The sequence below is a fragment of the Calonectris borealis genome, chromosome 2, assembly GCF_964195595.1.
Source record: "Calonectris borealis chromosome 2, bCalBor7.hap1.2, whole genome shotgun sequence".
Classification (NCBI taxonomy): Eukaryota; Metazoa; Chordata; class Aves; order Procellariiformes; family Procellariidae; genus Calonectris; species Calonectris borealis.
The window spans coordinates 85137149-85209237 of NC_134313.1; positions in this window are offsets into that span (position 1 = coordinate 85137149).

Genomic DNA, 72089 nt, shown 5'->3' on the forward strand with positions numbered 1-72089 from the left:
TTTGGATGGTAGGCTGATCAAACGAGGAGATCAAGAGCTTGTGTTTTATTTGGATGCAAAAATACCACTTACCTGGACATCAAGGATAGAAATAAGGTGCAGCTTTTCAACACTGAAATAATTTAATATTTATCACAGCTTAATAATATTTAGAGTGTGTTCTCAGTCACTGGTAGCTTGCCAATATGTTTCATACCATTTCTGTGAAGATTTGTTTAGTTCAAAGAGATGAAAGAATCACTCATTTATTTTTTTATTTTCTCCCCAGACCTATTTTTTTTCTTATGCCACCTTTCCAATTGTTTATTCTCCTCTCTTTTTACTCTACAGAAGCAGCACCAGGTACTGTTATGCAGCAGTCACAATCCCAAACATCTCCATTGTTTTCATGTCTCAAAAGAACCAGGAATGGCAATGTATTTCAGATGCAGTTAGAAAAATAGAAAGGGAAGTGATAGGTTTGCAAGGTTTGTTTGTAATTCAGCATCTTAGTCTGTTGTGATCTAATCAGCTTCACCTGCTTACTTGGTTTAGATTTAGTACCTAATCTTGCTTTCTCAAATATCCTAGCAGTGTGACCTCTCTCAAATTTTGAATCACAGAAACACTTGCAATACATGATTTTGTCAACATTCTTAAAAAAGAAAATACAGATGATCTCTTGAAACTTTGACCAAATTCTCAGCCAATAAAGAGCGTTAAAGTCATTATTGTATTTTCCCTGTATTATTCAATAGGCTTTTTATGAGAAAGCATTGGCTTTATGCAGTAAATATTGCTGTGATTGCCACCTAAGACTCCACTGAAAGAATTAATATAACGTTAGTAGAAGTTGCTGCTTATAATGGCCAAATGAAGGGAGCATTGATAACTTTTAAAGTGGCTCTTTGCCAGTTATCTGCCTGCTACAATAAATTAGGTTAATACAGAGGATGGATATACCATGTCAGGAACCCATTTGTTGTGAAACACTGTGGAGAGCAGGACTTGCTAAAGGCAATAGATCAACTCATGTCAGGGCTTTTAAGATCTAATATAGCTATTTACTTTAACTGCCTTGTCCTCATGAGGATTTTTAATCAAATCTCTATTACTCTCTATTTTTAATGGGGGAAAATTTCAGACTTTTTGGATTTGCTCTTTGTTTCTTTGTTTTTCCCCATAACCGTTTTTGACAGTTTAACTAGGTGATTTTCTTTTCCTCTGAATCCCCATGATTTATTTTCCGCTTGGATTCTTTGAGGCTTTTTTTCCTTGCAGGTGAACAACAGAAAAAAATGACAGCTTGGAGTAGCGTTGATTTTTTTTTAAACTCTTTTGCACCGCTAGTTCTACTTTTATTTCATCATATATCATATTTTATCATAAAAAAATGTATTATGGATTAAAACCTAAAATCACATGCCAAAACAATATTAAGTGGTTTCTGCCTCCTGTATAATCCATTGTCCTGTAATATTGTAGATCTTATTCTGGAACTAATTCTGCTCTTGTGAAATCTTTGGGGAAAAATAATGGATTCAGGAAAGTGTTTTAAATGATGTTATATAAGTCATTCCTATGTCTTCCCTTCTCCAAACAGCAAAAAGTTTATACAAACTGTTTTTTTTTTTCTTTTTCAAGGTTTCTGGCTTCTTTTGAAAACTATATTTGGAGGTATAAAGGTAGATTATCAGCATGACGTTTATCTTACAGTGAATACACAAAAACAGGTAAAGTTTGAAAAGTTAAAAGTCCAACACCTATGTATTTCTTGGCATTTTATTTCATGCTTCCTGATCCTTTGTGAGATCAGAATGAAAATCTTTATACTTAACAAAAAATAATGTTCTTTTTGAGATATTGATGTCTTCTTTTCTCACAACCTTCTCAATGACTTTTTTTTTTTAGTTAGAAAATTTATTTACCAATTAAATAAATTTGAAATACATCTTTAAATGTTTTTTACTGTAGATTGTTTTCCCATCCCTCCCAATATGAACGGTCAGTTTGGGAAAAAAACCCCACAACTTCTGCAGTTGGAAAAAATAAGGTGTACTATAGCTATAGCAAGCTTCCTATGAGACTTTTTCAGTGCAACCATAGCTCACTTAGTTTTCTCTTTTTTCCCCCCCCATGCCTTGGCATTATGTCTGTGGCTGTAGTCTGCCAGTGGCCCTTGCTTTGTTCTTATGACTGCTCTGTGCAACAACCTGGACCCAGTTTTGTAACACTTATAAATTAATGTAGCTCTACTGATTCCAGTGCCAGTTAAACGGCACATGGGTATTCTCTTCCATTTGTCTGTACATCTGTCCATTTGTTGGTGCTCTTCTTTACTTCCTTATTTACACTCTGAATATTTGGAAAAATCAAGAAGGTGCCAGCTGGAAAAAAGCCAAAAAATTGATGTATAAGTAATACTAACAGTAAATCTTTCATTACAACATAACCATCCTTGTTCATGTTTTATTTAATTCTCAGAGGACTTCATCCATGCTCCCAGTCAGAAAACATGTACGTACTGAAGTCCAATCTCTCTCCATTTTATTTTCCCTGGTCTGGTCTCCATGACTAACTTATTTACATTTCATCTTGCCTTGTCATCACATTAAAGCAGAGTAGCTAAGCTTGGTTCTTAAGATGTTCTCCTGAATATTTCTATTTGTTCTTTCATGCTTAAAATTAGTTTTTTCATTTTTGTCCTATCTTAAAGCTTTAACGTGGCACTTGATTCCAGCTTCCAGTCAATCTTTCAAGTGTTCAAGCTATGGACAAACACCAGGTATTATGTGTTGCTGTATCAAGGTTTTCCCTTTATGCTAAAAGAAGATGAATGGAAGGATATTGTTAGTAAATAATAGGGACTACCTCTGTTGAAAAAAAGAGGGAAATAAGCCAGTGAGTTATTTCTCTGTAAGTCGCTTTTGTGCAGCCTCTAAAGAAATTGTCAGTTCTTATTGTCTTTGTTGTTAATTATTATCATGGTGTTTCATCTTCAGCAGCTGGAGAAAACTTAGTCTTTAATTTCTGTTTTTGTGCTTCCATCCCTCTCAAACAGCAGGTTACGTTTCATCCTCTGGTCTATTCAAAATGACGGAAAAGTCTCTTCCCTCACTTGACTTAAACTGCTCTCTCTCAGTCTTTGCTCCTGTTCACTTTTGTTTGCCATCTTTTATTTGCTTTCTTTTGACCTTTAGAGAGTCCAATGCATACTTTTAACTATATAAAGGATATATAAGAAAGTTTTATGTATAACCAATGAATTGAAAAGTTCAACAAATTTCCATTAGACTGGGCATGACTTTTGTACATCTTAGCTCAGACATCAGTAGCAGTGCAGCTGGACCTCTAATATAATATAGGCATCAAAATGTACCAAAAAAACCTTGTGAAATACTCTAGTGGTTGACTTACTTACATTGAATACTGTGGTTTCAGCTTGATTGCTACTAATACTTAATATGTTAAAGTTCGCTTCCATATTAACAAAGGTTAGGGAGTGTAGTGCAGACATTCTGTAGTTTGGTCTAGATAGTTTAGAAAGACAGGTTAAAATGGAAGATTAATTCTGAATTTGAACCAGATGTGCAAAGATGGAAGTTGCTCTCAAACCATCTAGAAATACTGGGATAATTGAGGCATGAATCACTTCTATGACATTTTGACTTTCTCTCATGTTCTTTTCAGATCAATTCTCAAGCCTCTAAATAAAACTTTGTCCTAACTGTTGATGTGCAGGAGAACAATGAATCATGAATGCACTGTAACTAAAAAGAATTCAGGAAGAAAGGATGACAAAAAAGAGTGGTGAAAATTATCCTGAGATTTCAAATATCATTTTAGACTCTGTGTAAGAATCAATTTCTGGTTCAGGGCCTTTCTCCTTGAACTCATTAACTGGGAGCAAGTGAACCATGGTCCCTGGGAGTGATTTTACAAAATTGTGCTGGCTATGAGCAAAAACACACCACAAAATAGACTGTTTTTCAAAAAGATGTGTCAAGCTCTCTGTATATGTCATGGTTTAACCCCAGTAGGCAGCTAAGCACTACACAGCTGCTCACTCACTTCCCCTGGTGGGATGGGGGAAAGAATCGGACGGGCAAAAGTGAGAAAACTCATGGGTTGAGGTAAAGACAGCTTAATAGGGAAAGAAAAAGCCACGCACCCAAGCAAAGCAAAACAAGGAAATAATTCACTACTTCCCATCGGCAGGCAGGTGTTCAGCCATCTCCAGGAAAGCAGGGCTCCATCACGCATAACGATTACTTGGGAAGACAAACACCACGACTCTGAATGTCCCCCCCTTCCTTCTTCTTCCTCCAGCTTTATATGCTGAGCATGACGTCATCTGGTATGGAATATCCCTTTGGTCAGCTGGGGTCAGCTGTCCCAGCTCTGTCCCCTCCCAACTTCTTGTGCACCCTCAGCCTACTCACTGGTCAGGTGATGTAAGAAGCAGAAAAGGCCTTGATTCTGTGCAAGCACTGCTCAACCATGACGAAAACATCCCCGTATTATCAACACTGTTTTCAGCACAAATCCAAAACATATGAAGAAAATTAACTCTATCCCAAGCACAGTATACTAAGTCACCTTGGTCTCAGTCATGAGAACACTGCAGTGATTACTAGAGACTAGCATCAGAGAAAGAGGGGTACTTTCATTTATTAAATTCTGCTGAGTGTTGTAGCTTAAATCGTATTATCACAGCACAGAATGAATTTTTTCTTTGCTGTAGTTTTTGAGATGAAGCAAGTATTTTTTTGTTATGCTATTACTCTAATTGTCCTATCTTTAGGACATTAGATTTTATATCTAATATATAACATTATATCTAATGTTATATCTAAGTGACTAAGTGATTGGTTTCTCTCTTCAGAAGGACATTACAGTAGCTTGGCTATTGCTTAGAAGATGAGTTTTGCTTTTTGTTTTAGAATAGAACAAATTTTAGTTCTTTCTGTATAATTTCTGACTAGTAGAATATCTTATGACAAAGGCTGTGGGGCTTATCTATACTGCCATACAAACCTAACTAGAAATACAGCAGGAAAATGAGGGCTAATGTTGGTGAACGTGAAGAATGCTGATAGTAAAAGAAAAATACAGAAGCAAACTGGCAATGGCTTTGCCCAAATGTTTGGCATTTCCTTGCTATAAGAGCAGTGACAATCTGAAGCTACTTTCCAACAGGAAAAATAGTACTGGGAAGCCTGGATAGCTTTAAAATTTGAGCTTGAATAGAAGTCAACTAGTTTCCCAAAGTGATTTTATAAATCATTCTTGCAGGAGGACATTTCAAAGACCCAGGAGTCTTGGAATGCTAAAACTTCATTTTCCAAAACAACTATCTATCTAATTACTCTCTTTTTACCAGAGAATTTTTATTAGAGCAGTGGTAATATGGTGTAATGGTTTAACCCGGCAGGCAGGTAAACACTGCACAGCTGTTCACTCACTCCCCTGCAGTAGGATGGGGAGAGAGTCAGAAAAAAGTTAAAACTTGTGGGTTGAGATAAAGACAATTTAATAGGACAGAAAAGGAAGGGAAAATAATAATAGTGATAAAAGAATATACAAAAAAAGTGATGGACAATGCAATTGCTCACCACCTGCTGACCATTGTCCAGCCAGTTCCCAAGCGGTGGCCATGCCCCCCCACCAGCCAACTCCCCCAGTTTTTTCTTCAGCATGATATCATATGGTATGGAATATCCCTTTGGCCAGTTTGGGACAGCTGTCCTGGCTGTGTCCCCTCCCAGCTTCTTGTGCACCTCCAGCCTTCTTGCTGGCAGAGCAGTATGAGAATCTGAAAAGTCCTTGACTTAGTGTAAGCACTGCTCAGCAACAACTAAAACGTCAGTGTGTTATCAACATTCTTCTCATCCTAAATCCAAAATACAGCACTATACCAGCTACTAAGAAGGAAATTAACTCTATTCCAGCCAAAACCAGAACATATGGGGAATGAACAACCTCGCAGAAAAGTAAATACTGTTTAAACATTTAAGAGATAGAAAATGAGACCATGCAACAAAGCTATTTTGTAATCTCAATTTTGCAGCTTACTTTATCTAAATTCTGTTAATAATGCTGTTCTCAGTGACCCCTGAATGGCATCACTATTACTTTGATAACCATGATTGGCAGTTCTAACAAAAAGGCTGAGAGGTGCATGCTTAATGAGACTGAACTTTTCCCATCTCTGGAGGTAGTCCCCTTCAGGTCAAGACTGAGACATGTTGATGGGCTAGTCTAAGGGAGCTTGCATTATCACTCCTAATATAATATTCATTCTCTGGATTTATTAGAACAGAAGTTATTCTCCCAGGCTGTCAATCTGACCAGTCTCATTAGTACTAAAGATTTTCTACTATGTATAGGAAAAAAATAATACCTTTATTTTCATTTACCTTCTTGGTAATATAAGACAGAGCAAGGTAAATACTAAGGACAAGAATGTCATTCCAAAAGGTTCTGCATTTCTAATTTCCTTTTTTTTTTTTTTCCCCCAGATGACCTTTTTATACTTCTGAAAGGCATATGAATCCCATGTTTTTAGCTATTAGACCAGGCAGCAGTTTCAGCACTCAAAAGACTGAAAGTCATTGGAAGGAATTCACAGTTTAACCTTTGTATGTGGCTATGAAACAATTTTTAATACAGTGACCAGATCTCTAATTACTTCCTGTTGTACTTGATGATAGGATTAAAAATGCAGTCTCATCTCTCTCCATCACCAAAATCTTAGCATACCCTTTCATGATGATTACAGCTAGTATTAATAAGACACTCCTAAAATCTTACCCTGGTCCTTCCTGCTGTCAATCCTGCAGCTACATCCTGGCAGAACTCTTACACATACAGACAATTTCTTCTCTCTTTTTAATTATTAGAGACCAAGCAGTGATCTGGGATGATCTTATTTTTCTGCATTAACATCTGCCCAGTCCTGCCCTATCATTCTTACATTTCACACCTTCTAGCTCTTTAGGGTCTCAGTGACACATTCCTCACCTACAACCTTCACAATCTCAGAATTGGTTTCCTGCATTTTGTGAAGCATCCCTGAATTACTGCATGCTTTACTCCATTTACAATGTCCTCAGCACAAGCTTACTCCATGCAAATTTCTTGAAACTGTTCACTGTACGTTTACCTGGTTGAGGAGAACAGTTTCACCAAAATATTTTGGGACAGCAATTAAAGAGATTAATTCCATTTCAGTTCTGTCTTTAACAGGTACCGTTTCAATTCCTGAAATATCTGTAGTACACAGAATGGGATCAGAGAAAAAAATCGCATCTCATTTCATAATTACTCCAAATTAATTTTATCAGCCTACAACTGCTTAAGAATTGGTGAGGATCCACATGTGTTAAAAGCCTAAGAAGTCTGAGGACTTAGTGCTGGCAGCCACAATTAGAAAAGTAGGAGAAAAATTATTTCACTGATTTCTGAGGCTTCTGCAGTGGTATAAAATGGGTTGACTGAGGTTGACCCAAATAATCCTAGCAAACAACTACTGCTCTCAGTGCTAAGAGCATTGGAGGAGGCAAAACACTTCAGTGAATTCACCTAGTGTGACCTGGCAGTCAGTGTTCCATTGAGAATCACAGCAAGTATCCTCGAGGTAAACACTGATAGTCACAGGTACCTGGTGTCAGCTTACTGGCTTCATCTTTTCTGGTACCCTGTTGTAGCTGTCACCAGAATCTGGTTAAAACAAGACGAGAGAGGAATAAGGCACATAACTGTGCAGCCAGATTTGAATTACAGGGGGAAATGTCCTTTCAGATTTGAGTAGGTACCTGGCTAAATCTGAAGTATCGGGTATCTGACTGTTGTTTTTGCCTCACCTGCTGACAAATCCTTTCTTCTTCCATCACAAAGAAGTAATACGAGTGTATTAGAAAGGACACAGATTCATCTTGTCTGCTATTACTGATTCTGTGTAGCATCTCTATGTATATTTTTCTTTCTGATGAAACTACATGATGTGTAACAGTCCAGTGACAGTGGATAAGATCATTCAGTGCTACTGTGTTCCATACTTGTTCATGTGCAAAAGTATTTTAATGCACAAGCAATACCATTCGTACAAATTGCATCTGCTAGGAAGTATGGTGCTACTCACTGCATTTAAACTTCAGCATAAGGGTGACCACACATTGATAGAATGGAGTAAATTATTTGTGTAAGTTGGATTGCCTCAGGAATCTCCTGGGTTCTTTGAAAGTAATTGTCTTATTGCCTCTTTTTTACCACATCTATCTTTCTTTCTTTCCTCCTTTCTTACTTCCTTTCTTCCTTTTTTCCTTCCTTTCTTCCTTGCTTCCTTCCTTCCTTTCTTTCTTTCCCCCTCCAATTTGTCTGGTGAACTATGGGACATGTAGTTGTAAAAACAGAACCACTTGCCTGTTATAAATGGTGATTGTGGCAGATGTTTCCTGGTTTCCAGTCTGATCCCAGCGGGGGGAGAGAAAGGAGTAAAACAGTCATGTAAGATAGCAGTAGCCTCACTGTAGCTTTCCACTGTAAATATTCTTTCCATTATCCTATTACGGATTCATTGAACTTTCCTGCTTTTATCTAAAGAAGTACAAGGTTTTACACTGTCATTATTTCTGGCTTATGTCTAATTTTTATTACAATTATGGCTAAGCATTCACTGTCCTAGATAGTCTGGGATTTCATTATACCAAACATTTGAAAAGAGGCAGTACTGTTGAAAGTAAGATCTGGGCCTCCAAAGAAACAATGGAGATGTCGTGTCAGATTTTGATAAAACCAAAGCCAAACCAAAAAAGAATAAGACATGATGGAAATCTGATGAGAATATAGAGATCTGTGTCAGCCTACGACCAGATATAGTTGCATTCTGTGCTGTGTCTGGATTTCCAGTTTTGCCAGTTAAATAAAATGCTTTATGTACTCAAGAATGGACTAGAATTGTCCACCACTTCTTAACACAGGGAGAAAGTTGAGCAGAGGTAGCCAAAAAAACCATCTGAAAACTAAGATTTGCACTTACCTGTACATCTACGGATCATGTTGATTAATAAAGATTTCGTTTAACCATAGCACTATATTATCTACTGAAAATCAGCGAGTCAGTGAGGCACAGGTGGGAATCCTGAAAGAACAAATATGGGAGATGATGTTATGAAGGTACATGGACATCTGAATGTCTCCATGAGCACTGGACAACCAAACTGTTCTATCAGAGCTGATCTCATAATTCAAGTCCTGGCCCTGCTTCCTTCATCCATTCTGTTCTCAGTTCATCTCAATTCTGGCCATCCCCTTCCCCTCCCCCACCCCATCCCCCTTTATTTTCCTCATTTCTTGACAGGGTGTTTAGATATTTCCACGTTTTCCACTGTTTCTTGACTCTTCTTGCACCCACCCATCTCTGTTGACATAGAACATACTGAACTTTCTGCTTTTTGACCCCATATTGAGCCATTTTTGTGCATACTGTATGACATTTTCCCTGCATGTCTAGGTGACATCTCCCCATATGTGACAGGAGATGCTCACAGATTAAAAATCTCATCTACCCTGCTGACAAGCTTTTCATGCCATAGCTGTTGTTGGTGAGCCTACTATGTCTTTTTAGGCCATTATTCTCTTTGATTTCTGTGGCTAAGAAGTGGTTGTAGCAAGCAAGATGTTTATGTTTTGTGCTTTAAAAGGGAATCAGAACTGTTAAAAGTCTTTGTTGCTTAAATCCTCCTGTGCAATATAATTCAGGTCCCCTCATAACAGTGAGGGTTACAAGATCTGGTCACAACTGTATGGCCATGAATCTCAGTCTTGGTATATCTTGTAGCTGAGCTGCATATGTCTAAGAAGCATTCAGCTCCTGCTGTGTTTGTGCTTAACATCTGAGCCACAAGAGAAGTCTTCCCGTAATTCATATTGTTATTGTTACCATTATCAATATTAAACCTTGATGATTTTAATGCTCAGGTAATGATTCTTTTTCATGATATTGCTATTTGATATACATTTTCTGTCATCATGGATTTAATGGTTTTTAATCAAATAAGGACTTCTCTCTCATCTGCTGCTTCTGGTATAATTGAGTAGCATATTTGCCTTTGGATGGTTTACTGCAAAAATGTGACAGGTAGTCAAGTGTGCCATTTAGGAACATTAAATAATTCATTCCGCTGAAATTTTATCTAACAGCAGTTATTCTGAAACCCATTAGAATGGGCTGCATCAATAAATAAATAGTGCATCAGCCATGTTTGCTATTATGCCAAAGTAACAATGTTATATTTAAAAATGTTCAGATATACCTGTTTTCTGAACTTCATGCATCAGAGATCTTTATGCTTCTCCATAATCTACACTGCATTTTAATTATAAACAGAGTCTTTTCCTATGCTTTGTCATTGCATTGTCTACCTTATACTGGTAGACCTATTTAGTTGCCATTTTCTTAACAAAAAGCCTATGCTTTTTGTTAAAATCATCAGTGAAAAAAACCCACAACTGTAGACCCCAGGGAAAAGGACCAAAAGCAACTTTGGAAGGTCATCTGGTCCAGTCCTCTTTCACCAGGAAAAGATTTTCACAAGTTTTCAGTGATGCTTGCTCCAGGTATGAATTGTACCCTGAATCTTTACTGAAGAAAAACCGGAGTTTTCGCCAGTCTGTCCTCCTCCTCCTCATAAACATATCTGCACACACACATGATGTACACCAGAGTTTCAGAAGTTGCAAGAGAGCTATACATATTCTGAACAGGACCACAGGCTGGATGTCTAGAGTCTAAGCCTCCAGGGTACGCTGTGGCATGTGTGTGCCCTTGGTCAACATGCTTCTCAGAAAGGGAATAACTGAGTCAGGGGTACAGCAGTCCTCGACCCCACCCATCATTCATTTTCTTTCATTGTCTACCAAGGCAATATCAGTTCTAAGAAACAGTCAATGGCAACTGGCTAGCCTGAGACGGTATGTCATCTCTTTTTTTGCACTGGAAGATGATCTGATCCGGGTTGAGGTACGGTGGCAGCTCTCCTGCGTAAGAAGCAAATAATGGAATAAGAGGTATGTCACTATTTTTCCTGTGCTGAACTTGTATTATCGGAAATTTAAATATCATCAGAGCAGGAGAAAATGAAATTACAGTTAAAAACTTGTCTCTGCATTGTGCTTCACCTGGGGATGTCAAAGTCTAGGGTATTACTTTGCATGTATTTACAGTATGAAGCTGTACCACTCAAGGGTGAGTAGAAACCTGTACTGAAAGTGCAAATTTTCTAACTTCTCTACCCTTTCAAAATGAAATATTATACTGGCCTTTGTGATGATTAAGGGCCTTTACTTCTCAAAAATGGTGGCCCATAAAAATACAACATTCCTTTGAAAACAAGAATAATCTTTTGGTACTGATGACACAGAAGCTTGTATTACTGTTGCAATACCTAAGAACTGAAATGTGTTGAAAGTCCTTACTTTCCCAAATGTGCTGGTAGGTTTCCAGAATCTGGTTTTGGATTTCTGGCACTTGGATGTTTTTGTAGAAAATCGAATAACAATTTTACAAGTTTGTAATAGTCCCTTTGAAGTAAAGCAATACTCTGCACATTCCGAATTGATAAGAACAAACTGGGTTGTCAGAGCTTTTATTAGTCTTTCTCTCTGATGATGCATCTCACTGACTGTTAGGCAACCTCCTAATAAATAATTTTGTGCATGATCTGAGACATGATAAACTATCTCTCCTTGTTATTGCTGTTCTGTCTCCACTCAGAAGGAAAGGGTGATATTAAATCAGATGGAATCTGAAAGGCAAGCTACTCTTTAGCAGTACTAACACTTGCTGTGTCAAATAGTGCAAATTATGTGGTATGAATAAAAGCATGACAACAAAAAGGAGTTCAAAGCATGTGCAAGGGAGAGAAGATTTGTTGATCACTCAGTGAAACCTCATGGGGCTGCTCATTGTTAGCTTCTGTGGAGCCACTGAACAGGGTCAGAACTCTGGAAAAAAAGTCAATTACTCATTTAATGAGGATTTAAAGTACCAAAATGTAGAAAGCATTCAGAGTCTTTATTGGAGGGACCCGAATGTACATTGGCTGTAGGTAGATATACATTGTAACTTAAGGACCAGTCATCTCTGTTGCTGTAGATCAAGTATTTCTTTTCAGATGCATATTGATTTCCTTCTTTAGTGGGGGGAGAGTTGTAAGGAGATTGATTTTTTAGATGGCGGTAGCATTTCTCCCCAAGGCTTCATAATTTTACTCTCCACGTGTAAACACTGGTAATAAGGAAGAAAAAAAAAAAACGGTAAATCAGAAAGTAGATTTGCAAATGATATGCAAGTTACCACAATGTACAGGACATTTTGAAATTGGCCATGCTTTACTCCTACACTGAGGTCTGTGTATAGTGCTGCTTTTGTCGTGGCTGTGCTATCCTTGCTGTGTTGGTTAATACCATTAGACAGACGTGGTAAATACCAATAAATGCCGCTCTGCTAATGTGGTTTATACCAGCTTTCCCAGTGATATACATTAAACCAACAAACTACCTCACTGATAAGCTTATCTCTGTACATATAAGCATGTTTTCCAGAATAAGCATGCATGAACTTCTCACATCTGCCATAGCTGAGTTTCTTATCATCAAAACTTCGTATTGCAGAGAGCATGTAACACAAATAGCCTTCAAGAAACTAGGTCTCATTCTATCTGATGGATTGGGGCAGTAAATCCAAAGTTGCCACTTCCTTCATGCAAAGACCAGAAACACACAGCTACCAGGTCACAGGTATTTGCTTCAGTGAATCTGATCCAGCCTTTCTGTAGCTGATAAGCTTGTATGTGATGTGTCACAGGTTGCATTTTTCTCTTGGTTAAACAGCATTCAGTTGTGAGATTATAATACCAATACTTCTGGCAGGAAGTGTTTGGGTTTTTTTTTTAATTATTATTGATAATGGGATATGTTGTACCATTGATTTTTGTAAAGATCTTCCAAAGAGGGTTTTTGTTAAAATGAATAGCATCATATGGCTGAACAGTTCTTATTGAACTGCTGCAATAAGAGAGGACAAATGGAAGTTTAAAGACATGAAATACTTTTTTTCTTTTCCAAATGGAAAAAGTTTTTTAACCTAAAAGTATATTATTTACCAAATAAAAGTCCTATGGATGCTAGATGTAACTGAGAACCTAGTCTCACCTATTAAAATATGATTGTTTCAGATCAAATTGTTTTCCATTATGACATTATTGTTATCATGTTAAGAAAACGATCACAGAAATATTATAAATATAACAGTGATTGAAAATGCTAATAGAACACTAACATGTTTCTTTTTATGGCCCATTCTTGTTAAATTACTTTCCATGTTTCCTTATAGAAACAGCTAAAGTAGAATTAATCTTACTTTACTGATTCTTGTAGTTAAGCAGTGAATTAGAAATATCTTTAAATATTATAGAACTGTAACTAAATATTTTAAATACAAACCCATTTATTTTCCTGGTCTTTGTGACTGTAACATATACCAGATTGATGTAGAAATGTCCATGATTTCATAAATACTTGTGTCCCCTCTCTCCCTCTCTGCCCCAATGGATTCAACAACAGGAAATGCCAAAACTTCTTTTAAGATTTATCTCATTTCATCATATCTGTTTGAAGATCAGTGTGTCCATGTTTACTATGAAGCGGTATCCCCTGAAAGAAGAGATTTACGCAAATTTTCTATAACATAAACCTTTTCTTTGAGCTATGGAGGCAACTCACCAAAATACCAGCTACTCTGATCAGAAGAAAATTTGGAAAAGAAAAAAAATTCTTCAAATTTCAAAACCTAGGCAGAATACAATATTCATGTACTTTAGCTATTAGGCAGTCTATCTATCCTACAAGTCTGACTGTACCAAGCCGCCAGCATATGTATCTTACACTCAGATATACAATGCCCTGAATGCCTTCAAGAGCTTCTTCTGGCTGTGCGGTAGCTCATGGGCAGGCAGCAGAGCTGGTCTTAAGGATGGAGTCAGGCACCCTGAAAAGACAGCCAGTAACATGATGGGGTTCCAAACTGGGTAAGTGCTACTCAGAGGGTACATCTTTCCTTTCTTCTGTAGGTTTGGGTTGTCCAAAATCATCACTCTAATGCATGTTTGCTATGATTTCATCCATACAGCTAGTCACAACTTCCAGCAGTATGGTAACAGTGAATACACAGTTGATAGCTTACTATAGTATGCAAACTTAAAAAGCCTGAAAAATCATATGTAGAAAAATGTAACTTTATAGTATATGTATCAGTAGAGGACATTTCATAAAGCCAAATTACAAAGAAGCAAATTGTTCTTAACAAGGCGTTTTGCAAGAATGTGCATAGCCATTTGATTTGCAGTATGTCTTCCGCTGATATAAAAGAAGTGTGTTTTAATTAAACTCTCTTTCATGACCACATTTTCATTTTAGTGTCTGTGTTTCTACTACCAAACAAAACAATGGATGTTTAATGTACTGCAGTTCTACAGATGCACGCTTATATCTCTCTTATATACCTGTGGTTAAAATTCCATGACCAGTTCTAACGTAATCTTCTAGTTTATACAAATGGTCACTTAACAAAATGTTGCAGTCTAGTGTGCTGTCAATTAGAGTAAATACAACCTCAGTAAAATGTGCAACTGAATTCACCAATTACAAGGAAATTATTTCCACCTCTTGTTTTTTCAGTAGTTTGTGTAAAAAACAAATATGGAAGGAGATCTCCACTATTGATATTGTTTCCCCAATGGTTTGAGTAGTTTTTACGAGGGAGAAAAACATTAGATAAATTGTCATACTCTGTTCTGTGATCCTCCTTATGACTGAGAAGTATAATGCCTTTTTTTCCCAGGAATGCCAAAAAAACAAGCAAGCAGTAGGCATTTACTGACTTTGATCACTCTATTAATAAAGCCCTGTCTATCTGCTGCTTCTCTTCTTGTTTACAACTACTTCTTTATGTTTTCCAGTGTCTTTCTCTATTTATTGCACACAGATTTTTATCCCATACAGAAATCATTATTATGGCGTCTGCTTTTGAGGAAACCCACAGTGTAGTATGACCCTGTCATTTTGTATTTACAGACCAATATTTGTAAAGTGTTTTTATTGCTCTGAGTTCGTTAGCTAAAAAGCAGTCAAAATCCCTCATGACTTTAAAGAGGATCGTGATTTGTCTTTGGATCAGAGCTAAAACAAGTATATTTTTCATATATATGCATAATATTTATAAAATATAGTCAGTATAGTATATGTAGTGTATATATATAGTATATATAATATAGTGTATATATATTCTATAGTGTATATATATACACTATAATATTAAATGTATAATATAATATAGAAATATATGTTAAACTCTAAATTCCCAAGGTGTTATTCATAAGATCTTCAGACAACAATCTGAAATTTTTATGTCAGATACTTAGTTTTGTAGAGCAAAAAAATTTCAAAATATATGAACAGTGGTCTCTGCTTATAATAATAAAGATTCTAACAGTGGTTTAGTCCAAAAATAATGTGTCTCTTAATAAAAACCCTCAGTTTTGCAAAAGAACAGAAAAATGTGAGTTTTAGCCAGTAGACAATTAACTATTCATAAGTCAAATGAGGCAGCTATGTTTTCTGTTGCTATGTTTTGCCATATCTCTTCCTGTTTTTCTGTGTTTATAGCATTTTTCACCATCCTCTGTTACGTATCATTTACATACGGAACAGTAGGTTGTAACTTTGGAGAGTTCAGCTGCCAGCTAGTGCTATGTTCTAGGTATATTCACTTTTCATTTTTCCATCTTTTTTCTATTTCAGTGACTGATATGTGTTTCCAATGCCTTTCTTCTAATCCAGAAACAGACATTTCCCATTTTCCAGGGAAATGAGCCTCTCTTTTTTTATTCATCCGTTTCTTAAGGATGCGGAATCAGCCTAGACATTTGAACAGGTTGGGCTTTTTCAGGACTCTTCTGTATGTTAGAGTGAGACATGTGTCCTCAGCAGATATTCTAGGCAGCTTCCTCATTACATTGGTCTGTTGTCCCTCTCAAAGATAATCAATTCCAATGAGACCAAAGGCTTGAAATTCCTTTACCACAAAAATATTTGTGGTGTTTGGTTTTTGGTTTTTCTTTTTTTCAATTTATGATAATACATATTATTTCTTTCTTAATAAATATTTGATTCACAGACATTGCCAGAATGGCTAGATTCAGTAGCCTTTTAACTTGCAGAGTAGTAACAAGAGCAAGAAAAGCATTTATCTAAGGTGTCCTGTTTGGGAATGTTTCAAACATGGGATTATACATTTTAAGAAAAGAGAAGCTACAACTTCATAGCTGCAGAAAGCAAGTGGTAGTGATAAGAGCTGGAAGGAACCCCCAAGGTGCAGAATAGAGATACAAGGAAAGCGTGCTACTCCGTATACCAAAATAACTTGTTGTGACTCTTTTGTTAATAACATTGTGTTGAAACAGATTAATTTGGGGTCTGGTTTTCAATTTAAAAATTAAGTCCATTTGTGCTATAGAATGGCAATGCAGTTATTTTGTATCGTAGTGTTGTCCGTTGCATCTGCAGGAGGTTCATCTGAGCTACCAAGACTCTTATTGATGTCTTTATTAGGGCTGCAACACTGTTGATTTCTTTGAAGTCTTCCAGACTGATGGAACTCAGTACCTTTCATGTTTTCCTGTGTGCTGAGCCCTGGCATGGGTTTTCCAGGTGTGGTGGGTTAGCCCTGGCTAATAGCCAAATGCCTACCCAGCCGATTGCTCACTCCCTTTCCTTAGACGGACAAGGGCAGAAAACAGGATGAAAAAGCTAATGGGTTGAGATAAAGACAGGGAGATCACTTACCAGTTATCACCACAGGCAAAACAGACTCAACTTGGGGAAAACTAATTTAATTTATTGCCAATGAAAATAGAGTAGGATAGTGCAAAACAAAGACAAAAGCTAAAACACCTTCCCCCCACCCTACATTTTTTTCCCCATGCTCAACTCATTTCTTCATTCCCAATTCCTCTACCTCTTTCTCCCTGAATGGCACAGGGAGATGGGGAAATCCCAGAATGGTTGAGTTGGAAGGAACCTTTGGAGGTCATCCAGCTAAATGCACCACAAACCTGTGGAAGAAGGCAGATTATCACTGAATCCATGTTTGGTACCTGTGAGTCACAAAAAGAGAGTAATATGTAACGTAAACAGTCCTTATTTTTGTTTTGTGGGTTTGGGGTTTTTTTCTTTGTTTTTTGGGGGTGTTGTTTTTGCAGGGTGGGTTTTTGGGGGGTTTTGGGGAAGGGATTTTTGCTATTCTTCTGAGGCTTTTAACAGCTCTGTTCTTCTATTTGGTATTTTCTTTCTTCTTTTATAGTCCTAACATCATGCTGACTTCAGTGAGAACCCAGTGCTTAAGGTTCTTGCAAGATATCTGTTTTGCTCTCTACTGTATGCAGCCATCTGGAACAAGACAACAAAATTTTCACAGTACCCAGCTAAGACTATGTCTTTTAAGCTGAATTATTAGAGACATAGCTGCCAGTGCAGTAGAAAAGAGGAGAAACTGAAGGCAGAAAGGAGAGACAGTGAAATAGAATGTAATTGAATGATGAAGAAATAGTACAGCTATATCTGAACATGAAATAGTTACATTTTGCAAATGTATTGGAGAAAAGGTGGCAAAGAAACTGGGAAGCCAGAAGCTCTTGGCTTCGGTACGAAAGCATTTCTGCTGCAGTGGCCTCCTGATGCCCAGCGAGAAGTTGTTGGTTGTTCTCAAGCCCTCTGGTTGTCAGGGACACAACTTGTACAAGCCTCAAGCCATGCTGGTAGTCAGTTAGCAATGGTCAGAACAAAGATCTCATATCAATTTCTACCCACTGTGATATGACAAATCATTCCTATACAATCCCTTTCACCATGAAAAAACAAGTACAGTGAAGTGAAAAGGCAAGCAGAAATCAGACCTTCCCACTCTACCTCATCCAAGATAATTAATGTGTCTATCACTGAGACCACGTAGACTAGGTCAGAGGAGAGAAGAACACGATTAAGCTTAATGTTGCCATGTTTCAGTACTAGTAATTTTTTTTTTCACCAACTAATAGATCTGGATGGGTTCATTATGTATAGTTTCAGAATCCCCTCTTCACGGTATATTTTGACTATTTATTCTTTACTCATCCACTCAAGTAACATAATGTCATATCATTCATGTTGTATCTCCTCAAAACCTAGTCCATCATCAATAGCAGTTTCATGTAAAGTATTTGTACAATTTTTCTTGACATTGAATGTACACTTCTTTGGCATGTTTCCAAATAATTTCATATAATTTTGTTTCTATGCTACCTAGTAGTAAGCTTTACTTTCTTCTTATCTTAAGTGTTTTCAAGGACTTGTCACTTATAGATGAATTTTCCAAGTCACTGGTGTAATAATTCACCTGCATAGCGCGCATGCAGATGAATGAGCAGAGATTAGTTATATTAAGTCACTCATTTTAGACACCATCAAGTGTTGGGGAAATTTCCTTGAATAACTTTCTGTGACAAAGTTGCTGAAATTGTCAATGAATATTTCTCACAACTAATTACTTAAAAGCTGTGCTTTATGCTTAATTCTACTATTTCTTCCGTATGCAATAAAAAGCAAAGCCCACAGTAATTTAAAGCACTTTTCCCAACACACGTAGAGAGATACAGGGTTTGAGTCTGTTCTCATGTATGATAATGTCAAGCAACTCAAAAATAAGTCCTGATTTTCATTCATTCATTTTCACAAATACAAGTGGCTAGCGTTTCTCTGGCACAAACCCCCACTTCCCTCCTACAGCAAGACTTGGGAGAAGGGAATAAACAGTTTAAAATGATTGTCCTTGTAATCTCAGGATTTCATTCACTTTTGCCACCAGCCAGTAACTTTCTGGTTTTTATTCTCAAAGGAGCACTCTTTTCCTGTTTTTGCTGTGGGTATAGTAAATTAAAATGGAAAATATTCCGTTGGAATGGAGTAGGAAAATTATGCTAAATTACCACAGGTTGTACATTTGAAAATAAAATATCTAGCAAGTGTGATAAGGTTGCTGATGTAAGTTATTAGAGGAGAAAACAACTATGACTGATGATCTCCCTAGGGCGACCTGCAAATGAGGAAAGCAATCAGGCAAGACTACTGGAGGAAGCAGAAAAACTTCTCTTCTTCTCAGGAGGTCTTTACATAGAACAGAAAAGAGAAGAAAGACAAGTCCTCTCAGCACCCCTCTTTTTTTAATCAAGTTTTCTCATTTGAAACTGATGGGTCAGCTTCTCTGTTCCTTGCTTTCTTCCCTTCCACAAGTGTCTCAAAAACAGAGAGGGGGAACCTCAGTGCTGCCTGCTCCATGCAGGTGTGGGGAGAGGGAGGACAAATGCATAAAGACACAAGAGCAGAAGCAAAGTCTTGGATGGGAAAGAGAGGGAATGGAGTAGACTTGACATATGAAGGTAAAATTGTCTGGGGTAAAGTGAATAGGCTGATTTGAAGCTGGATGTGGTGATCATGGCACACATAATTTTCCATTTTCTTTAAGCACTAGGAACAGAAGAACTTTTCTCCTCAGACTAACCTTAAAAGTTTCCATTTTTAATGAAAATAAATGCAGTAAATAGGAACATGGCCTTGAAATGTAAGCTACAGACTGTTATCAACCCCATTCCTATAGTTAGAAAAATTGATAAAATGGAGAAATGAAAAATGAGACACTGCTCACCAAATTTAGGTTTCTAAATTCAGCTGTCTTGAGTCTAAGTGATTTGTCTTTGGCTCCCTTTCTTTTCAGTAGAGAGAAATTGAGCTGTTCCTGAGCATTATTCATCTTATTCTAAGCATCTAAGATACATAAAATGAAAACTCCTGGAGAAAGCTTTTTCCTCAGGTGTTGTAAAGAAAGCACTGGGACAATCTGACTTAGTCTAACTTTTAAATGTTTAAGTGAAGTGAGGTGCAATCCACTCCATCTTTTTCAAGATGTCCAGGTACACATCAAATTTTGTGTCTACTGATTGGTTCATTATATACATCAAATCATTTTCCCGGAAGCAAATCTTAGTAGCACTTTAAAGCAAAAATAGATTTTGGAGACAATGATTTGGAGATTTCTCTGTAAAATCTTAAAAGCCTAAGTAAATGAAAAGCAAAAATTATTCTTGTCTCTGGGCAAATGTTACTTAGACATAGCTAATGTCAATTAGACATAGCTAGTGGGTACCTAGATCCCTAAGTTTATGTTTTTACTGAGGATGAGTTCTCATATTCTTGCAAAATAACTACCACCATGTTTTAGTTCTGAGTAAGAACAGCCTGTAAGAAATTATTATTCAACTCCAAATGGAATGGCAGTGGAAAGCCTTTCTTATGAGAAGTGATAAAGATGGATTTAGGTCTGTAGTTTTATATCATACGCTATATTTACAAAATGCAAAGGTGATTAGACTTGAATGTTTCTTTTAGAATGTATAGGATAAGAAAATCTATAAAGCACTGCCTTTTGTTCTAGGGAGAAAAAATGCAGCAGGTGTCACAGTAGACTGAAATAAATAATTCTCATGCCCTATAAAACTACATGCAGGAGTAATTCAGATTCATATCTCTGAAGCCCTAATAAATTGCATACAGAAATAATTGTCTCCTGCACATTGTAGGAATACAGAGTTATTGAACTCTTTTAATAGTTGATAATAATCTCTTATTTTAGTCCATATGATAAATCTGCTTGTTGATCTTGGCATGTGATATAGTTCTGCCAGGTGGATGATAATAATGAAAAGTTCTTTTTTGCTTTTGCTACATTTTTATATTCCCAGCATAGTGCTATTGCATTTGACTCTGAACAGTAATGTGAAAATACAATTTGTGTGACTGAGTTTGTGATTTATAGTTCTGTACTGGTTCATCGGAATTTTGTTTCTTCTTGTCATGCAGGTTGGTTGGCTGTTGCAAGCACTCTTCTTTTTTTACAAGAAAGAGTCAGAGGCATAAAATAGAAAAGTCACACAGTAAGACACAGCTGAGATGAGAAATAACAGAGATAAAACTCACTTTTGGAACATAACAAAGTGAACAGTAATATATTTGTTCTGTGCAGCATATTGTCTTTTTATTCCTGTAATGTTTCTTTCCCTTCTATTATTTTTTGCCATTTTACATAGAAAGAAATGAGAAATAAAAAATCCCCAGAGAACAAGTTTGAATCCTCTAGCAAAGCAGCAAACAAATATATGTCATTTGGAATTTTAAACTCAAGTTGAAAAAGAGAGGAAAGACATAACTTTGCATTGGTGACTTTTGTTGTAAGCAGAACTAGGAGGACTTTCTTGAATGACATATTTTAGATCAAGATTTGCTATTTTCTTCCTTTGTTTTTGAGCCTACTCTATTCCCAAGCCTCTTGCACAGCTGAGGCAACAGACTGAATATACTCTAGGCTGGTTACACATAAAGGACCGGATACATGCTGTCTTGTCTTTTTTTTTTTTTTTTTAGTTGATATTCATGTCCCACTTATGATGAATTTCCCTTCTGAGTATATCTGAATCCTTTTCAATGTGTGTATTCTCTGGCTCTGCTGCTGAAAAGCTAAGACTCTATTTTTGGAATGTTTGAGTCACCATGGATATATCACAGGAAGTTTAAGAGCTGCTTCCACTGTGATTAATAAAATCAAAGCTTTCTGAAATGTATTATTCCCTGTGTAAATTGTCAGACAGCAAATGGAGAATAAATGGCAGTATGATCTGCCATATTGCAAGCAGCATCAAATGTGGGTGACTAAAGAGTGTGAAAAGCAATTAATTTGCTCATCTTAGCTTAGCCCTCCAGTAGTAATTGTCAATCCCTTTCTGCTGAACAAGGTTGTTAGATCAAACAGTGTAACTACAAGAATTGGTCCAAAAAGCAGGTTTTTTTCACTTGTCTTATATTTCCGTGCAAATTTTTGGATATTGGATTTAGATTGGAATTTGGCATGGTGAAACCAGTGGGAATGGGCATCATCCTTCTTATCTGTCCTCATTAAATTTCTGTTAGTCTTATATTATTTAAGATAGGCCCAGTCCTCCTAAATTAATGGCAAATTACTACAATTACTACTGACCTCCATGGAATTTCACACATGTGAAGTACTAGCAGAAGCTTCACTAATGCATTAGAATACTGGTAGAAAGAATTCATTGGTCATGGAATCCAGTCAATAAAGAAAAGTTTTTAAGGGTATACGAAACTTCCCAGGAACAGCCTATGTGATAAGTACAGAAGAAAATCAGGATCACATTTCAGCTGAGGCTGAAATGAATAACTGTATGTCAAATATGCATTCATACTTGGACATTTTAAATAATAGTGTTATATTTTCTTAGGAATGTAAGGCTCTACAAGTCATGATTTTAATGTGGATAGCAGGGATTTATTTGGGGGAATCTTGATTAATGCTTATGATCGGAACAGGAGACATTTTTAGAAGGAATGCTTTTGGCTGCTATATTACAGATATTACCATCAAATTCATGTCAGAAGCCTATCAACTAGAGAAATGATTCTGGGAGAGTGGACATAAGAAGCAAAATAAATGTTGATCTCAGATTTGGTTCAAGGCTTGAGATTCAAGGGAAGGTTTCTGTTGACATAAGAAATGAGAACATAGCCATTCATATGGTTTATGATGAGCAGTAGAATTTTAAGGCTGACTGATAGCCTTGATGTGAAGCTAGAGGTTTTATATTTAAAATCTGTCAAGGAGAAGGTTAAGACTTATGTTTTATTAGGATAGGACAAGAGGGTACTGGAAAGTATTATGTGTACAAATAGTGGGCCTGTGCATGTCTTGTCCATTGAACTTTTTTTCTGTATAACTTTTGCAGAAGTCTGACATCATGCATTAGTGTTAAATAAAATGTGCCAGCTATTCTTTTCAGTGACAGCCAGCATAAAAGTTGTCAGGAAGGAATTAAACTGTGACAAACTGTGTCAGTGATGTACCATTATGCAGCAAGCTTTTGAAATTCCTTGTTAATTTTTTAAAGTTACCGTGGAGGGTTTTTTGGGTGATTTTTTTTTTTTTTTGAGGAGTGATGCATTTTTTTTTTCCATTAGTTGTCATTAGGCTGATGTGTATAAATAAATATGTACAAAGTGAACTCTCTACATTATGCGCTTCTCACAATGGCCAATTCAGTGACTTAAAAATATCCTAAAAATTATTTTAGGGGGCACAGCACATATAATTTTCAATGTCCATAATTCATTCCTTTTTCTCTTTTTGTGTTTCTCTCTTTCTTTTTCATAGAATTAACATTCTTCCTTGCTAGAATGCCAAGTAGCTGTGCTGAAAATTACATTTCATAAGAAAAGAGGATAAAATACCTGAAGCTATCCCTTCATGCAGCTGTCAATCTGAAAATCTGGTGGAAAGTATTGTACAATTCTAGCATTTAAAACAAATAAATAAAACAATAATGTTTGCATTGTCATCTTTACTAATATCTAGATGAACATAGCCAGTATTTCAATTATAAAACCTTTGTAACAACAATAGCTATTGCTTACTGCTTGTTTGTTTTCATGCTTTATATTGGAATTTCTGGTAGGTATTATCCAGCAGATCTTGGATGTGGAGGTGCATTAGCACCTTGTTAAAGACAGGAAGTATTAACAAGCACATATTTCCAGGTTAAAAGGAAGAAGGAGAATTAGACATTTTTCTGTCACTGCAAATAGCAGCAGCAATAAAGCTTTATCTGTGGTAGTTTATCGGTTTGAACATATAAATGCTTTGCTGACTTATTACATTATCACCTTCTAGCCACTTGCACAGCCCTCTCCCTGGCAGGCGCAGAGCGAAAAGACAAGTAGATTTTTCTTGTGCACTTCGTTCCATAATCTGGAAGTTTACTTTGAGTTGCCACAAAGACATTGTTTTCTCTAATGGAAGTTTGCAGACTTTCTACTAAGCTGTTATTAGATAAAATAGATACTCGTTAATTTTAACTTAAAGCCTAAGAACTAATGTTAGAAGCAATAAAATCCATCAGAAAGCCAGGATATACAGCTATGAGCATCACCATGAGGAGGAGAAGATTTTCTGAGTACGGAGGATTATACAGTAGTAAGTCTGGGGATTTCTGAGCAGGAAAGCTGAAGCTGCCTCTGTTTAGTATTTGTAAGTATTCAGGGAATCACTTCTCTATGCTTCCCTTACCTCACTCTCCCTTACTCCCCCAAACTCCTTCTTGCAAAGGAAGTGTCCAAAGAGACTATACCCACCTCTTAATGTCTTCTTGTTTATAATATAAACTATTCCAGCAAGATATCAAATAGTGGCTAACTTCTCAGTTCAAGGAGCAATAATACTAAAAACACAATTGCTCATAAGTAATTAGCCAGGTAGGAAAAGTCAGGAAATTGGCTTGCAAATAGGAAAAGGATGTTTTGGTTTTTTGTTTTCAAAAACATAACTGATGTTGCTTTCTTTTCTTTCAGCCTGTCCATTTAACTCCTCTGAGCTTGAGCTTTTTAGGTTTCTGCTTTTTTAGTTTTTTTCTCTAGAAAAATATGTTTTTCTATTTCATTGTTTCATTCTTTGTTTCATATTAAATGGAAAGGTTTACATAATTATTTAATCTAAAAAAAATGGTCATTAAGAGGCTTACCAAATACTTTTAGAGGCAGCATTGGAACACCCTCCCATGCTTCTTACTTTAGTACCAGTACTAGACCATTATACCAAGTTCTGCAAGACGGCTTATTGTCTGTAAGAAGCGTCTATGTTTACCTCAGGTGCCTGATTGGGCATGTAGACAGGAAAATTCATGCACTTTTGGGATCAAACACAATATTCAGGTTCGAAATAAACAAAATAAGAAATTCTGCGACTTTTTTACTGGTTTTGAATGATCTGACTTGGGCAGTATTACTCTGGATCAAATAGTTACTAAAGTCCATATGTGAAGAAAGTAATACAAAGAAAGATCTCATTGACATGAAAGCTTATTTTTTTACTATATTGTGAAACAAATGTAATCATTAGCTCATTCTTGACTAATAACTTAAGCTGTTTGTTAACACCCAGTATTATTAATATAGTGCCACATACCTAGTTTGTTCCTCACATTGTTTCACTGCCACTGTGTTTATCATTCTTAAGGGACTTAAATTGCTTTTCCTTCCTGTATCATCTCAGCTGTCAGCGTAATAATTGTTTATTTATATATTTGGATTCCTTAGAAATTTTCAACAAAAGGGCCTTTAAATACTTCCACCATTCAGAACATTTTCTCTGACTTAAAATATTTTATACAAATTTGAACCAAATTAACCATGTTTTGATATTAAAGCCACAGTCATCTGCATGTGTTTCTTGACATCGTTTGTCAACCCTAAATAATAAAGGTTGCACTTAAAATGAAAAACGTATCCTGAAATCTACATGAAACTATTCCTAAATGAATAATGATCTTTTATTTTGCTAGCTTTTGATTTATTAATAGATATTTCATCTTATCTTTTGTAACTTTAAAGAGAAAAAATGAAGCAACAGGGACTTAAGGAAATGATGTTTATAGCTTTCCTATATCTTATGTTAATTAATGAAACAATACAACATCCATAAAGCAGAAAATTATTTTTAAAAATACCTTCTCTTGGAGCCAAAACTGTCTTTAAAATGTATCTGGTTTTATTTGTTCTAGGTATTTTTAAGTTATGAAATAAACAAGAGAGGTAAAACAGAGTGAGCAAGGTAAAAATAAAGCCACCACATTTTTGTCTATATAATTAAAATATATTTTATTTGGGTTGTCACATTCTAGATACACTGGTATTATAACAGACTTGATGGTGTAAAAATAATAAAAATATCATTACTGCATTTGCGTGTTTGTGGTTCAGATCACAGGATCTGAGAGTCCTATGACTCTCAGAAGAAGCTTCTCCAGAATAAGATGTTGTATAATAGTCAAGTTACTTGAAGAAGAGAGGAAAGAGTAATGTTATCACTCACTTTTTTTACATGTAGAATTTGAGAGGCAGAATAGTATTTATCCAGGTTCACACAAGGAACTTATTACATAACCAAATCTATAAAATTTTGTGGGATCTTTCTCAATGGTAGGTGATGTATAAACAATAAACTGATTTATTTACCTGTTTTAATTCTAATAAAATTGGTGCATATAACTTTTTTTTTAAAAGGTCGTACATACAAGAAAATGCCAATCATTCTGGCTTGCAGTGATATGTTATTCAACTTTGCCTCAAAGGTAATCCTTTTATATAATTCTTCCTCCCGGATGCACAGACAATTAGTTGTCAAGTGATCAAGGACTACAAAGTATTATGTTGTGAGTGCCATGGAACTTCTTTGTCTGATAGCTATAATAATTCCCCTTACATTGAGATTTAGTAGAAAAGATGAGTGTAGAATGAAGATGCCAGCAAATGAACATTATTTATGGTTTGTGGATGACACCAAACTGAGTGATGCAGTTAATACACTGGAGGGAAGGGATGCCAGCCAGAGGGACCTTCACAGGCTTGAGAATCGGGCCCATGTGAACCTCATGAGGTTCAACAAGGACAATTTCAAGGTCCTGAACCTGGATCAGGGAAATCTGCAGTATCAATATAGACTGGATGATGAATGGCCTGAGAGTCACCCTGCAGAGAAGGACTTGAGGATATTGGTAGATGAAAAATTAGACATCAGCTGGCAATGTGCACTTGCAGCCCAGAAAGCCAATTATATCCTGGGCTGCATAAAAAGAAGCGTGGCCAGCAGGTCGAGGGGGATGCTCCTCCCCCTCTATTCTGCTCTCGTGAGATCCCATCAGGAATACTGCTTCCAGCTCTGGGGTCTCCAGCACAAGAAAGACATAGACCTGTTAGAGCAGGTCCAGAGGAGAGCCACAAAAATGATTAGAGGGATGGAACCCCTCTCCTATAAGAAAAGCTGAGATATTTGGCATTGTTTAGCCTGGAGAAGAGAAGGCTCCAGGGAGATCTTATTGCGGCCTTTCAATGCTTAAAGGGGGCTTATAAGAAAGATGGAGAGGGACTTTTTACCAAGGCCTGTAGTGATAGGACAAGGGGTAATGGTTTTAAACTAAAAGAAATTGAATTTAGATTAGATACAAGGAAATTTTTTTTTACTATGAGGGTGGTGAGACATTGGAAGTGATTGCCTAGAGAATTTGTGGATGCCCCATCTTTGGAAGTATTCAAGGTCAGGTTGGATGTGGCTTTAAGCAACCTGATCTAGTTGAAGATGTCCCTGCCCATGGCAGGGGGGTTGGAACTGGATGGGTAACTACAAGCTTGTCACTCTCACCTTGGTGCTGGGGAATGTTATGGAGCAGATCATCTTGAGTACCATCAGACGGCACATACAGGACAACCAGGTGATCAGGCCCAGTCAGCATGAGTTTATGGAAGGCAGGTCTTGCTTGACTAACCTGGTCTCCTTCTATGACAAGGTGACCTGCTTAGTGGATGAGGGAAAGGTTGTGGATGTTGTTTACCTGAACTTCAGTAAAGCCTTTGACACTGTTTCTGACAGCATTCTCCTGGAGAAATTGGCTGCTTATGGCTTGGACGGGCGTAATCTTCGCTGAGTAAAAAACTGGCTGGATGGCCGAGCCCAAAGAGTTGTGGTGAATGGAGTTAAATCCAGGTACTGGCACCAGTTCTGTTTAATATCTTTATCAATGATCAAGATGAGGGGATCGAGTGCTCCCTCAGTAAGTTTGCAGATGACACCAGGAGTGTTTATCTGCTTGAGGGTAGGAAGGCTTTACAGATGGATCTGGACAGGCTGGATCAATGGGCTGAGGCCAACTGTATGAGGTTCAACAAGGCCAAGTGCCGTGTCCTGCACTTTGGCCACAACAACCCCAGGCAACGCTACAGGCTTGGGGAAGAGTGGCTGGAAAGCTGCCCAGAGGAAAAGGACCTGGGGGTGCTGATTGACAGCCGGCTGAACATGAGCCGGCAGTGTGCCCAGGTGGCCAAGAAGGCCAATGGCATCCTGGCCTGTATCAGAAATAGTGTGGCCAGCAGGAGCAAGGAGGTGATCGTGCCCCTATACTTGGGACTGGTGAGGCCGCACCTCGAATACTGTGTTCAGTTTTGGGCCCCTCACTACAAGAAGGGCATGGAGGTGCTGGAGCATGTCCAGAGAAGGGCAACAAAGCTGGTGAAGGGCCTGGAGCACAAGCCTTATGAGGAGTGGCTGAGGGAACTGGGACTGTTTAGCCTTGAGAAGAGAAGGCTGAGGGGACTCCTCAGTGCGCTCTACAACTACCTGAAAGGAGGTTGTAGCGAGGTGGGTGTTGGTCTCTTCTGCCAAGTAACAAGCGATAGGATGAGAGGAAATGGCCTCAAGTTGCACCAAGGGAGGTTTAGATTGGATATTAGGGAAAATTTCTTCACTGAAAGGGTTGTGAAGCACTGGAACAGGCTGCCCAGGGAAGAGGCTGAGTCACCATCCCTGGAGGTATTTAAAAGACGTGTAGACATGGCACTTAGGGACATGTTTTAGTGGTGGACTTGGCAGTGTTAGGTTAACGGTTGGACTCGGTGATCTTAAGCGTCTTTTCCAAATTAATTGATTCTATGATCTTTAGAGGTCCCTTCCAACCCTTCTATGGTTCTATGTTTTAAGTCCTATGTGGACATAAAGGCTTCAAGAATCTTGATGATTCTTCCCAGCCCTTATGCTTGCTCTCTAGTACTTCACAGTGTAATGTTAAATACAGTAATTATTTATGTTGTGCCTCCTGGACAAGAAGCCTGTCAAACTTTTATTTCATGAATACAGTGAGTATATGTCGTGGTTTAACCCCAGCCAGCAAAAATAAACGCCACGCAGCCTCTCGATCACCCCCCCTCGGTGGGATGGGGGAGAGAATCGGGAGGGCACAAGTAGGAAAGCTCCCGGGTTGAGATAAAAACAGTTTAATAATTGAAATAAAACTAAGTAGAACAGTAATAATAACAATGATAACAACAACAATAACAGAATACACAAAGCAGGCAATGCACAACGCAACGGCTCACCGACCGCCGACCGCGTGTCATGAACGGGGCGAGCCCCCCCACACCCCTGGTTTTTATACTGAGCATGACGTCACATGGTATAGAATACCCCATTGGCCAGCTGGGTCCACCACCCCGGCTGTGCTCCCCCTCCCGGTGCAAGCATCACCCAGCAATAGCCAAAGCATCAATGGGCCATCAACGTTCCTTTCACACCGAACCCAAAACACAGCACATCCCCCAAGCTACTGGGAAGAAAGTTAACCCTGTCCCAGCTGGAACCAGGACAGTATACATTGGTATAGGACTTTGGTGTTCTTCAAGAATAAGTATTTTACCTAATATTTCCTTTTTGGATTTGTGCTGGTGTCCAGTTGGTTAGCTAATTAAATACCACAGATGCCTCAGTATGAATTTACTTCAGGACAGGTATCTCATTCCCACTCTGGGAAGGTCTCAGCCAAAGCTAGCTATACCAGCACTAAGGGAGAGGTGAGAGCCAGCAGGCTAATGTGGAATGTGAATAGGCACTTTTTATTCGGGTGGAAAAGGTGGCCCTGTACGTGATTCTGAAAACACTGTCTTGAAAAAGTGTCTCTTGCCTGGTGAGCTCCTTCTAAGACCTGTATTCTTTTGACATTATTTAGTAAGAAGTAGCTTTACTGAACTGGGTGTCAAATTGGTCTTTGACAGGGAATTGAGTACTTTCCAGAATTTGCTTTCCTGCCAGCAAAATAAAGTAATATTTACCTCCTGCTGACCTTACTCTTATTTTTTGGATACAAATGGCCAAGTCATAAACCCAATTTCACGTTTCTCTGCTACTTCAAAATGACAGTGCTCACTGACATGTACCCACCCTCCTAGCTAGCTTGGCATCTTCCATTTGCCACTTGCTCAGCATACATGTCTTCCAGTTATTTTTTGACATTATTCAGTTTATTCGCTCTTGTGAAGAAACTTTCACTCCCAGGGAGAGTTAAGCAGTATATAACAGCTGTGAATGTGTCCACCTGTTGATGACAAAAACCCACAGTTCACCCTACAATGTTAGAGATGTGTTTTGTCGACCTGAAGCAATGCTAGCAAGAAGATTAGCATGAAGCCACATCAGGTTGTTTTGGAGCATTTCAGAAGCCTAAGTGCTTTTGACCACAGATGGAGCAGAGGACGGACAGAGATGTCACCAATGTCAGCAAGAGCAAGAAATAGATTAAATGAGACAGACACAAATAAAAATACTGGGCAGCTCCAGCATGATCTTTCAGTGAAAGGTGAAAAAATCTCCATGGCTTAGGCTGATTTAGGTTTAAGCTGGAGAAAAATTCTTACCCCAAACTTATTGATCAGGTTATCCTTGAGGAAAACGGTGTGAGATATATTACTAAAAGTCTTATGCCTCAGACTTATTTCAGACATCAGAGCACCTGCATGTTATTTGGTGGTCCTCCATCCAACTGTGCCAAACACCTGGTGCTTCATAAGAAGATGAGGACTCCTTTCTCCAATCCTCCCCTACACCTTTGAATAAGTCAACATGACAGTTTTAAATGTAGATGATGTGTAGAAGATGACCCTTCCTGGTCCTTGCAGAAGCAGCTGAAGTCTTGAAGTGTGACATGCAAGTATCTTTTGCTTTTACATGCCAAGAAGTCCAGTGTTCTTTTCCTGGTCTGGAATGGATGGGTGAACAATAGAAATAACACAGGTCTGTCTTTGCATTAGTTGTTCCATATCACACTGTATTTTGCTAAAAGTCCATGAGTTAGCATGGGACCATTTGGTGCTTAACAGCCCAGTAAGGGTTAATAAGATTCCTCAGAGCCACTGAGGGCCAGACTTGGGTACCTTACTTATTTTATTGCCCAGTGTATTGGCAAAAAAAAGAAAGCTAAAAAACTGCACCCTCTGCTCATGAGTCAAGGGACCTAGTGACGAAGAAAATGGAAAAGGTTGAGATACTGAATGATTTCTTTGCCTCCATTTTTACTGGAAAGGTGTACTCTCAGGCCCACCAGGTCACTGAGCCTTGTGACAGAGGCTGTGGGAATGAAACACTCCCCAGAGCAGCGGGAGAAAGAGATAGAGAGTACTTGAGCAATATACACCTATGGGAGCAAATGCAGTGCTGACAGAGCTCACCAAGGTTGATGTGAGGTTGCTGCTGCTTAAAAGCTTACGGTAGGTTTGTGATAGCTAGAAAAAGGCAAACATCACACCCTCTTCAAGACAGGCAAAGAAGGAGGCCAAGCGAACTATAAGACAGTAACTTTTTACACTGGATTCTTTTCAGTTCACATATTACCTGATGCAGGACTAAATGGGTTTCTAAATAGTGATACCCCTGCTACGTAGGAGGTAGGCATGTGTGTGAGAATTAACACACACACACACGTTCTCTTTTGCTCAAACACAGACTCAAGTAAATTAAGCCTTGTGTGGTCTGCTGAGAATATACTTGTGCTATAACTACGAGAAGTCTTGTTTTCTGAGTTGTATTCCTATCATGCCTCTACTCTTCTTTTGGGAGCAAGGGAGATAGCAGGGTTGTTGCTAAGCAGCAGCTGTCGCCACAAAGCTGTGTGTGTAATGTTGTGGTAGTGGATTAAGTGCCACTGAAGTACATCACTTCTGAAGCCTTTCTGTCTGTTATCTGTTGAAATGATTTATAGCCACAGTATTCAGCCCAATGTGTATATCCATTTTCCCCTTTTCACCCATCCATATTGCCTGTGGTGTCTGGTGAGTTTAAGGCTGTCTGCATTTCTCATTGTTAGTATTCTGAGGAAGCCTGGCCCTAGAGCTACAGTGCTGGAATAACCTGTGACTGACTTCTGACAAATATGAACTGCAGTGTTAGCATTAATGGAGGTGCCTGTTAAGAAAAACAAAGTTAGCTATATGAACATCTCCTTAATCCTCGTCTTCTTTTCCCATAGGGAATCTCTCGCGAAGGCAAAAGCGCAGGGAGCGAGAGGGAGCCCCAGCCCCCCTCCCCCGAGCCGGAGGAGCGAGCTCCTGGCGAGCGGCAGCTCTGGCCCAGCGCGGGCGGGGGCAGGCGGGACGGCGGCCAAACCCCCTCAGGTACGAGAGCCGCCCCCAGGGAGCGCGAGCGACCCGGAGCGCGGCGACCAGGGCGTGGGGCGGCAGCTCGCGCGGGGAAGGCGAGCGGGCAGGCGCAGCCCCCCTCCAGGCTCTAGAGGCTCAACTGGTGGTCATCGCCCCCCAGAAGAGGACCTAGCCAGGGTTTCCACTCGGCCGAAAGCCATCGGCAGAAGGAATGTGGCGACCCGGAGGGAGCCCCCACAGAAACATGCAGCTGTCCAGGTCTCCGGCTGCAGGGAGTGCCCGAGCCTGTCACGGGTACCGGAGGGCAGCAGAGACGACGCCTGTGTGCGCTGTGACCAGGTGGATGATCTGCTCAGCCTGGTGGCAGAGCTGAAGGAGAAAGTGGAGAGGTTCAGGAGTATCAGGGAGTGCGAGAGGGAGATAGATTGGTGGAGCCACACTCTGCCATCCCTGAGGCAAGGGCAGCAGATGGAGGCTCCACAAGAAGCGGAGGATCCCCTGCCCTCTTGCCGCCAGGCAGAAGGAGGGGACCCAGGAGACAGAGGGGAATGGACACAGGTCCCTGCTCGGGGTGCCAGGTGAACCCCTGCCCGGCCTCCCTCACCTCAACCTTCCCAGTTGCACTTACACAACAGATATGGGGCTCTGGAACTTGAGGGCCAGGCAGATGAGGATGTAGATGAAGGCCCATCCAGGGAGTTGCCCAGGGTGAGTCAGTCAGCCCCACAAATTACGACTGCCTCCGCTAAGAAAAAAAGGAGGGTAATCGTCGTAGGTGATTCCCTTCTGAGGGGGACGGAGGGCCCAATTTGCTGGCCAGACCCATCCCACAGGGAAGTCTGCTGCCTCCCTGGGGCCCGGGTGAAGGACGTTACTAGGAAGCTCCCTGGTCTCGTGCAGGCCTCCGATTACTGCCCGCTACTGGTTATACAGGCTGGCAGTGAGGAGGTTGCAGAGAGAAGTCCCAAAGCGATCAAAAGGGACTTCAGGGCACTGAGGCGACTGGTGGGAGGATCTGGAGCACAGGTAGTGTTTTCCTCGATCCCTTTAGTGGCAGGGAGGCATACTGAAGGGAACAGGAAAACACACCTGATCAACATTGGGGCTGGTGCAATCAGTGGAATTTTGGCTTCTTTGGTCATGGGGAGGTTTACACGGCACCGGGCCTGCTGGCGACAGGCGGAGTTCAGCTGTGTCACAGGGGGAAAAGGATTCTCACGTATGAGTTTACCGGGCTTCTCAAGAGGGCTTTAAACTAGGTTTGAAGGGGGAAGGGGATAAAACCAGGCTCACTAGAGAAGAGCCTAGGGGCGGCACGCCAATGTCGGGGGAGAAATCGGTAGCTCAGCTCAAGTGCATGTACACCAATGCACGCAGCATGGGCGGCAAACAGGAGGAGCTGGAAGCCATTGTGCAGTGGGGTAGCTATGACTTAGTCGCCATCACGGAAACATGGTGGGATGAGTCTTATGATTGGAGTGCTGCAATGGATGGCTATAAGCTGTTCAGAAGGGACAGGCGAGGACGGAGAGGCAGTGGGGTAACCCTGTATATTAGGGAGTGCTTTGACTGTCTAGAGCTCAATGATAGTGATGATGAGGTCGAGTGCTTGTGGGTAAGGATGAGGGGGAAGGCCAACAAGGCAGATATCCTGCTGGGAGTCTGTTATAGACCACCTAGCCAGGATGAGGAGGCAGACAAAATATTCTACCAGAGGCTGGCAGAAGTCTCACGGTGGCTAGCCCTTGTTCTCGTGGGGGACTTCAACTTTCCGGATGTCTGCTGGAAATACCACACGGCAGAGAGGAAACAGTCGAGGAGGTTCCTGGAGTGTGTGGAAGATAACTTCCTGATGCATTTGCTGAGTGAGCCTACCAGGGGAGGTGCCTCGCTTGGCATGTTGTTCACAAACAGAGAAGGACTGGTGGGAGATGTGGTGGTCAGAGGCCGGCTTGGGCTTAGCGACCATGAAATGGTAGGATTCTCGATACTTGGTGAAGTAAAGAGCGGGGCCAGCAAAACTGCCACCATGGACTTCCGGAGGGCGGGCTTTGGCCTGCTCAGGACACTGGTCGAGAGGGTCCCTTGGGAGACAGTCCTGAAGGGCAAAGGGGTCCAGGAAGGCTGGACGTTCTTCAAGAAGGAAGTCTTAAAGGCGCAGGAGCGGGCTGTCCCCATGTGCTGTAAGAAAAACGGGCGGGGAAGACGACAGGCCTGGCTGAAAGGGAGCTTTTGCTGAGACTCAGGAAAAAAAGGAGAGTTTATCACCTTTGGAAGAAGGGCTGGGCAACTCAAGAAGAGTACAGGGATCTCGTTAGGTCATGCAGAGAGGAAATTAGAAAGGCAAAAGCCCAGCTGGAACTCAATCTGGCCACTGTCGTGAGAGACAACAAAAAATGCTTTTACAAGTATATTAATGACAAAAGGAGAGCCAAGGAGAATCTCCATCCTCTATTGGATGCGGGGAGAACGTTGCCACCAAGGATGAGGATAAGGCTGAGGTACTCGACGCCTTCTTTGCTTCAGTCTTTAATAGTCAGAGCAGTTATCCTCAGGCTACTCAGCCCCCTGAGCTGGAAGACAGGGATGGCGAGCAGGATAAACCCCCCATAATCCAAGAGGAAGCAGTTAACGACCTGCTACACCACCTGGACGCTCACAAGTCTATGGGGCCGGATGGGATCCACCTGAGAGTACTGAGGGAGCTGGCGGAGGACCTTGCCAAGCCACTCTCCATCATTTACCAGCAGTCCTGGTTAACTGGGGAGGTCCCGGATGACTGGAGGCTTGCCAATGTGAGGCCCATCTACAAGAAGGGCCAGAAGGAGGATTCGGGGAACTACAGGCCAGTCAGCCTGACCTCGGTGTCGGGGAAGATCATGGAGTGGTTTGTTTTGAGGGCACTCACAAGGCATATGCAGGACAACCAGGGGATCAGGCCCAGCCAGCACGGGTTCATGGAAGGCAGGTCCTGCTTGACCAACCTGATCTCCTTCTATGACAAGGTGACCTGCCTAGTGGCTGAGGGAAAGGCTGTGGATGTGGTCTGCCTGGACTTCAGTAAAGCCTTTGACATTGTCTCCCACGGCATTCTCCTAGAGAAGCTGGCGGCTCATGGCTTAGACAGATACACTCTTTGCTGGGTAAAAAACTGGCTGGACGGCCGAGCCCAGAGAGATGGGGTGAACAGAGTTAAATCCAGTTGGTGGCCGGTCATGAGCGGTGTTCCCCAGGGCTGAGTTTTGGGGCCGGTCCTGTTCAATATCTTTATCAACGATCTGGACGAGGGGATCGAGTGCTCCCTCAGTAAGTTTGCAGACGACACCAAGCTGGGCGGGAGTGTTGATCTGCTCGAGGGTAGGAAGGCTCTACAGAGGGACCTGGACAGGCTGGATCAATGGGCCGAGGCCAATTGTATGAGGTTCAACAAGGCCAAGTGCCGGGTCCTGCACTTGGGTCACAACAACCCCATGCAACGCTACAGGCTTGGGGAAGAGTGGCTGGAAAGCTGCCCAGAGGAAAAGGACTTTGGGGGTGCTGGTTGACAGCCGGCTGAACTTGAGCCGGCAGTGTGCCCAGATGGCCAAGAAGGCCAATGGCATCCTGGCCTGTATCAGGAATAGTGTGGCCAGCAGGAGTAGGGAGGTGATCGTGCCCCTGTACTCGGCACTGGTGAGGCCGCACCTCGAATACTGTGTTCAGTTTTGGGCCCCTCACTACAAGAAGGACATTGAGGTACTGGAGCGTGTCCAGAGAAGGGCAACAAAGCTGGTGAAAGGCCTGGAGCACAAGTCTTATGAGGAGCGGCTGAGGGAATTGGGGTTGTTTAGTCTGGAGAAGAGGAGGCTGAGGGGAGACCTCATCGCGCTCTACAACTACCTGAAAGGAGGTTGTAGCGAGGTGGGTGTTGTTCTCTTCTCCCAAGTAACTAGGAATAGGACGAGAGGAAACAGCCTAAAGTTGCGCCAAGGGAGGTTTAGACCGGACATTAGGAGAAATTTCTTTACTGAAGGAGTGGTCAGGCCTTGGAACAGGCTGCCCAGGGAAGTGGTGGAGTCACCATCCCTGGAAGTATTTAAAAGACGTGTAGATGTGGTGCTTAGGGACATGGTTTAGTAGGTATGGTGGTGCTGGGTTGACGGTTGGATTCGGTGATCTTAGAGGTCTTTTCCAACCTTAATTTATCTATGATTCTATGATTCTTTTTTCCCTCACAGACAGAGTTGCTGTGGTCAACTCCCAAAATACTGGTTGCAGAAAGTACTTTTGAGAATACTTTTTTCTTCTTGAGAGAAAGTTATTTCAGCTTTTGAGATTTTCATTTCCATTTCTATGGGTACAACTAAACCATGGAACTAAACATCATACAAAATATTTTGGTATATGAACTGTTTTCAAAAATGCAAATTTTCGAGAAGGGTAAGAGAAGAGCCCAGTAGCAATTTTGCTAAAGTTGTGTAAACACAAGGTGCCATTAACATTCAGTGAGACTGAAGAAATCATGCTCAGATAAGGGAGAACGCCCCTGTCTGTTCTTTATGCTGGCTGGGCAGGAGACAATTTTGATCCAAAAACCTTTCACTGAAATTGCAATGATACTGTCCACAAATGAATAAGTCTTCCCTTTTAGCAGGCCCATTTAATCCACAGTACAGGCAGAATAGTGTTGGCACCATACACACACGTCAGTAAGTCTTTCAGACTGTTCTTAAGTGTTTGAAAAGTTTAATTGTTTACCTTCAGTAAAAAAGTAATTGTTTCCCTTTTGTTTATTTGTTTGTGCTTCTGTTGTGAAGTGGTACGCCCTTTGGTTAAGGAACTATGTTATCTGTCCATTTGTAGAGCAACTATTGTGTTTGGATGCTAATCTGGCTTTGGTCTCTTACTCTTCTAGCAGCGCAACTGATAGCTAGGGCAAAGAAATAAGCAGATTTGTGGCTTTGGTGGTGGGGAAAGGGGAAACAAAATCCAAACAGTGCAGAAACATGTCTCCTTCCCAAGTCTGATGCTACAGTTCTTCCAGTCATCTCTTTCTCTATAAATAGGTGCAATTGGAGTTCTTTACTGCTGCTCAATCTTTATAAAGAAATCATCACTTCCTAAAACGATGGTCGTTAAAACCGCAAATACCCAGATTTCCATGCTTCGGAAAAAGAAAATCACAGCATAATCGGGTTTACATTGTTTACATTGTTTTCTGAAACCTGGTAGATATGGGTACAATCACCTCTGATGACTATTGCTAAGAAAGAAATTTGGCTGGCAGCTCCCAGCACTGCCAATCTATTAATGTTTGTATTCACATAGACTCATTTGAGAGCATAACTGAAGGAAAAAAAAAACATAACAAATGAGGTTGAAGTGTTACATGTACAATCATTAAACGATGATCTGTTTATTTTTAGAACCTTAAGTTAGGTCTTAGATTTTATTGTAAGGTCAAATGAAAACTGGTCAGTTGTCATAAATGTCAGAGTGAAGAAGAATACACACACAAAAGAACTAAAATTATGCTGGTAGTAGCTGACAAAAGAATATATCCTACAGCAATAAATTAGCCAGAGTCCTTTGCAGAGTCTCTTCATATTTTATATTAAGTAGTCGTTTCCATTTGACTTGGTGAAGAAGAAGGTCAGTTTGTAAGTAGCACCCTGTGAAATTGCCAAGAATATACTGCCAGCCAGCCAGCGAAAACTGATGTAAAGCTACTGATGTTAACAGAAATAAATAGAGACATTGTGATGACACTCTCATATCTTTCTGTGAATGTGTGCTTCTGCCTTGTGTAGCTTCCCAGTATCTGAATGTGTTGATGTATTGAACTTGTACATTTATTCTTTAATGAAAGACAAAAAAAGAAACCAGCAACTGATTAGCTTAATATATTTGTAATACATGTTGAGCCACATTCTGTCACCTTTGACATGTGTGGTGCCCAGCTGTAAGTTGTGGAAAATAAATAAAAATTCATGCCAATATAGTGACAGTAACAGAAAAAACAGGAGGAGAAAGAAGGAAAAAATTGATGCTTAATCTCCTCTTCTGCATAAACATAGTGCAGCATTTGCTTCTCTGTAATGTGAGATTGTTGTGCCTGCACTGTTTTGTTTCTCTTGCATTTAGATACGTATATTCTTTGCTCTTCATTCAGCAAGCCTAAGTCTGGGGCTTTGTGGATATGGTCATATGGTCCAGGTAGTACCTACTAATTACTGAGAAAGTAGCTGATTATCTTAGGTTCTGAACAGCATTTTTCAATGAACCTATGTAACTTTTCTTCCCAGGATCCTGATAAGAGACAATAAAATAAAATAGAAGTCTCTGATACTACCTCTTTTGAATGAAGCTGGACCTCCTTGCTTTCCAACCCCCCCCCCCCCCCGCCTCCTTCCTTGTCTTTTGTGATTAGGGTGATGATTAATTCATTTTAAATGTACTAGTTATGCAAGAGAGTAGTCTAACTTTTCTACTACTGATGTTTCTTCCAACTTCTGATATTGGCGGTCTAGAAATAAAACTCACGAATGCGATTCTATCACCTTAGTTCCCATTAAATTTGAGAATTAGCCTCTGTCATCTCCCCAAGGGTGTTAAAGAATGCTGTAACATTAGTATGCACTTCTACTTTGTCTCATCTTTGCAGTGAAACAGTAAAGCTAGTACATAGAATTCAGGTCACCATCACTCTCATGCAAGTGATAATGGATATCAATGTCAAACAAGGTGTAAATAGAGTTTCCACTTAAGTCATTGTATGAAATTATTTCTGTAAATGCCATACTAAAAATTAATTCATGCAGTTCATATTTCTGTTCGTATCAGACCAGAAATAGTAAATTGTATGCAGTATATGATTACGCAAAAGAAGGGAAAACTGATAAATATATTATTTCTTGGAATAAGGAAATGTGGGTGTGAATGAGATGTAACAGCCATGTGCCTTACTAGTCACAATACAGTATTCTTTCAGTTCAGATAAAGCTAGACAAAACCTAGATCCTTTTGCAACTAATGAAATAGGAAATCACAGGAAATATTTCCTTTGTGTATTTATACTAGAAACCTCTGCATTTTTGAAAGCTTATTCCAATCTGAGAATAGTTTGAAATTCCATGTAATGTAGATTTTTGCTGAGTTCATGTAAAGCATCCTCAGAAGATTATCTGGGGTATGAGTTAGAAAGTGATATTAATGTGAATGAAACATGTTAAAGATATTGGAGCCACCGGCAGCTGTGAAATTAAACTGCAGCCATTTAAGATCAGTGGACTTGCTGAAAATTGTTCAAATACAGCTCATTGAGCAATAATATATGCTCTCTGATTTGGAAGCATACTAGTAATTTGACAAATATTTTTTGACAATACCCTAGCATCAGATATTTGTGCTCAGGTGTATCGAGTCTGAGCCAAGACTGTTTGTTGTAGGACTGTAACTACTACATGATTGTTTTCATTATTTCATAAGATTAAAACATCTCTTCAAGAATGGATTGCAATCACCTTTAGTTGTACCAAGAGATTGATCTTTTTTAAATGGAAAAGTTTCTGTGATTTACTTGGAGAAAGTGTTTTTCTTTTTTGAGATGGCAGCAATTGCTTGATGCCAACATGTTATTTACAAGGTAAATGAAAGATCTGAAAACATTGAGTGATATACAGGGAATTTATCTCTTAGAAATAAAACACCAATGTACAGTGGGGCAGGACATACGTTCGCTGCAGAAAAAGCAAGAAAACAGTTCATGGTTTACATTTTGGGAAGTGTTTGGTTTTGTTTGCTTGCATAGAGTTTCTGATGAATGACTCTACTTACGCATTTTAAAATGAATAAATAGGAAGATATTTTCTTTCTACTAATGTTATGAACTTCTTATTTAGTTTAATAAAACTCTGCACCTTTTCCTTGTCTGTTTAGCATCTTAATATGCTCAAATCTTCAAGTAATATTATTTGGAGTGACCCTGTTTACATAGCCAAGGTTTTGGCTTCTATGATTATGGATCTACCTTTGAGAAGCTGGATCTGTTGGAAGCTGATGAGATTCGACTGACCAAGTGGGGCAAGAGCGTCTTTGCCAATAAGCTGGCCAGACTTATAAGGAGAGATTTAAACTAGACTTAGTGGGGGAAAGGTATGGAATTTTGAGTAACAGAGAGGAGCTGGGAGCTGCTGATGTATTAGGAACCAACAGAGAAATACCTGTGAAACACCTCAAAGGAATTAAGGCTTGTTCCTCTAAAAAGGTGGCATGGTCGATAGCCCAACTTAAGTATTTCTATACCAATGCATGTAGCATGAGTTACAAACAGGAGCAGTTGGAAGCCACTGTGCAGCTAGAAAGCTATGATCTGATCACTATCACTGAGACTTGGTGGGATGAATCACACAACTGGAGTGCTGCAATCAATGGCTATAAACTGTCCAGAAGGGACAGACAAGGAAGGAGAGGCGGGGGGGTGCCTTCTGTGTAAAAAAAATTTGATTGATGGCACAGAGCTGTCTTTGAAAAATGATGATAGACAGGTTAAGAGCTTATGAGTGAAAATTAGAGGCTGAACTAACAAAGGAAACTTCATGGTTGGTGTTTACTACAGGCCACCTGATCAAGTGAAGGATGTTGATAAAGTATTCTTACTTCAGCTACAGAAAACATCATGCTCACGGGTTCTGATCCTTCTGGGGGACTTCAGTCACCCTGACACCTGCTGGAAAAGCAACACAGCAACTGTAAGCAGTACAGGAGACTCTTGGAGTGTGTTGAGGATAATTTCTTAATCCAGGTGATAGACAGCCTAAGCAGAGGAGAAGTGTTACTGGACCTGTTGTTTACCGACACAGATGAATTAGAGATGTCAAGAGTGGTGGCAGCCTGGGCTGCAGTGATCATGCCCTCATGGAATTCACCACCTCAAGGGATATGGACCAGGAGAAGAGTAACGTCAAGACCCTGAATATTATAAGAGAGAACTTTCAGTTGTTTAAGGAATTAGTGGATAGGACCCCCTGGGAAACTGCCCTCAGGGATAAAGGAGCAGAACAGAGCTGGCAGCTCGTTAAGGACATTGTTCTTAGAGCACAAGAGTTTTCAATTCCCATGTGTAAGAAACCAGTTAAGGAAGGCAGGAGATGAACATGGCTGAGTAAGGACCTCCTGGTTAAACCGAAGTGTAAGAAGGAAACGCGTAGGCAGTGGAACCAGGGACATGTATCCTTGGAAGAATATAAAGATGCTGCCTGGATATGTAGGCATGGGATCAGGAAAGCTAAGGAACAGTTGGAGATTAATTTGGCAAGGAACGTGAAGAATAATGAGAAGGGTTTCTACAGGTAGAAGGAAGACAGAAAAGGAAGACAAATGAAATTGTAACCCCCTAATAAATATGACAGGATAACTAGTGGCAATCAACATGGAGAAGGCTGAACTACTCAACAATTTTTTGCCTCAATTTTCACTGGCAATCACTCTTCCCATACCTCCCAAGTCCCTGAAACTCAAGCCAGGGTCTGGGGGAACGAAGTTCCTCCCATTGTAAGAGAAGATCAGGTTCAAGACCACCTGAGGAACCTGAACATACACAAGACCATTGGACCAAATGAGATGCACCCCAGGGTCCTGAGAGAATTAGCTGATATAGTTGCCAAGCCACACTCCGTTATATTTGAAAAGTCATGGCAGACAAGCGAAGTCCCCAGTGACTGGAGGAAAGGGAATATCACACCCATTTTTAAAAAGGATGATAAGGAAGACCCTGGGAACTACCAATTATTCAGGCTTACCTCCATACCTGGTAACATCATGGAACAGGTCCTCCTGGAAGACATGTTGAAACATATGGAAGACAGAGAGGTGATTAGAGGCAGCCAAGATGGTTTCACCGGGGACAAATCATGCCCACTAATCTAGTGGCCTTCTACAGTGGAGTGACTGCATCAGTGGACAAGGGAAGAGCTACAGATGTCATCTACCTGAACTTCTGTAAGGCCGCTGATATACAACATTCTTGCTGTTCAGTTGGAGAGATATGGGTTTGATGGATGGACTGTTAGATGGATAAGGAATGGCTGCATCCAAAGGGTTAGAGTCAGCGTCTCAGTGTCCAAGTGGAAACCAGTAACTAGTGGTGTCCCTCAAGGGTCTGTACTGGGACCAATACTATTTAATATCTTCATCAATGACATAGATAGTGGGGTTGAGTGCACCCTCAGGAATTTTACAGATGACACTAAGCTGAGTGGTGCAGTTGATTCACTTGAGGGAAGGGATGCCATCCAGATGGACCTTGACAGGCTTGAGGAGTGGGCCCATGTGAACCTCATGAAGTCCAACAAGGCCAATTTCAGCAGGCCGAGGGAGTTGATTCAGCCCCTCTACTCTGCCCTAGTGAGACCCCAGCTGGAGTAATGCATCCAGCTCTGGGGTCCCCAATACAAGAAAGACATGGACCTCTTAGAGTGGGTCCAGAGGAGGGCCACAAAAATGATCAGAGGGCTGGAACACTTCTCCTATGAAAATAGCCTGAGAGAGTTGGGATTGTTTAGCCTGGAGAAGAGAAGGGTCCAGGGAGACCATATTGTGGTCTTTCAATACTTAAAGGGGGCTTATAAGAAAGATGGAGAGAGGCTTTTTACCACGGCCTATAGTGACAGGGCAAGGGGCAATGGTTTTAAACTGAAAGAGGGTAGATTCAGATTGAATACAAATAAGACCTTTTTTACAATGAGGGTGGTGAGACACTGGAACAGGTTGTCTAGAGAAGTTGTGGATGTCCCATCTTTGGAAGTGTTCAAGGTCAGGTTGGATGGTGCTTTAAGTAACCTGATCTAGTTGAAGATATCCCTGCCCATGGCAGGGGGTTGGAACGGGATGACCTTGAGAGGTCCCCTCTAACCAAAACAATTCTATGATTCTATGAGTTTATGATTCTAAATAACTGGCAACTAAGCATTTGAGCAGATACTGGATAACATTACCAAGGTGCCAGCATTTTCACTTCTGAAAAGCCATACCACAATTCCCTGAATGCTAGAAAAGACTCAATCCTTGATGAAGAGATAGATTGAATAGGACTTTGAACTGTGTGGATATTATCAAATGTCATAGCTTCAAAAACTTTAAAACTTTCAACAGAAACCTCATTTTCCGTAGGAAAATCTTGCACCTGAGGCAGAACTACATCAGTAAAAGTGACTGGTTTAGTAGCTGTTCTGCTGAAAAGGAATTGGCGGTTACAGAAGACACAAAGTTCAGTAAGAGCCAACAATGTGCTCATTATGAATAAAATAAACTACACACTGTGCCATTTCAGGAGGAGCATATCTAGCAGATTAAGAGAAACTCTTATTCCCACCTGTTTGGCAGTTGGGAGGCCACACCTTGAACAATGCATCCAGTTTTGGGCATCTCAGTTTTTACTGGTTTACATCCCAAGAGGGATGTAAAGAAACTTAAACGGCTTCTAGAGAAGCTCCTAAGATTGTCAGAGGGCAATAGCATCTGTGAAAGGCATGGGGTTTTTCTTGAGGTTTTTTTTTTGTTGGTTTGGTTGGGTTTTTTTGAAGGGTGGGGAGGCTGAGCTTTTTTAGTCTGACAAAGAGTAACCAAATGTGTGATCTAGAGATGTCACAGGCAACTAGAAATTTTGTGGCATTTTAATCTTTGGAATTTTTCAAGATTCAGCTAGACAAAGCCATGTTGACCTGATCTTGTGTTAGTGATGGCTCTCCTTCAACTGGGAGGCTGGATTAGGTGACCTAGAGAGGTCCCTGCCAGACAATGTTTTGTGATTCCTGTCATCTGAGTGAAATTATTGAGGTGAAAATATGTTGTTTTAAATAAGCTTGTATACAGTCATCACAAATTTACGAATATTTTAGCATTCCTATTTATTGTACAAGTTATACTGTTATGTGTATGTTTCTTTGGTAATATCTTACATAGGTGTTTCTGTAATTTGTGTCCATCAGAATGTCATAAAGCCTCTTGTATTCAGTAATTCAAAGGCAGAACAAGAGTTACGCAAGAGATAATACCATGGTTTTTGTAGCTTTTTAAAATATCTTTTAGTGACATTTATAATAGTAACAGTTCTCCAAGAATAAGTTAAAAAAAAGTGGGTGGTGCCAATCTCTCAGGGCTGATTTTCCTGTGGAAAAGATGGTACTTGTAATGATTTGACTTTTCATTGAATGTAGTAATGCACTTTGGAAAGACAAACAAATAATGCATTTTCATGCATATGGATAGTTGTGAGTAGGGAAAACCCTCCACTACCTGGAGACTTTTTAGGTCCTATTCAACCTTGTATTTGGCAGTGTTTACTGGAAAGATGTATTAGTTATGCACCATAGCACAGATATAATCTTGGAGGGAGATGAGAAGTACAAAAAACTACATCCATAGAGGCTGTAGTTGTTTGCTTGGGGATCTGGCCCCACGTGGCTATGGCAGTGATGCTCTCCTCTTACATGCAAAAGTTTGTCTCGCGTGCACTGATACTGGCTGGTCCAGAATGCAGATGTGGGTCTGCTCTCCAGACACCACCGTGTAGTATGCTTTCTTTTAGCTCTGAATGGCTTCAACTTTTGATGAATTCAAAAAGCTCCTTATGAATATTTTACTGAGGACTGATTTCTGCATGCTACTTCTTCAGAGAATTTCTAACCTGATCAGATTTATCTTGGTGGTGCCTTAAATCACCACACAAATTCATCTGGAGTACTGGCCACTCAAAGAACCCAAAGAACAACAAAACCATCCTCTGAAATCTAAGTTGATTTTACAGTTTATCATCCAGCTGTCAATGAAATAAAATGTCACAAAACTTTGACACTAAGTAATTACAGTAATTTGGACCTTTAACAGTCCAGTTTGCTGATAGATTTTGCCAGAACATGGGATGAACTGTTCCTCAGCATATGTTTCTCGAGGAAAAAAAAGCAGGTGGTGTGTATTCAACTCAGTTCCTGAGACACTGATACAAAAGCTGTAGTATTTCATTCAAAGCATGCATCCTAAAAATGAGTGGGGTGTTCAGTGGAAAACATGGGTAAACTCTCTCATTTGTAACTCCAGGGCAGAGAGAAATGGATAAACTGCATAGGGACCAAGTCAGATAAAATGTATTTTATTGTGTTTATCCTTAGTTCTATAACCAGTTAATAAGTGAGCTTAGATGTCCTGATGCAAACTTAACTTAACTGAAGGTAATTGTAGTTATATTTGTGTCCTGAAAAGGGAAGAGAGATTAACAAATCTGACTTGTGGAAAATATGTATCTGTTTGGTATATATTACAATGTGTAGATTCTGCAGTCCTCTAACTTTCTTTCTTCCTCTTAGTAAACCAGTGCTTATCAATCAAAGTCCACATAAACACAGTTTGCTAATTATGAGGCCTTGTTACAGTCTGTCTGTGCTCACAAGAAATGATCACCTTGTCAGCCTTTAAGTGGATGTTATGGTAAGTACACTAAATAAACGTATAGACAGCCAGTACCTTCCTCGTTGATTACCGTCCTTGCTCAGGGCAGTCCTGGAACTCACAGCAGTAGGATCAAGAGGGACTGATATTCAATGCCATAGGAAATGTGCACTCCAACACATAACTCCTGTTTTAGTTTGCAAACCATCTTGCTTTAGTACAAAGGTTTGGTCAGAATGAGATATTATGGCTGCTTTGTGTAACATTTTCTGTGTTGGTATATCCACATTTTTTCAAAGTTGGGAAATTGTGCCTTAGTCCCTTTTTAGACCACAGGGACTCACAGGCTGTGAAAGCTGATCTTTCCTTATCTAACTTTTTATTGAACAGAATTTGCACAGTTTTTTAATTTCAGCTATCACTGGTATAGGGATCAACCCATGATTTAAATTTGGAATAAAGCTTGAACAGTTTCTCAGGCTAACCAATTTTATTTTTGCCTTGAGGAGTTGGGGTGAAGGAACATTTTGAAACTTAAAATGGGGAAAAAAATTGAACAGGGCTCATACAAAGGAGGCTAAAGTCTTCAGTTAAGACTTCAGTTTCCTAGTTAAACTAGTATAGTTTTAATAAAAATGGCTACAGGTTTCTATTATTACTTTTAGAGAAGGTAGGAATACAGGATTAACATATGAAAGAGTGGCAGATTAAGATTTTTTAAAATTACATTTCTATTAGTGTGACTTGTTTATTTTTGTAACACGTTATGCATGCATATAGTACTCTTACAGTTTACTACATAGTTCATGGTTTAATATTTAGATATTTAATTCTGAAGTTGTATAATAGCAAATATTTTGGTGTAGAAACAACACGTCTCAAAGAGGAAAATGATTGTTATTCAGAAATGACTGAAATAGTCCTTCTCTTCTTTTCAACAATCAATTAATCTTTCACTTTCCTGAACTTCATTATTATCTTGCATCATTAAGCTGCCTATGATTTTCTTTCTTCAAATTTTAAGGCAAAAACTTTTCTACATGCATTAGCGTGTGAATGAAAACATTTCAATTCAATTCATTCAGTCTTCCAGGAGCTTTCTTTGTCATCTTGACTAATTTAATATTTAGCTGTCCTTGATTATTGAACTTTGAACGTTAAGTTCTTTGAGACTTGGAGCTCTCGTATTGAGTACATGATAAAGCTGTGAAATGTCCAGATACTTCTGGAGTATAAATCATCTTTTGATAGGGAAGGTGGGAACTTCAGGGGTTCTTTGAGGATAGAGGTTACTAAGATTTTGAGGTCATCTGTGGCAAAAGCATCCAAAAAACCAACAATGAGCCAAAACCCAATTTTAAAATGCAAAGTCATTGGTAGAAGAAAATTAAATGGTTTAGCTGTGATCATTTGTGATAATTTCCTACTGTATATTTTGATGCACATGATGAGGACAAGACCCTTGACTGTCTTGTAATATCTTAAATGCTGTGGTAAATCTAAGAAATTGAAAGTTATTCTGTGAGAAAGCTTAATTACTACTCAAGAAATCCCTTCCTACTTGAGGTTTGGGGTTTTTTATTAATGTCTCTGGAATATCTCTATCTTTGCTTTAATTTTTCTGGAATCAGACCAGCTTCTGGTAGTTCTGCTGAGACTTTTTATTGCTGCTGCTTTTGAGAGAGAACCTGGGATAAAAAGGCCTTGCTGCACAGTTCTTTTCAAGGAGATGATTTGGTTTGTTGCCAAACCAAACAAAGTGGAAAATGACACAGTCCCAACCAGCTGCTGAGCTCATGAGAGAGATACAGACCGTGTTCCAGATTCAGAAACTTGTATCTGCCAACAAATGCTATTAAAAGCAGAGAAAGAAAGGTAATAATACTAGATTCAATTTGAAAATAATAGTAAGATTACTTCTGTTGTTTTTACACTATCCATGATGTCATTTTAAGGTGCTGTATGCTAGCACACAGCACCACCACAGTTCTTTAACAAAGCAACAAAGATTTTCATTGCTTCATTTCAGAAAGATGGTTTAAAATAATACAGACAAACCAGCTTCCTTACTCTGCAAAATTTCAACTATTGCTGTTATGCTCTTTTTTTCCAGATCTAAAAATTCTTCCAATGCTTCTGGCAGCCCCTGTACACTCTGCTCCGGTGCAGCAGGATCTCTGCTTAAGCTTTATGTCCCTCTCTTCTGAGAGAGACACTTGTTTCTTCTGAGAGACCTGCTATTAAGCAACAGTCCTTCAGACAGAATTCCCTTTTGCTGTTCTCCCCATTGCATTTTTGTGGACCAGAGTTATTAATATTTTCACCTTCATCTGCTGTTCATGGAAATCTGTAGGAAGACCCTTGTGCACCTTATGTGAGATGCTTAGTAATGATACATGGATTGTGAAAGATTCACAGTGCATGGCATGAAGATTTATAATTCTGTCAGAACTATGGTGGTTCATCCATTGAAAAGATGTACCTGTTTTTTGCAAAGATTAAAGAATAGTAATTCCTCAGATGATAGCAAGAACTTATCTAAGATAAATAAAGGTAATATAGTGCTTATAGATTGAGAAGATGATCAGAAGAAATAGCAAAAACTAATCCACTTATTCTCACAGGAGCGATCTCTGTGCATTTTATTACACTTTCACAGTGGGAAAAGATATTAAGACAACTTTTTAGCTCAAGTCCAAATAAACAATTTTCCAAGTATGTCTGGTCACATGCACTTAACTAAGATGCTATAGCCCTCTTTTCCAGTCTCTGGCATATTTCACAGTTAAATTCTCTCTTGCAAAGCTGAGTAACTGTAATACAACCTGCGTGGTCCATACTTTGAAATTCAATATTGGAAGAAGATTACTTCCTCTGCAATTACATTTTGCACAGATAAAACATTAAAACTGTTCTGCGAGCTGTGTGCTACTTATTCATTCATTATCTGGGTATCTGAAGGTGCTGGTGTTAGACCGAAAAATCCTTATTTATCAGATATTCAGCAGTACCTTGTCTTGGATATTTCTGTTAGAGTCAGTGGAACCGTACTATGAATTTCAAAATCAGCACTACTGGGCAACTGATAAGAGTTAGTGAAAATCCCATCTCAAACTGTGCGTGGTCATGTCTTTCCCCAGGTACTAAATAATTTTGTTCAAAGGTGTTATTTCTTTAAGCTTGCATTCCCATAAGGTTTTGTGTACTGGAAGCTGCTGGGAACTTCAATTCCTCACCATGGAAAGCATCGTTATTCTTTCATCTGTCATTTAGAACAGATTAGAAGGTCTGTTTTTCACAAAGCTTTCAAAAAAAGAGAGAAATTACTGAGGGTAGAAATTATAGGATTAAGGAAGACCAACATAAAGGAAACCTGACAAGGATTAACAGACTTCACAGTGTAACACTGGTTTATTTCATGTGATTCATGTTTGCAAGTGTAAATATACTGAGGGCATCTTTTAAAGCTCAAATGGTAGATATAAATAAAAAGGAGAATGGAAGGGAAGGGAAAGGAAGGGAAGGGAAGGGAAGGGAAGGGAAGGGAAGGGAAGGGAAGGGAAGGGAAGGGAAGGGAAGGGAAGGGAAGGGAAGGGAAGGGAAGGGAAGGGAAGGGAAGGGAAGGGAAGGGAAGGGAAGCAATCCAGATCTGGTCATTGTGCTACTGAATTGGAAAAATACTAACAGATAATATAGCATGGTGGTTATACTCATAGAAGCACAGAACATAGAATTGTTTAGGTTGGAAAAGACCTTTAAGATCATCAAGTCCAACCATTAACCTCACACTGCCAAGTCCACCACTAAACCATGTCCCTAAGCACCACATCCACACGTCTTTTAAATACCTCCAGGGACGGTGACTCAATCACTTCCTGGAGAGCCTGTTCCAGTGCTTCACAACCCTTTCGGTGAAGAATTTTTTCCTAATATCCAATCTAAACCTCCCCTGGTGCAATCTGAGGCTGTTTCCTCTCGTCCTATCACTTGTTACCTGAGAGAAGAGACCAACACCCACCTCGCTACAGCCTCCTTTCAGGTAGTTATAGAGAGTGATAAGGTTTCCCCTGAGCCTCCTTTTCTCCAGGCTAAACAACCCCAGTTCCTTCAGCAACTCTTCATGAAAAGTGGGAAGGAGAAAAGAGAAACAAAAAGTCAAAAAAGAGAATGTAGTTTGAAATATATCTTCTTTGCAAAGGGAATTGCTCTCGAACATTTGATTAAAGAGAACACTTGAAAAGGTAACACTCAAATATAGTAGTATAGATTAAAAGAGAGATCATGCTTAACAAACATAATTAGTGTTATAAAGAAGTGGTAATGAAACCTGATGGTATACAAATAGAAGGCAAAGTATTCTGAACCCCTGAAAACCTAGAAATCAAATTACAGGAGTACTGAAAATAAGAATTAACTTGATAATTTAGTACCTGGAGAATGGGAAAGTGATAAATGAATACAGGATTACTTGTCAGGGAAATTGTAAGTGCTACATTAAGATCTGTGATCTGGAGTATGAATTTGTCATCTGTAACTGTACATATTTCCATAACAGGAAGTGTGGGGATTTATATTGGTCAGTCTTTGAGACGTGGACTGGGACAAAAGAAGATAAAAACAAATGACATAAGAACTATACAATGTAATGGGCTACATGGTGGCCTGGAGCAGTCTCATAATAATTTCTAAAATATTGTGTGGTATAAATCCTTCATTAATCTATTGCTATTATGTAAACAAACTGAAATGCAAAGAAATAAGGATTTTTAAGCACATCTTTGTATATTGTTTGTTACAGAGAACAAAGTTTATGGAAAATAAAAAGTAATGCTCAACCTTGTTTGATTCATTCTGCCTGAAAAATCAGGTTCCTTAGTTGTCATGAGGCTGATCATATGGGGTTAAAACTCCTCAAGCCATAACTAAAATATCATATGCATGTACATTAATTACTAAGTATAAGACACTTCAGATCTAAAAGAACCTGTAACACCTTCCATTAAAATGTTCTGGCTCTTTTCCATAGAGTGGTATAACGCCTGCATATTTCCGGCAAGATGGGGAGGTCATGAAATGTAAAGGGATGGTGGCATAATATACAATAAGAATATACAGTATATACACGAGAATATACAGTATATACACAAGAGCTTAATCTTTACGGTTTCCCTCAGTTATGAAGGGACAGCTCTAAGTTTGAGGCAATAACAAGAAAATACTTTCGGACTTCATGACCTCCAAGCATTATATATAAATGCAATGAAATGACTTGTATCTTCAAGTGTCTAGAATAACTATAGAATCACAAAGGAAAAAAGAATCATCCACTAGCAACATCAAAAAAACCCAACCCTTTAGGTAGCTCTAAATTTCTGAAACGTCTGAAATTAGTTAGCTGTAGCAGTGTTGTATGAAGAAATTCTATATACCGAAGTGGCATATAGAATAATGTGGGCTAATCATGTAACACATCTTGACTAAGCTTTGACCTGCAGTTATACTGGTAATGCTAGCCTGAACTACCTAGCCAGAAACTAACTCCAATACTTTATGTTGCAGGTGTAATAAAAACTGGGAGGTATTCATTTCTTCAAGTTTGTATATTTTTAAAGGGATGGAATGGAATCAGCAAATGGGCTTTTGAATTAATGTTCAGTACAGACAGAATTCATCTGGAGACATTGCATGCCTCATCCAAAATAATTTTGAGCACTTAAAAAGAAAATAAAACCTTCCAGGGTATTCTGTGCTGGCTTTATTTAGAAAAGAAAATCCTGGAGAAATGAAAGAGCAGAACATGGTACAGTGGGATATATAACTTATTTTTATCTTTTGTTTGTAAAAGCATTTACCAAATTAACTTGGTAACAAAAAAGCATCTACAAATTTGGCTATGTCTCAGGTGGTTTTCCGATTAAAAATAGATGACAAACTTGAAATTTTCCCCAGCACTAAGTGAGGTAAATCCAACATTTAATAAGTGAAAACTAATAATTTTTTCTGCAGTCTTCTGACAACACTTTTTTTTGAACTAGGCAAATCACTGTTTGCTTTCTTTTTTTTACATATAATTTAAAGAATTTTTGACAGGAATAGGATAAAAAGGCATTGCTTAAGCGGTAGTTAAAAAAGCAGGATAATTACACTTCAGAGAAAGCAAAAATATATTAACAGTAATGTGATTCATGTAGTAGAATTACTTTCTTTGTCAGAAACTACAGAGTTGCCATTAGTATGAATATTCATAAGCAGACATGAATGAGAGTGAGAACAGACAACAGAATAGATATTGGGTGCCAGACATTAATTTAGACATCATCTCATGTGATTGTTTTCATCGGCACTCTCTGCTGGTTCAGGACACACACCAGTTATTGTAGCATTAGAGCTGGAAAGGGGCGAAACTTCTGCAACTCTAAGAAGTGGAATGATGATACATATGAAAGAAAGGACAATTCTAAGTCACCTATTCCTTTTCACAGTCCAAAGAGTGCAATATGAGATCATATGAGAACTAGCTGAAATTTGGAGGAAAACATCTGGAAATAAGTTCCAAGTGAGGTATACTCAAGACATGTCCAGAAATTAATTAATTTGAGCTGATGAAATGTAATAATTAAGAACACTAGTAAAACTGAAATTCAAAACTGTCCTCCAACAAAATTGCAGTTAAGATTCCTTTCTGTTTAAACAGAAGCAATGCTCACATAGAAGTGCAAGAAGATATTAGAAATCAACTGTCAGAAAATTAAATCAGTTTTGAGATTTACAAAGGATGAAGAAATTACAGAAAATAAATTAAAGAAAGCCTCTCATTCACATTTTGGATTTAGTTGTGGAGCAAATTCTCTTTATCTGGAAGACCATTACAGCATTTCTGTGTAAAGGACCAGATAAGGCACAATGGTTCACACAAATCTTTGCAGGAAAATATAATAAAATAAAATAAAATAAAATAAAATAAAATAAAATAAAATAAAATAAAATAAAATTAAATACAATTTCCTTGTAAAGAGAGAGATTAACTTCTTTGTGAAAGTAAACCCCAGAAATTGTTCTGAAAACATTGGAACAAACTTGACAAATAGTTAAGTGATAGATCCAGTGTCTTTATCAAAAAACAGTACAGATTAAACTGTTTGCTAATTTCTGTCAAATTATGACTATTTATCTGTCCTCTAGTGACAAGACTGTACTGGTACTTTTTTAAACCTAATGGGTCCCATAACTCAGTAATTAAATGAGAAACTCTGCATGTGTTTTTGTTTTTAATAACCTTTTTTTTTTTAAATGCATTAATAAGAGTAGAGAGGGCATACATGAATCCCAAAACATAAATAACAAGCAGGCAGAAAAAAACCCAACAGAATTATCTGTTTAGAAATGTCATGAAAAGGAGGTGCATAGTAGGCTGTGATTTTTGAAAGCTTAAAATTAGCAATTCTCGGGACAACTCAGATTTACCTGCAGGCATTCCTGTGAAGCAGGAAGCACTGTATTTCAGGCAGAGGCATTGCTTATTGTTTCCCTCATGAAGAGATACACATCAGTGAAAATACAGAACACAGCATTTGCAAAGTTGTTGTGATGCTTACCATTCTTAACAAATATTAAAAAAAAAAAATCAAAACCCCTTTACCTTTCCTCCCTCAGCTTTAGTATCTGCTGTGTTTACAGATCTGAAATGACACTTACATACCTTATTCTGAAAATCAATTTCCTAATGAGTGATGTAATACAGTTCTGTAGTAAAATTGGGTACTTTTTTCGATGGAAGCTAAGGTTTGTTTTATTTTCTCAGACCAGAAGAAAAAGTACAACCACTAAAATCATGTTAAAGCTTATTGAATTTGCAGCACAAAACACATCTATTTCAGCGATTTGTCAGAAACAGTGGTTTATAATCCCTAAATAGTGTCATGTAGTCTCTCGATTGTAGTATTCAGTGGAATTAAGTTCTGTCATTCTAATGGTAAACTGATCTTTCCATAAAAACGTAAGAGGTATTTTGTTCCATATTTTAGTGTAGTGCAATATCTATTACATTCCAGCAGTATTGGTGTCCTCTCAAATTTAAATGCTGACACCTTAAAGACTATTACTTTCAGAAGACATTTTAGTTTTCCATTCCAAATTCATTTGCCACAATTAAAGACCTTTTTTGATTTTTCTCTTTCCTGAGATCTCATTTAGTAATCTGCTTTCCCACTTGAATCTTTAGAATGTTTACAGCTTTCCCATGTCAGTATTTTTATTTGATTTGTAAGGGTTTTTATATTAATGCCAGATGAAGGCAATTCCTTGATTCTTACTTGTTTTAAGCAGTTTTTTTTTTCTCGTTGAGAAAACTTTGTTTTTCTCATCTGTCTCTAATAGGATTGAATAGAAAATAGCATTGAACTGTCTTTCTGGTTTTAACTGCTGAATAGCCAAGGTAAGACAAAAATTCACCTTGTGACTTCTCTCTTCCTTTTGATCATGTCTTGCTACCACTCCGAGACTGCATTTCACTGTTGAATTTTTATTAATGAAAACAAATTCCTTCACCTTCCCATGAAGTACTGAGCCTATCTAGTTTTGTTTTCTTTCTTCCATGTAACCCTTGGCACAAATGTCGTCTTCTGTGTAGGGGCAAGGAAAGAAATGGTAATAATCCATCAGTAAAAACAGCACTGAAAATTAAGTAAGTATACAATTTTCAAAACCTTTTGATTAAGAATCCATTCAGAGATGGTCTTGAGTCTCAGCAGCATAAAAATTTGGAAAAAAAAACCCCAACCTTCTACTGCTTTGTGTGGTGTGACCAATTATGTGTATACTTGTTTTAAGTCTCCTTCACAAATTATCAATGTAAAAAACTATTGGTTGTTTAGTTTGAGATACAGCTGCTCTTGCTTTGAACTCTGAAAATTCCCAATGTAGTGCATTAGCCGTTACAGTGGTTATTACATTAGCTTCTTTATATTAGGTTTTGCTTTTGTTTTGCATGAAATTACTTGTAATACTGTGAAAACAAAGTCATTGGAGAAATGCATGAACTTAGTTGTTCTTTGAACATCATATTCATTATGCTACATGAAGTATTGAAAACCAAATATTATCACCGTCCTATTTTTATGCCTAGTTTACAATCTAACATTAGCTGTTTTATTAAAAATCATAATAACTTCATTTCTTAGGTTTGTGAAAGTCAAATGACAGCATAGAAAAATAGCATTTTACAGCAATGAACTTCCTGCACCTACACAAAAGCTTTGGCTGAAATGCAAAGGTCTACATCTCAAAGTCAGGTTGGATGGGGCTCTGAGCAACCTGATCTAGTTGAAGATGTCCCTGCCCACAGCAGGGGGATTGGACTAGATGACCTTTAAAGATCCCTTCCAACCCAAACTATTCTATGATTCTATGATTCTACATCTGTCACATATAAAATACATTGCATGACTGTCAGCCTGACACTGCAAAGGACAGCTTCTATTCAGAGGCCTAAAACTGACTGATGAAATCAGCTGTCTGACCAAATATTATTCACTGGAAAATCATTCCTTTACTGTGTATGACAACTCTATTCGCATAATCAGTCACTATGAGACCAAACTTAATCTGTAAGTAGAGGTAGTGGACAACAGTAAAGCATAATTTTGTGGAAGAAATGAAAAGGCAACAGTATGTTTTGAAAGAGAAGGGCAATTTTTAGCTGAACACATTTGTTTGAAAATCTTTTTCTACAATCTTGAATGGTTTGCAAGAAAGCAAAAAGCAGCAGAAAAACTGCAGTAACCAGTGGATTAATGTCACAAATAGATATATGCTTTAAGCTTACTCTTAATCATGTGCATCTAATAAATAGATATATAAAAGACATCTTATAGCTGAGAGAATGTATACCTCTCTTGTCAGCTGTATGTACGTAAGCTTTCGGTGTTTGTTCAATACCACTGATGATTAAACAATTACTATTTTATAAATTTTATAAAGTATTTGCTTAAGATGACTGCTAATGGAAATTATATATGATTTTATGAAGACCTGAATGACAACAGATACTTATTTATAATAATTCTTGACATTTTTTCCAACCTGATTTCTTTTGCTTGTTTCTGAGTCTGTGATTATATTTCTGAACTTTCGTAAATTGACGCTCTGTATGCAAATCAAAATCTGGGGGATTTGCCTTCCATTGTGGTGAGAGTAATATTTTACCTCAACTACAGAAGAACTTACTTTATTGAGTTTAGCAGTGTACTTATTACATATCAGATGTAATGGTACAGAGTAAAAGCATGTCGAAGACCAGGTATCTTTCTTTTTTTTTTTTTTTTGCTTCTGTGTATTACTAAATTTACTTACATCATTTGCTGAATCCAGTCCCAAAACTATGTGTAAAAAATCAGCAACTCTAAGTTAGCAGTTTTCTCTGGTAAGTGGAAAATGTCTTTATTTTCAGATTGCATATTTCTTGCCTAACAGAGCAATTTCTCTGCGAAACAAGTCCAGTAAGGTCAGTTCAGCAATGCATTTCTGAGATTTTTTTCGTTCACTGCTCGCAGAAGAGAATAAGCATTGCCATTGCCATGCTCAGGAGTGAACAACAATTTTCCATCAAAACTGTCATTTAAAGTTAAGACTAAGTTTTCTGAAAATCTTTTGTAAAAATTGAACTGTTCATGTGAGAAATATTAAGATCACAAAAAAAAAAAAAAGAAATTGTTCCAAAATATTGTTTTAGGTTTGGAAGTCAGTTTCTCATTGAGGTCTTTCAGACTTAATTGCACCAAAAAAATATTTGACTTTGATGCTCAAGAAAGCTTGTTCAAATCAATTGAGTGTGGAAATAAGAAGGACATAATCAGAGTACAACTCAAAATGTCAAAGTAGGATATAAATAGTCAGTTTGCCCAATCTAACAAGAAGACAAGAAGATTATCTTAAATTGAATTTTCTATGGAGAAAGGATGTGAACACAGGCAGCTGTTATGAAGTAGGTAATTCACTGTAGGTTTTTTTTTGCAGTTCCTGTAGTCTTGCGTAAAATTAAAATGCATTAATCCCAATGTAGACACATATTCAGAATTAAAGTGGCTCTAATTTAATTTAGCTTAATTCACTTTGAATGCTGAAGTGGACTACATTGAATTAAAGCCATTGAAAATATGAATAAAAAGATCAATACAGGGCTTTAATTCATTTTAATTAATCCACTTTAAAAGTTTCTTCGGATTAATTTTCTTAAGTGTTTCTGCATTGATGAATTCAATAGGCTTTAAGTCTTTAGGTGGGAGCTTATCATTAATTATGAAGTTATCAGCTCCTTCCTCCGCAACCTGAAGAGCTAATGGCACAAAATGTAGCTATTCTGAGACTAACACAAAACACATAGAATGTAAGCACAGAATGTGTTAGACCCTGGCACTTCTTTTTCCCTGGAAGCCTTGACAATCACTGAAAAGGCAGTAAATTTATCTGACAATTAAAAAGTAATTTATTATTAACTGGAATAATGCAAGCCATCAAAATTGTTTATTCTATCATCCATTAAAACTGGCTCTGTTCCACAGGAGCAAAAGGAAATATATGTTACAACAACATGATACTTTTGGTAATGATTGTCTTCCAGAAGATTAGGTTATTTTTTAGCTGATGGTGAGGATGTATAATTCATTAATTAAAAGGAATGCCAATATTTAGACCTGGGGCACAAAGGGGGTTTTAATTCTTTTTTCCGTACTTGAAACAACAAGGAGTTATTCTAATACTCCATATGACTTTAAATTGGAATAAAATTTGTGTTATGGAAGTGGGTGAAGCATTCAGCATCATATCCAATTTTATGTTTTTGTTCAACTATAATTTCAAGGAAACACATTTTCCCCTTATTTTAATACATTTGAAATGCCTTATAATTCAGTTAGCTGACATAGTAGAACCTTTTGGCAAGTTATATCTAAAGCATATGTTTCCCTTAAAAGAACGTTTGGCTCCAAAGCAATTGTTTCATGGAACTCAGAGAGCTGTTGTTCAGTTTTCCTTGTTGGATAGTTTTTATCTTTATTTTAATCATTCAAAGACATATCTTGAATTGATGTTCAAAATCAGAATTTTTTTCTTGGGCTACTGAATCTTTACTTTCCATAATAACGTTGCAGTTTGAGTCTTTCACTTTGGTTCTGCGTTCGTCTGACATTGCTGTGAATTAACTTATCTGTATCAATAACTCAGTCCTAGCAGTTGTCTTCTAGCATATATTGCATATATATTGCACACATATATATAGTATATTGCATATTGCATATATGATACTGTATATACAGCCTTTTTTGTCATTTACACTATCATAAATCTATGATGATTTCTAGGGAAAGTTAACAGGATTTCATGATTAATGGAAGTTAATGATTTCTAGGGGAAGGTATGAATTTTTTTTTGTTAAAAAAAGGTGATGCTTTCTAGAACCAAAGGGACTGGAATCCCAATAGCAAGAGAAATATGACGATAAGTTATCTCTGAAAAAGAATAGTGTTTATGAGAATATCAACAGGCATGTAACCAGAGCAATATTCTATAGATATATGAGACATGGCTGGAAGAGAAAATTCAGCTCTAAAGCAGTTTAAAACAGAAATAGTCAAAGGACCAGGATAAACTCTTAACAAGAAGCATTGTGTCTCATATTCCCTAACGGCTGCAGTTAGGAGGAATGTATCAGTAGATGTAGAAGGTACCAAGATACCAAGAGATGAAGAAAGATCTGTTTGTAGGTGTCACAGAAATGAAGGAAACTGGAAAAATTACTGAGTGCTGTTACAAACAAAATAAACATGCTAACGATCCGGTTGCCTAGTGGTCAACAGGAGAAGCAGGAATGCAACAGTAAAGAAGAACTTGAAACTGAATAGAGAACAGTTACCTGCTAAAAGGGAGCGTGGAGAGAGGTGTATGTAATAGTTACAATAGTAACTGCCAACACGGATTTGCCAAGGACATCTTGTTACCAGTTAAAAAGCTTTGCGGAGAGGAAAAAAGCAGCAGGTATCACAGACCTTGACCTTAAATAGTGCTTCTGAAAGTGTCTCAAATGACATTCTTAAAGAAAGGACATTTTCTGTTGATTGGCATTATAGCACAGATGCAACACTTGTTGGAAAAAAAAAACATTTCCAGAGAGTTAATAGGATTTGCTGTCAAAGAGAAGTCTATGTCAAATTCATTTTCAAAGAAAACCATCATTCTGGACACGTACTATTCTTTATTAGTATTAATGGCCAGGGTGAAATATAAATGGAATATAAAATATGCTTATTAAATTTGGAGTTGAAACAAACCTGGAGAAAGCTGCAAGTATGGGGGAGAACAGGATTAAAATTCAAAGGGATCCGGATAATTTGGGAAATGGCCTGAAAAAACAGGATGAATTTTGAGAGAGACAAATGCAAAGTACTGAACATAGGAATAATTAGCTGCACAGATGCAGAAATGGGAACAATGGCTTGAGGAACAGTTATTTACAAAAACATCAGGACGTTAAAATGTTATAGGGAGGAGAATGAATGTCAGCAATATTGGAAGAGGTATAAACACTGTATTAGGATAAAACTAAACAAAAAAACACTCTGCAAGAAATTTGTAATAATGGTCCTATGAAAAAGAGCCTATATGTACAGACTTTCAGCGGACACTTTCTCCCTTCAGAAAGGCCTACAAAGTTTCCCCTTTGCGGCTCTCCCTGACATCCTGACTTGACTGTGCATGAGGGCTACACGTATCAAAGAGGGATGGTTACTGCTGAGTACATTGTCTTTTGCTCTGCTCAGGGTTAGTAAGGCTTTCCTGGAAACACTGTAGCAAGTTCTGGGCACTGCCCTTTAAGAAAGCAGAGATTTGGACATTCCTTGGAAAATGTCCAATGAGCTCAGAGGAAAGGATCACGGCTTGAGATAACATGAGGAAAGATTAGTTATAAGGCTAAAAACACCACAGAGGAGATGCAACAGTCTTCAAGCATGTAAAACGTTGTTGCAAAAGGGAAGGAAATAGTCTGTTCTCCACACCTGCCGCAGCTAGAAACGGGAAATAATGGACTTCTGATGCGGCAAAGTCAAGTCAAGTAAGGTGTTAGAAAAAGATATTAGTGCAACACTGGAAATGTCTGGGGAAGGTGCAGTGGCATCTCCATCACCAGTCATCTTAAGAACAGGCTAGAAAAGCATCTACAAGTACTATCAAACATAGCTGATGCTGCCTCATCAGCTATGGAGCAGGGAGTAATGCTGCCTCATCAGGATGGGAGGAGGGTGTAATGCACTCCAGTCATGATTTTTCATGGCATTTGCTGGAACTTGCTGATGCTTGTTTTGAAGCATAATGCAAAAGTTTGGGTTATTATGTTTTTAAAAGGATTTTTTTTTTGTCATCAGTAGTTCTCAGAGATGTCTCAATTCTGTTATTTTTTTTTTTACATTTTTGGCACTTGGGACACATTCTCAACTGTTTTCATCTTTTACATCAGGTGAAAAGATTGGTGTAACATACAAGGATTTTCCTCCAGCAGAGCCTTGCATGAGACCCATGAGGTTACATCTAGGGTCTCTTTTGAAACCTTTAGAGGAATCCAAGGGAGAGACACATAATTGTAAATTAAAACAAAACATTGAGAGACCTTATGTTTTCAGAAGCAGAGATCTTCTGCATCTTTCTTACTGAGTTTTTTCATCTCCGTTTTGATACTTTAGATAATATATTGTCAGCTTTATTTATGGAATCCTACAGCCCCAGGGAGCACCAGCGACCGGAATCGCTGCGAACAGGGTGTGGCGTGTCAGCTAGGGCGTGGTGCGGTGCGCCAGTTCGGGCAGCAGTTCGCGCAGGAGGACGCCTCTTTGAAGCAGGGGCATTCCACGGGCCGAGTGGGAAACTTGGCGTACACACAACCCAGCAACCAGGCACTGTTCTGTGACCATTGGCACAGGTCAAGGGCACTCATCCTACCTGACCCTCAAGGCAGAACGGTGGGCACTCGTCTGAGAGCAAAGGCCGTGGCTCTGGCTGGGGGGTCTGCACCATCTACCCTAGCGGTGGTTGATGCCTCCACCCAGATGGAGCTGCTGAAGGGAGAGGCCACAGTGCAGGCCTCAGACTGCAGGAAGTGCCCAGACCTCTCCCCTGGGGCAGGCGGCAGAGGTGTGCCCAGGGGGAGGACCTCCTGCGGCAGGTGGCTGAGCTGCAGGAGGCGGTGAGAAGGCTGCGTAACATCAGGGAGATGGAGAAGGAGTTAGAGAGCTGGTTCCAAGTGCAGTCTGCAGTGGACCCGTAGTCCATGGCTAAACAGCCAAAAACTCCCCCACCGTCACACGCAGAAGGGAGGGGGGCCGATAATGCAGAAGTATGGATGGTCGCAATGGCAAGGACCAGCAGGAGGAAGAGACTTCCCCCGAAGCCTGAGGTGCCCTTGCAGAACCACTTCACCGCTCTGCAGGCTGAAGAGGAAAGACCGTCACACCAGGAGAGACGCTGGAGCTAAGTAAGGCAGCCCGACCTGCCCCCGTATAACAACCAGCACAACTAAGAAAAGGCGACGGGTGATAGTAGCAGGCAACTCCCTTACGGGAGGTTCGGAGGCACCTATTTGCCTACCCGACGCACTCTCTGGAGAGGTGTGCTGTTTGCCGGGGGCTCATATCATTGATGTCACTGAGAGACTACCAAGCCTCATACAGTCCACTGACTATTATCCACTCTTGTTGTTTCACGTGGGCACCAGTGATACAGCCAGGAGCAGTCTGAGGACTATCAAGAACGATTACAGAGCCCTGGTAGCGGCGGTAAGGGACTGTGGGGCACAGGTGGTTTTTTCATCAATCCTCCCGGTCAAAGGGAAGGGGTTTGAAAGGGCCAGTCGAATCTGGTGAGTCAACATATGGTTACAGGACTGGTGCCACAGCCAAGGGTTCGGCTACATAGACCATGGGACTCGCTTTTAGAAACCTGGTCTACTGGGGGCTGATGGGGTCCTGTTGGAGAAAGTTAGCCAGACTAGGCCGCGGTGGGAAAATTCTGAGTCATGCTGACAAGGGAGAAAAGAAAGTTATGCTGACCTTGCTCTGTGCAGATAAGCAACTTTGAGAAAGTATAGTATAGGGAAAACAGGATGGAACCCGGACCACGTAGCAGTAACCAAAAGTAGGAGGAATATGATAACGTAATTTTTAGAGCTAAGCCAATGATTGTGAGACAAGTATGCATAAGGTAGAACTTAGTGTATAAATATGTGTAGGGTTTTACAATAAAGTTGAAGCTGGCCTTATCACTCACATTGAGTCGACTGCCTGCCTTCCCTCGCTCGTCGCAAGTGGCGCCCGAACAGGGACCCCCCACCCCTGTTTTCCACCGGACAGCGAGATCGGAGAAGCACTGGTAGCAGCGACCAGGGAGCAGAAGATCAGTAGACGCTGTCGCGGCGTGCCTGATCCGTGCTTGAACCCAGGATAATTAAGAAGGGGTTCGCCGTCCGATAGAAGGCTACCTGTGGGAAAAGGCTGCAAACGACCGGATAATTAAGAGGGTCAGGAGAAGCGCGCAATGGAAGTAGAGGTAGCCTTCGATATTTTAAAACGCTTTTTAGAAGAGCGGGGAGTAAGCCAATTAAAAGACCTGGCTGGTTTAATTGCGTTAGGGAAAACGAAAGGGTTTTTTAAAAACCCTGAAAGTATGTTTGAAGTAGACGAGTGGCGTTCTTATGGAGATTGTTTGTGGGATCTAGTAATTGATGATGATAAATCAGCAAGAAAATTAATGAAATCTTGGAGAGAAGTTATTAATTGTATAAAAAGATATAAAACTGAAAGGCGAATAGCTACAGCCGCCTCAGATCGGCTTGAGCAGTCCGATCCTGCCGCTGGACGTCTCACAGCAGGGGGTGACTACTTTTCACCTCCGCCTTCGGGAATTCCTGTTCCCGTTGGTCGCCGACCCTCTCGTCCCCCTCCTGATCCGCCGACAGAAAGGGTTTATCCCTCCGCACCGCCGGGGGAAAGGGAGGGGGAGGGTCCAAGTGAAAATGAGAGGGTAGACGGTGGCGGACAGGAGACTGCTCAAGCTGAAAGTCTTCTAAAGGCCTCACCCCCCCCACCCCCCCACCCCCACCCCCCCCACCCCCCCCCCATCCCAAGCTCATCAACAGCCGCGTTTAGTGCGGGTTAGTTGGGACAAAATAGCACGAGAAGCTGTTGAACAAAAAGATTTTGATTTATTAGATCAAATTAGCCCTCAAGCCTTCCCGGTAATCTACCAGGTAGATAACGCGGGGGCTATGACTGGGGTGCATCAGGCCCTAGATTGGAAAATATTAAATCAATTGCGAAACACAGTTAATGTGCAAGGCAAATGCTAAACTATATCTGGGGTAGCGGAATGCTATGTCCAGAAGATATTAAGAACATAATGAGGCTTATTTTGAAGCAATCACAACAATTACTTCGGCAAGCTCACTGGCAAAGACTTTGTGAAATATCTGCGCACTCGCCCCGAGCCCCAAATGATCGTTTAGCTGGAGTAACTGTAGAACAACTAATGGGTATAGGCCCTTTTGCCTCTGTAGAAATGCAGATGCAAACTGGTCCAGACGTGTTGTTAGAATCTATGAAATTAGCACGAGAAGCCTTGCAGAAAGTTAAAACTACACCAGCTCCTCCCTCATATATGTCAATTAAACAAGGAAGAGAGGAGCCTTTTGCATCTTTTGTAGAAAGAGTCACAGACGCTATTGACCGTGCAGATATGGCAGATTTTATGAAAGGACCTTTGCTGAGACAGTGTGTATTAGAGAATTGTAATACTTATACGAAGGGCATCCTTGTCACCTTACCCTTAGACGCCACCATAGAAGTCATGTTAGAGTGAATGAGTAGAGTTCCTGTAGGAGCTCAAGCCATGTTAGTTGAAACAATCAGAGAACTAGGGGAAAAATTAGTCAAGGCGCAGGGACAGGCGTTTGCAGCTCTTGCCCCACTGAAGCCTCCGGATGCCCACCAAAGTAAGACGACTGGCCGACGAGAGTATAAGTGCTTCCGATGTGGCTACCCAGGACATCTGCGTCGACAATGTCGGGAGCTGCCAGAACTGTCAAATGAATAATCATAATACTACGGTCTGCCGGCATTCGGGAAACGGGAAACCGAGCGCCAAGAGCCGCAGCGCGCCGACACCAATCGCGGCTCCGGTCACCTTCAGGCCAACGGCAGCCCCCAACCAAATGACAGTGCAGAGATACCAGACGCCATTACCCAACTTCGACCAGCAACCAGGGGGAGCCTCGGACTGGATCTGGCAACAGCAGTAGATGTCACGCTAATTGACGACCGGCCGCGAAAAAATTGCTACAGGAATTAAAGGGCCCATAGTTATCAATGGACAATCTCATGGAGCGTTGTTGTTGGGGCGATCATCCAGTGGTCTCCAAGGACTTTTTATATTACGAGGACTTATCGATTGTGATTCAAAAACTCAGTACCCACATCGTTGACCGAGCAGTGGATCGTATTGACCCTGACTTACCTGTGGACTTAACCGTTTTGCACGGCCCCACACATTTTATTGGTGCACTCACGCAGTGCAAAAAGAAAAAGGAGGAGACTGTGAGAGTATTAGAATGGATATTTACTGGAATGCAACCAAAGACTACAATTCAAGATAACGACACGTTTGATTGGAATGTGCTAGATTGAATTTATAGCTGTTACTGCTGTTTAGCTATTAATTCGCAGGCTCTTTTGCTTGCCATGGGGCTTGCTTGCCTTCATGTGTATTAGAGTCTTGTGCTCATTAGTGGCTGCTTTTTTGCTCTCGCTGCTTGCTGTACTGCTGCACTGCTGATCGTCTTACTGTGCTGTGCCTGAGAACATTCTGATAACAGCAATGGGGATGCGCCTGGGCCGGCAGATGGCCAGGGCATCGCTGCTGCTTCTGTGCTGCTGTGCTGGAACTGCAGCGTGAACTCGAATTGAAGGGACTGTGACCTGTGGCTGAGTCCATGCGGGACAGGACGCCCCGAGGCGTCTGTGACTGTGGATAAGCCCATGCCCAAGCAGCAGGAACCACCTGAACCAACGGAGGACAAACTTTACAAGGAGCAGCGCAAGTGCAGCAGTGACCCGACCTGAGCCAACTTTGGTGCCCAGTAACTCCACGCAACGCACCACCTCTGCTGACCTGAGTGACCACCATAACAGATGGAGCCCAAAGTCATGGACTAAATGAACGCAGTGGACATTTTGTGTACATTTATGGATATTTTATGGACATTTTACAGGGGATTGTGCGGGCCTGTCCTACGTGTAGCCACCATGGGCCTGGTCTCGGAATCGGCGTGAATCCCAGGGGACTCGAGGCCAGAGAATTGTGGCAAGTGGATGTGACTCACGTTGCTGACTTTGGCAGACTGAGATATATACATGTTACTATTGACACCTATAGCAAATTTATATGGGCCACGGCACAAACAGGAGAACGAGCACTCCACGTAATGCGACATTTGACTAGTTGTTTTGCAGTTATGGGAGTGCCACAAACGATAAAAACTGACAATGGCCCTGCATACATAAGCGCCAAAGTGAAACGTTTTTTCCAAACATGGGGAGTGCGACATACTGCTGGTATTCCGCACTCACCCATGGGACAAGCTATCATTGAAAGGGCGCATCAAACGCTGAAACAATATTTGCAAAAATTTAGGGAAATCTCAGATGTACAAGAAAGACTTGTTAAGACTCTTTTTGTGCTAAATCATTTATGTATTTTTGCAGATCAGAAAGAGCCACCAGCATGGGTGCATGGTTATCCTAAAGAAAATAAGGATGACAAGCCAGTTTTCGTTATGTATAGAGATCCAGCAACCGGACTGTGGAAAGGTCCAGCAGAAGTGAAGTATATGGGTAGAGGTTATACGTGTGTACTTACTCCCACAGGGCCGAAGTGGATTCCAAGCCGCTGGACCAAAGCTGCTGTTGCTGATGATGATCAATGCAGCTCTGTCTGTACTGATCCCAGCGATGCCGTTGCCCAGGCGTGCGAACTTATGGGTGGCGTGGGCGAATAAAACTGGGACGACAGATTTTTGCCTGAGTTCAGCTACGGCAACTGAGCCCTTTAAAACATGTCTGATAGGCTTTCCTGAAATTATTGCCAGAGATTTTGATAATTGGACGTCTGTAACAGTTAATTGTATAAATGTTACTGTAGCAGATTGCTCGGTACAACTAATAAGAGCCCTAAATCATACTCTCCCTTGGGACCCCCAAGAAATTGACCTTTTGGGGTCAGAAAAAATTGGAAATGCAACTGATAATGTTACTACTCAGACATGTTTTGTGTTTGGCAGCTTTAGCCGCTTTGCCGCACAGGCCCAGACCTTTCAGTCATTGATCGGCATAAGCAGCCGCACTGATGATAACAACCCTTTTGTTAATACCACCGGTTGGACTGTTGTTTCACCTTTTACGAAAGGATTTGAAATAGGCCAATATTGTGGGAATTATAACGCTTCCAAAACACTCAGTGCCTATGGACGGAGTATGAAGGGAACTAATAACTCTTTGTGGAACAATGATACGGCCAAAGCTCTTCCCCCCGGATATTTTTTGATCTGTGGGGATCGAGCATGGCCTGGCATTCCAAAGAACGCCTTTGGAGGGCCTTGTTATGTAGGTAAATTAACTCTGCTCACAGTTAGCCGACAAAGTTGGCTCAATATAACTACAGTAGCGACAAATCGACACAAAAGGTCTATACATCAATTGCAAGCAGATTGTAACGACAATATAGAATTATGGTCAACCACAGCCAATGTATTTGCTTCCCTAGTGCCTAACATAGGCACTGCGCACGCGCTGGCTTGGTATTTTATTAACAATTATAGTTATAGTAAAAATAGCATATCACTGTATTTTAAATAATGTTGTAAAAATGAACCACAATGTATTGGTGGTCCAAAAAGAAAAAGGGGGAAATGTTGGAGAAAGTTAGCCAGACTAGGCCGCGGTGGGAAAATTCTGAGTCATGCTGACAAGGGAGAAAAGAAAGTTATGCTGACCTTGCTCTGTGCAGATAAGCAACTTTGAGAAAGTATAGTATAGGGAAAACAGGATGGAACCCGGACCACGTAGCAGTAACCGAAAGTAGGAGGAATATGATAATGTAATTTTTAGAGCTAAGCCAATGATTGTGAGACAAGTATGCATAAGGTAGAACTTAGTGTATAAATATGTGTAGGGTTTTACAATAAAGTTGAAGCTGGCCTTATCACTCACATTGAGTCGACTGCCTGCCTTCCCTCGCTCGTCGCAGGGTCCATCGGTCAGAGAAGGGGAAGAGCATCTTTGGTCATAGGCTTGCCAAGCTGTTGAAGAGGGCTTTAAACTAAAGTTGCCGTGGGAGGGGAACCTCAACCCATCCCACTCCTACCAGTTTGATGCCAGTGCCAGCAATAGATGCCCAGAGCCTGGAGAAGGATCACAGGTCAGCAGGAGAGCACCTGAAGAGCAGCACAAAGGAACCCCAGCCAGTAAGACAGCTTCATCAGGGGTCCAACTTAAATGCCTCTACGTAAATGCACATAGTGTGGGGAATAAACAAGAGGAGTTAGAGATGTGTGCAAGCCTGCAAGGTTATGATCTTATTGGCATCACGGAGATGTGGTGGGATGGCTCCTATGATTGGAGTGTTGGAATGGAAGGATACAGGCTCTTTAGGAAAAACAGGCAGGGGAGACAAGGAGGGGGTGTCGCCCTCTATGTCAATGACCAGCTGGAGTGCATGGAGCTCCGCCTGGGGATGGATGAGGAGCTGACCGAGAGCTGATGGGTCAGAATTAAAGGGAGGGCAGGCACAGGTGACATTCTGGTGGGGGTCTGCTACAGGCCACCCGACCAGGAAGACTGAGTGGGTGAGGCCCTCTATAGATAGATAGGAGCAGCCTCACGATCACAAGCCTTGGTCCTCATAGGGGACTTCAACCACCCCAATATCTCTTGGAGGGACAACATGGCAGGGCATAAGCAATCCGAGAGGTTCCTGGAATGCGTCGATGATAACTTCCTTTTCCAAATGACAGAGGAGCCAATGAGGAGAGGTGCTATGCTGGACCTTGTTCTCACCAACAAGGAGGGGCTGGTGGGGAATGTGAAGCTCAAGGGCAGCCTTGGCTGCAGTGACCACGAAATGGTGGAGTTCAAGATCCTTAGGGCACCGAGGAGGGTGCACAGTAAGCTCACTGCCCTGGACTTCAGGAGAGCAGACTTTGGCCTCTTCAGGGATCTGCTTGGTAAAGCACCATGGAATAAAGCCTTGGAAGGAACAGGGGCCCAAGAAAGCTGGTTAATATTCAAGGATCACCTCCTCCAAACTCAGGAGCGGTGCATCCCAACAAAGAGGAAGTCAGGCAAAAACACCAGGAGGCCTGTATGGATAAACAAGGAGCTCCTGGACAATCTCAAACACAAAAAGGAAGCCTACAAAGGTTGGAAGCAAGAACAGGTATCCTGGGAGGAATACAGAGAAATTGTCCGAGCAGCCAGGGATCAGGTTAGGAAAGCTAAAGCTCTGATAGAATTAAAACTGGCCAGGGACGATAAGGGCAACAAGAAAAGCTTCTTCATATAGGTATGTCGGGGATTAAAATGTGGACCCTCTCCGGAACGAAATGGGAGACCTGGTTACCCGGGATATGGAGAAGGCTGAGGTACTCAATGACTTTTTTGCCTCATTCTTCACCGGCAAGTGCTCAAGCCTCACCTCTCAAGCTGCTGAAGGCAAAGGCAGGGACTGGGAGGATGAAGACCTGCCCACTGTAGGAGAAAATCAGGTTCGAGACCATCGCACAAATCCATGGGGCCTGATGAGATGCATCTGCAGGTCCTGAGGGAACTGGCAGATGAAGTTGTTAAGCCACCATCCATCATATTTGAGAAGTCGTGGCAGTCTGGTGAAGTTCCTGCTGACTGGAAAAGGGGAAACATAACCCCCATTTTTAAAAAGGGAAAAAAGGAAGACCCGGGGAACTACAGGCCAGTCAATCTCACCCCTGTGCCTGGGAAGGTCATGGAACAGATCCTCCTGGAAGCTATGCTGACGCACATGGAGGACAGGGAGGTGATTCGACACAGCTGGCACGGCTTCACCAAGGGCAAGTCCTGCCTGACCAACCTAGTGGCCTTCTATGATGGAGAGACTACATCAGTGGACATGGGAAGAGCCACAGATGTCACCTATCTGGGACTTTATAAGGCCTTTGACACGGTCCCCTACAACATCCTTCTCTCTAAACTGGAGAAGCATGGATTTGATGGTTGGACTGTCCGGTGGATGAGGAATTGGTTGGATGGATGCATCCATAAGGTAGTGGTCAATGGTTCAATGTCCAGATGGAGATCAATGATGAGTGGTGTCCCGCAGGGGTCCGTATTGGGACCAGTACTGTTTAATATCTTCATCAATGACATAGACAGTGGGATTGAGTGCACCCTCAGCAAGTTTGCAGATGAAACCAAGCTGAGTGGTGCACTTGAGACGCCTGAGGGATGAGATGCCATCCAGAGGGACCTGGACAAGCTCGAGAAGTGGTCCATGTGAACCTCATGAGGTTCAACTAAGCCAAGTGCAAGGTCCTGCACCTGGGTTGGGGCAACCCCTGTATCAATACAGGCTGGGGCGGAAGGGATTGAGGGCAGCCCTGCCAAGAAGGATTTGGGGGTACTGATGGATGGAAAGCTGGACATGAGCTCAAAATGTGCGCTCGCAGCCCAGAAGACCAACTGTATTCTGGGCCCACATCAAAAGCAGCGTGGCCAGCAGGTCAAGGGAGATGATTCTGCCCCTCCACTCTGCTCTTGTGAGACCCCACCTGGAGTACTGCACCCAGCTCTGGAGCCCTCAGCACAAGAAAGACATAGACCTGTTGGAGCGGGTCCAGAGGAGGGCCACTAAAATGATCAGGAGGATGGAATGCCTCTTCTGTGAAGAAAGGCTGAGAGAGCTGGGGTTGTTCAGCCTGGGGAGGAGAAGGCTTCGGGGAGACCTTATTGCGGCCTATCAATACTTAAAGGGGGCTTATGAGAAAGATGGGGCCTGTTGCGACAGGACAAGGGGTAATGATTTTAACCTAAAAGAGGGTAGACTTAGACTAGATCTAAGGAAGAAATTTTTTATGATGAGGGTGGTGAAATGCTGGAACAGGTTGCCCAGAGAGGTGGTAGATGCCCCACCCCTAGAAATCTTCAAGATCAGGTTGGACAGGGCTCTGAGCAACCTGATCTAGTTGAAGATGTCCCTGCTTGTTGCAGGGGGGGTTGGACAAGATGACCTTTAAAGGTCCCTTCCAATCCAAACTATTCTGATTCTATGATTCTGTGATTCACTTATGGGGAAAAATGGGTTATGATCTTTTAAATTGTAACTCATGTGCAGTTCCTGTGGAGCCATAAGCCTGTCACCTTCTAACTGGCATTTCTTTTGGTGTTTGCTTTATGTCCTCATTGCTCTGCAATGTTTTTGTGTCATGAACTTTTTCAGTGGCATATGTAAGCTGAAGGCCTGCATAATATTAATATCTCTTGAGACTTTTGCATGGAAGATACTGCTCTGGGCCATAGGGTTATAATTATCAGTGTTTGTTTACATCACCTTATTGACATTTATCATTTGCTTCATTTTATACTTCCTGCAGGCACTGGCCACAAAACATTTTTGAATTAAATTTGCTTTACACTGGCTACATACTTAGAGCAGACTACTGCTGTAATCAGATGTTAATATAGATTGTCTTTGTTTTTCTATAATTCTTTATACATCTTGCTCTTGAGTACTTAATAAAACCATGTTTTTGTATGTTTGATTCATGAAGAATTTTTGCCTGGTATATCTTTGCATCTAAAGATTCATGCATTCTGCCAGTAGCCAAAATACAATGTGCAGGTCACTCATTGGTAGTTCCCTACATTTTTTCTAGTAACCAGTAGCTAGCCATGGATTTTCAGGATCTGTTGTACTTCCTGTAAGGACATGTATTTCATGAGTGATATTAAAGTGAATGAAGGAAAGGGTATGAAATTGACATCAATAACAGTTAAGCATCTGTGATCTTCAGTGTAAGAAAATGCATATAAACACACTAATTTCCAGTGTAGGCCTCTAATAAAAACTTCTGCTGTCTTTGATGCTCATGATAGGAATTAAAGCCCACAAAAAATGTGGAGCTACTAGACAGGGACTATGAGTAGGTAACCTTTCTGGGGTCTTTATTATCTTTTTTGGTTGAATGAGATACAAAAAAAAATCATACAATAAAGACTCTTGACTGTAAAATATATCATGTATCTTTGGTATGACTTTTTCAATATAATAAAATAATCTACTACTAGAAATAGATGTGCATTTGGATTTGTTCTTTAGGGCCTGCCACTCTGTACGGTATATATAAATATAGATTAAAAAATACATTTATATTATACATACAGAATGTATAATGTACATCTATACAGAGTGTATAGTATATATAATATATATGTATTCTTAGTATAATATATATATATTTTAATCACTTTGTTGTTGTGGTTTTCTTTTCTTCTTCACCTAACACTACCTTAATGCTGTCTTCCATTTTTCTCTAAACGTAGACAAAAAGTCTTGTGCTGATAATTTTGAGTTTTAATTTATAATTGTTGCTGTTTGGTAAAACATCTGTGACCTTGTATCTCAGCAACATTTTGAAACCCAGAAAGCCAAATATTTTACAAACATCAGTTTGTGTTATTTTTAATCTCATCAAGCAGAATATTTGATCATAATGTAGGTTTTAAAGTGAGCTTGCTTCTCTATAGATTTATTATGTTCCTCTCAGAAAAAGTAAAGATCCTTGTTAATCTTTGTTTGTCTTCTCTGCTTCAAAGTTAGTTTTGTCTAATTTTCAGTATGAAATTCTGAAATGAGGAGAAAAAAAAAAAGATTTATTACATTTTATCTATTTCTCTGATGCTATGGTTTGATAAATAGCACATACATATAAATACAAGCCTAACCTCCAACCCCTTTTCAGATAGGAAATACCGGTTTAAAGAAGTGGATTAAATTCATGAAGTGGATCAGAATTATAAAACAAAATGAAGTATACTATAGCACACCACAGAATGCATGCTGCATTGCAGTAATGGATATCACTATGATTTCTGTCTAAGTCTGCACAAATCATGTAACTCAGTACGTTTTACTTGTGAGTAATACAGACTATTCCAAGAGAATGGTAATAAAACCTTTGTATTATATATTGTGCATTTCAATACCATAATACAGAAAGAGCTATTAATACTTTAAGTTTGGGGGGCAATATTTCTTCTCACTTTATTCTATACCTGCTATGAACTTCTGTGCAAAGATCACAGGAGGCTTTGGAGTGATTAAAAAGGTATTTTTGTACACATGCTATCATTTGATAAAGATAACTGAAACATTTTGAGGTCTGGAAG